Genomic DNA, 72089 nt, shown 5'->3' with positions numbered 1-72089 from the left:
TCTCTGATACTGCACCTGCACACTCCACGACACACAAGTCTCACAACACCGCTCCTTTAAGTTGCCACTAACAGTCTCCGGTTGCCACGGCCCGTGGTGAAAACAATGCTTTCACTGGGTGGAAATGTCGCCATCATTTTGTCTTCAAAGGAGAAAATGGGAGCAACATCGCAGTACAGAGCAAGTTCTGCCTCCCTGCTGTCATTATCCAAGGACTCGACATCTAATATAAAGAAACATTTACAGGTCCAAGACCAACCGCTAACGTTAGCTGCACAGAATCCCAGTTAAAAATGTTATCTAACCTGTCGTCTTCTTCTACTAGTTTAATAATAGTAGAAGAAGACGACAGACTAATAGTCTGTGACTCTGGTGATGGCTGCGGCCGGGATGGTGTGGTAAAAAACAGTTTGAGTGTGAAGCAGTGTGAACAGCAGACTTAACAAAGTACATTTAAATGAACACAATTACGGCTATTAATTTAATCGGGCATCGTGCATTACAAAAGTATTGAAATTTCCCTTCTGTTGCCTTATTTGCTAGATTAAGTATTGAAGTAATCCAAAGTAACTGAAAGTAATCAGTTATGTTACTTTAAAATTGTGATACTTGGATAACGTTACTGATTACATTTTTAACAGGTAATTAGTAACTATCGGAATACATTTTTAAAGTAACCGTTCCAACCTTGGAAATAACCGAACCAAAGGTTGTGTCTCTTTGCAAACATCTGCTCAGTGTGACTGACTGATCCAGATAATCTGAGGACACATTACAGATCCACAGTGAGCCTCTCTCACTGCTGCACACAGTATGTTCCTGCTACCCTGCTGATTATAGACGACGCTGGCTGTGAATAGAGCAGACCAGGGTTCAAATCCCATTCAGTCAATAAATATTACACATTGTCCTCCAGCTCAGAACAACTTCTTTTTTTATGTGTGTGTGTGTGTGTGTGTGTGTGTGTGTGTGTGTTCCTGCCGTCCAGAAGTTGAGGAAGCAGTAGGTGGCAGGTATAATATGTAGCGGAGCACAGAGGTTAGGCGGGCCGCCGGGGGGAGGAGTGTGTGAGTGAGAGAAAAGAGAAACCTCATCCAGGTTATTGTAGAGAGCTTGTCAGGATTTATTAAGCTAGGTAAGCACACTGAGCCCCCAGCCTGTCGTAAAACACACACACACACACGCGCGCAACACACACACCTATACACACACACACACACACACACACACACACAGTGGAGTCATAAAGCGGCTCCAGATAACTTAAGCTGAGTAGAGGGACTCAATGACATCATGACAGCTACACAGCGCCGCTGCCTTTTCCTTGTTTTCCTTTGCCGAAGTGAAAATTTACTTTCACCACAAAGAAGGAGGAAGAGAAGGGAAAGAGGCGAGACAGGGGGATCAGAGGGATGTAGCAAGGTTTTAAATTTGAGCATTAGAAAAACAATGAGAGGAGAAACACTTATTTACAATTGCAAACTGAATATTTTCAATTATAGAATAAAGCTAAAAATGTTTTCTGAACTTTTATTAGTGTCAGTAAAAAAAATTATATTTGCATTTTAAGATTACGGCTAAATGTTGAGAATAATAACTGGACAACCTCTGCACTCAGTGGAAGACCCTTTAGATCACACTGCATCTGCAGAGCCTGCAGCATTCAGGATGCAGGTAACCGCATCATCTCGTCTCTGTGCTGCCACCTGGAAGGCACCACCTTAAAAACAGCTCAATCAGTACAATACAATTGGTTAGTTTTGGAAAAAGATTGTGGTTTGAGCTTAAATAATATTTCAACATTGATTTCTGATTTCACAACGACTGTTAGGATCACACATGTTGGCGTGTTCAACAGCAGAGCAGCTTCTTGTGTCGGTCTGAAGCAGATATTCACGCTTATGGAAAGTTCAATGACTAGTGTTAGTGTTAGTTGCGTCTCCTCTCGCCGTTCCTCCTCTACTCTGCTACTCGGGAACAGAATGCTGCAGGAGCCCCATTTGTCCACAGAGCTGTCAATCATGAGGCCACACCCCCTTTTTACAGCATCAAATAACTAATTAAAAGTAAACTTGTGAGAAAAATCAACACTTGGACATAAATCAGCCTGATAAGAACTAACTATAATGACAGAAACCATGTTTGAGAAAAATGTATTTGACGTGTATTTTTAGTTAATAAGCCCCTTTTACACTGCCGGTTCAAGGCGGGATTATTACGCCTCTGTTAAGTTCTATAAAACGCATAGAGGCGGAATGGTGGTGCGAAGTCGTTACGAAGGCAGTAACAGAGGCGAAACGGCGTCTGTGTAAACAGCAGAGCCGACACGTTGGAGCAGCGCCGTGTGTGTATTTGAAGCAAACGCTGTTTGTTTCCACCTCGTGCATGTTTTGCTTCTGCAACACCGGAACGCTTTGTAAAAACACACACTGGGGCGGCTTTACGTGGCCATTGCTTGGTCCAATGTAAAATGGCTTTGTTATAGCAAAAGTTTGACTCATGTCCCATCTGTTAATGGAGGAGGCGGGCTTTATGAGCTATACTGCAGCCAGTCAGCAGGGATGTTTTGGCTTCACTTTCAGGGAGCTGTCATGTCCATCTTTTTATACGTTGTTGTTTCACACAGGACGCGAGCAGCGATCACCAGGGTCAAAAAGAAAGAGCTTTCTGGCAGAGACATCTAAAGGCATTTGCGAACAACCATGCCGAAGCACTATATTATTTTAAAGCACATAATCATGCAACATAATTTAAGTAACGGGACTTACGCCTGGATCACACAGGATCCGTGTCCCGCACGTTCCGTCTGTGTCGCGGTTCTGGTCTGTCAGACAGTGCAAGCCCTCACCCACAGGAAGTGTGTCTAATCTGCAGCGGAGTGCTGGCCCTAGCAGCTGGATTCGCAAGATCACGGGAGAACTACGTTATCACACGAGAATTACATTAAACATTAAACATTAAACAACATTAAACAGAGCAACACACAAACAACAGTTCAGTTTGCAGCTCCGAGGTTGATTATCTGCTCATCTGGAGATCATTCCGTGACTTTGGTGCTTCTACTATGGCTGAGTACACTACTTAATTAAAAGTGTTGTTATTTCAAGATGTCAGTGTGTTGTTGTTATGAAAACGGAAAAAAACGGGAGTCTGTTCTGGTCTGTACATGGTGTTTTATTTTGAAATGACCGGATGCTGTATACAATGCTTAATGCGTGCTTGAAGCGGCCTCCTTCAAAATTAGACCCGGTGCGTTGCTTTAGCAGAGCAGGGACGCGGCGGAGACGGACCGCGGCGTGCTGTGGAATCACAAGCATTGACTTGAATGGGCGCGATCGACTCCTGAGGTCGCGGCGCACACGGAACGCGGCGGAGACGGATCCTGTGGAATTTGAGGGTTACCTTCCATTTTTCATGGTTTCCTTTGTGTATTTTTTGTAAAATTGTAAAGAAAAATTGTTGTTTAAAGATGAGGCACTAAAACTAACGTTAAACAAGCAGCTGCTTCCTGGAAAAAAAGAGAAAGTCATGTATTGTTATGCCTGTTTCATGAACAGCTGTGAGACAGCTCATCAGAACGCTGACAAAAGGACCTTATTTATACTACAGTGTTAATGATGTCCTCCTGGTTGTCCTGCCCTCCTGGTTGTGCTGCTTTCACTAAATAAGTGCTGATAAACAAGTCACACTTTTATCATTCAAGATTGAGACTGTATCACAGAAAGAAAGGAGAGAGTCGTCTTACTTTGTGATTTATGAAAGAAGAAATACAGCCTGAATGAGAAGTGGAAGTGAGACAGACAGAAAGAGCTCATATCGTTTTATTGAAGCTGGATACAAACCCCCACAGTCTGCCCCCACGTAACGAGCCTGTGTGACCCCCTGAAGCTGTCAACACTCGGCTCATATTAACACTCGCCCCTCTGCCCGGCTTCCCAAAGGCTTCTTACTTTAACGTGGCGCTATTGTACGGCAGGTCAGAGGGGGGAAGTGAACACTGGAGCTGTGCATTTGGGAGATTGCTCTGCAGGTTAGTGAGTTTGCTTATTGTGGGACATAAAGGCCGTTTAATGGCCGTCAGTCCAGTCAGAGGAAAGCTGCTGACATTACGTGCTGACATGGCGGCGTAAAAGGCGTCACTATGACTGCAGTCTTAGAAATGTCAAGATTATTTTTCAGCATTTTATTTGACAGCAGAGAGAGCACAGGTAAGAGCAGCAAAATGGCACAATTACCGACTTTACAAGTAAATGACGAAGAAAAACGGTTTCTTTTTCTGCAGCACGCGGAAAAGGAAGTCTTGACTGGATGTCTTTTAACGGTAACGGGTGGCCACATGCCCGGCATGTTCACCGTTGCAACACTGAAAACAACCATTGTCAATTGAAAATACAACTAAAGTTCCGTTGTTCTACAGCACATTAAAATCCACTCCACACTAAAAACCTTCGGGGCTAAAGCCTGTTTGTGCAAAACTGAAGCTGGAGCTGAACCTCCATCCTTGTATTTTGGAGTAAGGCCAAGGACAAAGCTGACAAGTTGGTAGAGAGAGCATGTTAAATATGGAACATCTAAACATATATATAGTATACGGACTGCATTTATAAAGTCCTTTTCTACCTTCACAAACCCAACTTTGAAATGTAGCCTCTCCTTCACTCATTCAAAGACGCACTCACGCCACGCCAACTGCTCAAGGATGAAGATCACTCAAATCTTTCATTCTCTGTAAATTGAATCACAAGAACTTGATAAGTGTTTGTTTAAGAGCCCAGGAGAAATGCTCCACACAGAACAAAGGCAATGACTCTTAATGGTTAAAGAATAAATGATTCCAGAAGAAAACCATTTGTAACAAGGTGCTGCAGGTTTCTGCACATCTGCAGAAGTCCATCTCGATTCGCACGGCCTTGAACTTATTACAGAACAAGTTTGATTCCTCTCATCTCTCCATCCGGCTCATAATTGAGTTTGATAAAAACATTTGGTACAGCTGCACCTTTGTTTCTTCCAGAACTGTTTCTGGGAAAAGTGGAAGTGGCTCTGAGTCAGCACACTGAACCTTTGGCTCCACAGATCAACAACAACAGAACAGACAGCTCCTCAGCAGGGTGGTCCACCACACCTTGTCATCACCAGAGGAAACTCTGGTATACTCTTTACACGCAAACACACACACACACACACACACACACACACACCGTCTCGTTTACCTCTCATTGTCCAGGTCCTAAGTGTGTTTGACAGGAGGGCCGGATTACACCGCTTTTGTCTTGGCATCTCCATCCCATAATAATATTTTGACACTTTTATCATAACACTGGAGCGCACACACACATGTGCACACAAACACATAATGCATGCACACACACTGAGCCTGAACAACAGTCCACATACACTGAGCATTTTATCAGTTATCACTGTGTGACTCGAGTCACATCGACTGCAGCTAACCTCTACAGACACAGATCTGCGTACGAGCACAGGTTTCCATTTGTAGTCTGAGGTCATATCTACCAATCACGTTGCTTTGGTCACATGATGGGAAACAGTGTGCATGAGAGGAAAGGAGGCGGGAAGCAAAGAACGATGATTATGAAAATAATCTTTACCTGAACCTCCACATTGAACCTACAACTAATGAACAAAGTAGTGCTAAAATATTGAAATATCAATGTAGCATGCATCTCCATCAATCAGCCATAACATTATGACCACCTGCCTAATGTTGTGTTTGCCCCCTTTTGTCGCCAAAACAGCCCTGACCCGTCGAGGCATGGACTCCACTACACCTCTGAAGGTGTGCTGAGGTATCTGGCACCAAGACGTTAGCAGCAGATCCTTTACGTCCTGTAAGTCAACACCTTGAACTCGTTGTGTTCCTCAAACCATTCCTGAACCATGTCTGCAGTGTGGCAGGGCGCATTATCCTGCTGAGAGAGGCCATTAGGGAATACTGTTTCCATGAAGGGATGCACTTGGTCTGCAATAGTGTTTAGGTAGGCGGTACGTGTCAGAGTACCTGCCACATGAATGCAGGACCCAAGGTTTCCCAGCAGAACATTGCCCAAAGCATCACACTGCCTCGCACTTGCCTTCTTCCCATAGTGCATCCTGGTGCCATGTCTTCCCCAGGTAAGAGACGCACACACACCCCATTCATCAGACCAGGCCACCTTCTTCCATCGCTCCGTGGTAAAGTTCTGATGCTAACGTGCCCACTGTAGGCGCTTTCTGCAGTGGACAGTGGTCAGCATGGGCACCCTGGCTACGCAGCCCCATACGCAATACACTGGGATGCACTGTGTGTCTTTCATCAATGAGCCTGATGAACGACGTTTTAGGAAAAATCGTGGTCTGGGTTAAAATAATAAATCAAATGTGTGTATATTGGTTTCACAGGCGACACAGCAGTCTCCTGGTGACAGCCTCTCCTGGGTTAAAACTCAACCCCACTATCCTGGTAACACAAAAATAAATCATCCACAAAATGCTCATCATGATGAGTCAGAAAGACTTCCATCAGTGGTTGACAGTAGTTTCACTGGAAGCTCTAAAAATGTCACACAATGCCATTAGATGAAACTCTGAAACACAAATCACATGGTGTTGAAACGCATAATGTGAAAATTACAATCCTCTGCCCAGAAACGCAAGTTTCATTTCAGCCATCTGTAGAAACAATGAGGAAAAAACCCCCGAACATATTGTGCAGGAAAAGTCCTTTTATCAGAAGCAGAACTCAACTTCAGATTAGCCCCACAGCAGAGACATGCTTTGAAAGTCTTGCTGAAAACATTAAAACATAATCGACCCAGTCCCATTCAGTTAGAATTAGTCATGGTTTAAATCAGCTGAAGTTTGAATGGGGTTTTGCTACAGAGGGCCAGAAGAGTAATTCCTGTTTCACATGCTCATTCAGGCCAAAGAGCCAGAGATTTAGAAACACAGGAAGTGTCCTCGTCCTCACAGCGGTCACATTTCTCCAAACAGACAAAAAGTATCGTGTGACCGAACTCTCCAATATTTACCTCACTGTTTTTAATCTTTCGCCAGCTTCCAACAACCCAGTCTGTGTAATCTCAAATTTATTGTCACTTTTTTATTTCAGTAAGGAAGAAGAAGAAGGCGGGAAATATCAAAGACGCTCCTTTTCCTCTGAGTCGGTGCCTGTGCTGATCGACAGCAGCAGTTAAGTTCTACTTATTCTTTAATATCTTTGAGGCCTTTCATTGTAGTGTTTTATTTGCTTATTATTTTAGTGTTTTCACTTTAAAAAACAGACATATAACAGCAACACTGTAGTTTGTGTTCTGATTTTTAATGAGTTGAAATGAAATCTAAAACCAAGATCTTCATCCAAACAAAGTTTTAGTTACTTGCGTACTTTTTTGTGTCAGTTTGGCACATTGTAATTTGTGCTAACCGCACAGCTAATTCAAGCTGCCCTGGAATGAAAACAAGGAACTGTGTGGAAACAAACAAAAGTTCTGTTTACATTCAGTGTTTCTCACCAAATTTCATCTATTGAATCCTTTAATGTAGCAATTTAGTTAAACGCATTTTATTCCAGATAAGCGGAATATCAAGCGGATACAATTTCTTATCTGCTGGCTTCAGAATCTGGAAGGAGCACATGAGCGTCTCAAAGCCTTCAAAGCCAAACAATTTAAATTCTGTATTGTCTACATTTATATAAACTAGCTTGAAGTCATCGTCTGCTCTGCGTTGTTACAACCACCTCTAGATTTGTTTTTAATGAACAAAAGCTACAGAGCGTTACGTAGACGTAATTAAGAGCTCCGGAGGTTTCCTTCGAAAATAGAAATATCTGCTGTGAAAATTGAAAACAGGACATACGTTCTGAAGTCTTGAATTGAGTTCACAGATAATCCTCGTTTTTTTTGTTTTCCTCTGCTGAGAAACAGCGAAGAAGAGAAACAGTCATCTCTGTGGCATCAGATGAAGCGCAGACTCATTTCATCTTAATCTTAAAACCAAAGAATGCTGCTGCGAGTCTCTGTTTGGAATTGTTCCGCTTGTGTTTTCATTGGAAACAAATGCCTGTGTTTTGTTTGGGTAAAAGTCAAGGGGTCACACTCAGTAGGAATCAACAACAGAGAATGTTTCGAAACCAGGGACATTAGATCCATCATTACAGAGAGAGAGGAGTGATCGTCCTGGAGCTCCAAAATGAGGTTCACTGTTTTAGTTTTTAGAAAAAGTACTACTGAATGGTTTGCCCTGAATTCTGATTAAGACATCCATGATGCTCAGAGGATGAATCATATACACTTTGATGATCTCTTTACCTTTCCCGTGGCACCAGCAGGGAAACGTTTTCACTTTCTATGTCTATCATCATCTACCAATTGGGACCACATGTATCAGTAAGTCGTTGTTTTCAAAGGATATATCAGAAAAACTTTGGTGATCGCAGATCCTGTTTTCTCTAGGGCCACCATGAGGTCGACATTTTGGGTTCAAAGTTACATTTCTCAATTACTATTGGATGGATTGCAATAAAATGAGATTGAGACTTCATATTCCTTTTCAGGACAAAGTGCATCAATCTTGGTCATTCTCTGACTTTCCATCTGGTCAGATTTTAAAGTATTTTATGACCAAACAGCTGGAAAAACTGACTGCCCTTAAACCCTAGTATGAGGTATCTTGTGGTTAGCGCTAACTCGTGCTGCTTGATTTAAGTTCTGCCTTTGATAGGTTGGATCAATAAATACTTTCTGATAGACTGGAATAGTGGGTGGGGTTATCTGGCACAGTCCTCATTTGGTTCAGACCATGTCTTTTAGGCAGAGGCTATGTACTATCACTGGCAACCAAAAATTATATCAGATCACCACGACATATGGAGTCCCTCAGGGTTCAAGTTTCGGGCCACTATCATTCAACCTGTACATGCTAACATTGCTTATCACAGCTACTCAGATGACACTCAGATTTACTTGGCTGTTTCACTGATTTACAAAGACAAGACGGAGATCATTTTTATTTTGCAACAAGGAGTAAAGAGCAAAATGTATTACTTAGTTCCATTCCAGAGCAATAAAGATTAAAGCCAAAGATAGGATTATTGGTGTTTAATTTAAGACTCCGATTAGAGCTTTAGAAGTCACTTCAAGGGATTAACTAAATTAGCATGTTTTCATCTCAAAGCGATAGCGAGAACTAGAGTTCTCATGTAAATGGTAAATGGACTGTACTTATATAGCGCTTTTCTAGTCTTTGCGACCACTCAAAGCTGCTTTTACACTACATGTCACATTCACACAGTCACACACTGATGGCAGAGGCTGCTACGTAAAGTGCCCAACTGTCAATCAGATAACACATTCATACCCGTTGCAATTTGGGGTTCAGTGTCTTGCCCAAGGACACTTCGACATGTAGCCTGAGGGAGCTGGGGATCGAACCTCCGACCTTCCGATTGAAAGACGACCGACTCTACCACTGAGCCACAGCTGCCCCGTCATGTCTTTGGTTGACTTAAAGAAAATCATTCATGCCTTCATTCAGAGTGAAATACTATAATGATCTCTTATTTGGTCCTCCCAAAAAGGCAAACAACTTAAACTCATTCACTGGCTTCAACTTATTGATAGAATAGATCTTAAGTGCTACTGCTAAAATGAATGTCAGATCTTGTTGAAGAATATAAACCCACTAGGGCCCTTAGATCTTTAGGAAGCAGTCAGATGGAAGTACCTCAAGTGACAGTCAAAACATCACAGCTGCTGTTAGCTAGGTGCTATACTGACGGGCACAGGAAAACAGACAAAATCATCTATGCTTTTGCTTGTTTTCTCTTCTGCCCTTATTTCATTTCATCTAATCGTATCTCTCACAGTTAATTTTATCTTTATCTATTTATCTAATTTTGTCTTAATTGATTTTATTGCTCAGTTTGATCACAGATTTCATTGCTAATTGTTTTTGTTGTCTAATGCTTTTCTCTGACTATGTCAAACTGCCTTGCTTAATAAGCAAATGTTAGCATGCTCGCATGTTAGCAAGCTAGAACACTAAACACAGAATGTAATCCTTCTAACCGACAGGACTTTAGCATTTAGTTCAAAGCACCACAGGTTAATAGAGCTGCTAGCATGAAGTATGTGAAGCAGTGTTGTAGTCGAGTCACTAAACCTCGAGTCCAAGTAGAGTCTCGAGTCCCCAGTGTTCAAATCCAAGTCAGAGTCACCAGAAGAACAAGCACAATCCGAGTCGAGTCTGGGTCAAGTCCCCATTTCCCAAGTCCTCAAGATTTAATTATGTTAAATGCTACTAAGGTGAGCTTTAACTCTGTGTCATCTGTGAGTCCTCATGTTTAAACTATACCCACATGATCAATAAATTATTATATTATTTCTGCTGCAGTGCGATCTCTGCGGGTGTCTAATGAATTCAAAAATACCTGCAACTCACCTGTTAATGATCAGAATTTAATTTTTTATGACCCTGTTAGCCCAATCCACAGTGACATGACTGTAATCTGTGCATCAGCAAGACACACCCAATGCTGCACACACACCAAACATTTACAGTGTGACAGTAACATGGCTGTACATTAAACTTTGGTTTAATTAACATCACACATCTTCCAAGTATGTGGACATGCTTTTTGTGCACTTCCAGGTAGCTTTACAACATTTGCTGTAAAATCTTTGTACACAAATGCACGATTCGTGGCGCCTCTTTAGGCATCCTGGCCAGAACTGTTGCTGAACAAGACGACAAGTGGACGCGCATGCGAATACATTATAAGGGCCTGATACAGAAAGACCAACAATAACAATAAAACAGTTCTTATCATAAATAGGTTTGAGTCCTGAAAGTCCTACAACAATGGTGAAACCTGTTTAAATCCATTAAGCTGCTGTGAATCTGGGCTGACTAGCGACTCCCTACCAAACTATGAACTTTTCCCCTTTTTTATATCTTTTACAAGCTCCATTTGCTTTTTGTCTCTCACTTTCTCATCATAACCTTCTCCTCCGTCATATCTCTCTATCTCACCTTTCTTTCTGTCATACCCTCATTCTCGGGCCCCCCTCTCCCTCCAGCTCCCCCTCCCAGCCTCAGGTGAAAGAGCTCCTTTCTTTGGGCCTGTCTCACGTAGCTGCCGCCTCCAGTAAACACCTCTGAGTGCTAGGGGCTCTTGTGGCTCCAGCACCTCCAAACAAAGACGGCGGTTATGCGTTGGTCTGGCTTTTATGTAACCTGGCAGCAGGTGAGAGAGTTTGCCCTGTAATCAAAACATAACAGGTTCAATCCTACCTGCAGCGAGTTTGCTGATGTGAGAATGTGGACATGTTTGCGAGCTGTACAGCTGTATCCAACAAGGTTGTTTGAGGGCTATATGTAGACTTTCAATCACTCATTACACCTCATTTCGACACTACAATCAAGAGGTTTATATAACAATTTTTTCCCTTTTGCATCTATTAGTAGCAGTTTCGGTGTCTCTTCGTGTTTACTTCCTGTCTCTTAGTAGTCATATTGCTTCTGTCTATAGTTGTTTTACATCACTGACCAGCAGTGTTGGGGGCTTTTTTGTTGTAACAACCAACGTTACGCTAGTTCTGCAATTCAGAATTCAAAGCAGAAGGTAAACTGCTGCAATGAGCTCTACTCCACAACACTGGTGGGACTAAGAGCCTGTGTTGTATTGTTGTCATGGAAACAGCTGTGCCTAATACTGTATGCCTCTGCCCAGTTCACTGTCAGACTGTTAGCATCATAAAGAGCTGTAAAGGTTACACTGCGTCTGTAATTCCTGCGTCTGCAGAGTTACAGATTATGGGCCGTAAACGAGGCTGTGCAACGATGGTAGAGTCGATACATTCAAAGGTAGACGTACAGCAGGCTACACGCCGTCCTGACAATATAACCCATATGTGTAATGAGTCTCAAAGGGGTTTAATTTTTGGTAATTAAAAAGTAATATAACGCGTTACTTTTCTAACGTAGTAACGTAACCAGTTACTTTTAAAAGTGACACTACCCAACACTGTTGTCTAGTCACTTTGCTTTCCTTTGTAGTATTAAATTCTACTTTTTCAGGGCTAGGAGTCCTTTTTTGTCATATAATTCTCTTTGTATAAGGTTGGTTAAGGTTAGGGAATGATCATCTTTGTGGTTTAAAGGAAGCAACCTTGACTGCCGGTTTGAAAAAGAACAACACTGGTCTCTGGTGTTCAAGCATTGATCTGTCTCCATCCAACTTTTTCCTGCTACAGATGTTGTGGCTCAATAACATCACCTGACCTCCTCCCATCGTAGTTGTTATGGCCGCTAGAAGGCTCAGCAGCTATTTGTTCACAAATGCTGTTTTGGGGTTATCTTGTCTCTATTCCAACAGCGGGGGCAAAGGGTGGCTGGCGATCACTTAGAAGTAGGAAGTAGACCCGACTGCATTCACAAACAGGTGCAAGGCATCATGGACGTCACCTTGGAATGGTACAGCAACCCAAAACTACAACATCTGTCTGCAAGAAGGATCTGTGTGCATGTATTAGTGTGTATTTGTGTGCATGTGTTTGGCAGGGTGGGCCGTGATGATGGTATATGTTTGGCAGGGCAGCTTAGCAACAATCAGGTAAAATGCCCCATTATTATCATTCCTCATTTCTTAGATCTTAGAAGATGTTTATCCAGTTACAGACGTTATTACACTGTGGTCCAGCATGGATAAATTTAGCATGAAACTCAAGAACCATTTTGGACCAATTGTTATTGGAAAGTCCTTAGATTGATTTAAAACGGAACCATTCACTGTTGAAAACAAATTGCAAAGCATGTTGTGGCTCACAGTTGATAGAGCGAGTTATCCTAAAATCCTTCAGTGGATTAAATTGGCGTTACGTGCTTAATTGCTTTCAGGGTCATGTGCGCTGGAATCTGTGAGAGCATTGATTAGATGGAGGATGAACCATTGCAGGTCCAACACAGGTAAGAACATAGAAAATCTCTCCTGCAGAGTCTGCAGCCCACCTGAAACTCATATAAAAAACTGTGCAAATCATGAATTGGTGCCGTATTGGTGATAAACAAGACCCTGGAAAGAGCGGAAACATCGACTTTGCTAATGCTGAGCTAAAGGCCACCTGGCAACACCAAAAATCCGGTTCCCCTGCAGCAAATCGATGCTAGAATACGCGGGAGATGGGGTAAGGTTGGGGAATTGCTAAAAGCTGAAGATCATTAACGAGTATTCTTGATGTCACTTCGAGAACATTTGTAGTGCGAGAGGCTCCATCCACTTATTATGCCTGTGGTGTACCAAGTATCAAATGGTCAGCATACCATTGGACAGTTATGGACCAAGCCTGCAGATATAGCAGATCTTACATATGTACATTACTCTCTGCTCACACTTAAATGATTGCTGCTGCTGCATGACAGATTACAATCATATTTAACAGTATTCCCAGCCCTTGTCTTACATGTTCACTGGGGCACGGCAACTTCTGAATGCATGCACATACCGTTTATATTAATATGTTTCTTTTTTTGTTACGCCTTGCATTTGCACACCAATATAGAGCAGACCCACAAGCATCCCTGATTGATTTGAATTAAACATGCAACCTCCTTGTCCCAAACCTCCCTCACCGTGTTGCTGCAGTGATTTTCATGCCCCTGTGATGCCGGGAGGTCTGTTTCTTTAAGGATTTTGCTCTAGCAGCAAGACAGGGCAAACTGCCACTGTTTATCTTGGGCTTTGTCCTCATAGCCAAAGAAAAAACCCCATGTTAAATAAAGAATATGGTACATATGTGATTAGTTTACATCCTAAGACGGGGGTTGTGGTGTTCATGCTATGCCTGAAAAAGGGCTGTAGAAGTGGACATTGCCTCTTGGTTTCAAAAGTGAAGCCAAGGCAGAGGTGCTTGGTTGGAGAAGGAAGTCAGATTGTATGTTACTAGAAAATGGCACCACTTTTCAGGTGATTCACTACCTCCTTAAACATTGTTCATGTGAGTTAATGGTCCCAATGGCTACTTAGAAGTCTTCTTCCTCTTCCAGGAAAGAGTTATCGCTTACAACGGCCAAAAACGTTAAGCTTCAAAACAGGTAAAAAAAAAACAAAACAATGGGTGACGTCACAGTGGCTACATACACTTCTTTTATACAGTTAATCCATAGCACAGAGGAAAGAATGTGGTGATTGAAGAGGACAACATGAGCGTTGTTGGGCGTCATGTAATGATTATTGAAAATAATCAGAATGTCATGTTCTGTTAATCGTTCTGTATCTCTGATTATCTCAAACCCGGGTTACATGAGCAGCGAGAGAGAGCAAGTGCAACGTTGTACTCACACACGTATTTGATTTTGAAATTTAACCTCTTGAACTTTTCTTTAAATTCCTGAAAAGCTGACCATGATGTTGAAGGTCTGAGTTCAACAATACAACACTATGTTGTAGAAGTGGGGGTAACAGTGTTGACAGGATGGGATAAAGCGGGCTTTGTTGGGGCAAATCTCTGAGGAACAGCGGCTGCAGCCAAAGTTCAGATGAACGGATAAAAACACACTTAGCCTGCACTTTAACAGTTACCTGGTAGGTGGGCTGAGGGCCACTGTGCCGAGGGCTCCCCTTCACAGCAACCCTTCCACTAGATGTACAGGGCAATTGTGTGTCTCTGGTGTCTTAATTGGTAAGTTTAAATTCAATACAATACTTTGTAATACACACAAAAAGACAAAATGATTGAGGAATAAATCCATAAAGTCTGGAGGCAATTTGTCTGTTTGTAGTTTCCAAGAAAGTGTTACACACTTCGTAAAAGGTCTTCCTCTGTCGGGAGAATTTCTGTTATATTGTAAGACACTTCATTAACAATCTGAACCTGTAATAATAACTTTTGGTGGAGTTACTTTGACAGGCTATATTCCCCTAAAGATCATGTTACAGCCATCACTGTGATGTCATGGCTGCCATTTGATGCACTGTATAATAATATAATTCTGCCCAGGTTCATACATACTGTGATTCCCCTTCAAGACGAACTGATGTGGGCTTCTCCGATTACCCATATTCACATAGCAGCCATTTTCCTCTGACGTCATTATAATTTCCTAAATGATCAGCAACTAAGAGACAATGGAAAGTGAAAATCTGGAGAGACATGTAAGGGATAATGTATAGTGAGCAGGCTGTTATGACGGAATGGAACATGACAGGGTGAGCATTTAATGATTATATTTCTGTTTTACGTTTAAAAATAGTCCGTAACACTCGGTGAGAGCTGCGTCCATAGCAAAGGTCTCTGTAGCCTCTTAAAATGAGCTAAGCTAGCTGTTTTTACTCACATTAAAATAAGCTAATGCTAGCTGTTTTTTCTCACATTAAAATAAGCTAATGCTAGCTGTTTTTTCTCACATTAAAATAAGCAAATGCTAGCTGTTTTTTCTCACATTAAAATGAGCTAAGCTAGCTGTTTTCTCGCATTAAAATTTGCCAATGCTAGCTGTTTTTTCTCACATTAAAATGAGCTAAGCTAGCTGTTTTTTCTCACATTAAAATGAGCTAAGCTAGCTGTTTTTACTCACATTAAAATGAGCTAATGCTTGCTGTTTTTTCTCACATTAAAATGAGCTAAGCTAGCTGTTTTTTCTCACATTAAAATAAGCTAATGCTAGCTGTTTTTTTCTCACATTAAAATAAGCTAATGCTAGCTGTTTTTTCTCACATTAAAATTAGCTAATGCTAGCTGTTTTTACTTACATTAAAATGAGCTAATGCTAGCTGTTTTTACTCACATTAAAATGAGCTAAGCTAGCTGTTATTACTCACAATAAAATTAGCTAATGCTAGCTGTTTTTACTCACATTAAATGGAAACATTTCCTCTGGTGGTGAAGTAAGACGCGGTGGGCGCCGGGATCAGTGCAGCACCTGATGAGGTTTTCTTTCTCGTGTTTGTCAGAGTCTGTTGACTTTCCTTTTCCATTCACCGTCTTTAAACACGTACTGTGTTCGGTCTGTTTACTTCATGTGCCGTCTTCAGTTTTGTAGATCTCCCTGTCTTAGCCTTCAGTTTTTGTATAGTTTAACCTCTCTTGCTGTTCCGTCTTTTTTTCTTTTTTTCCCTCTGTAAACCGGCGTCAAATTTCCCGGAGTTCTTTCGCCACATCGATAGGATTACAGTTAGTCCTCCAGATTGTGTGATTAGAGCCAAATCTCTAGCAACTGAGGAATAACAGACCTCGGAATGCCGTAATTAACCAATCAGAATCTAGTATTTAATACAGCCTTGTAATAATAACACAACAGCTAATGTTAGCATTTTACCACAAGCTAATATGAATACTTTGAAAAATGTGTCAAAGACAGCAGTTATAATAGCATCTGAGCTTTCCACCCTGAAAATGATGTCAGAGGAGTAGCCACAATGTCAGTATGATGAATTGGCGATACAAGCTATGTTTCCATTTGGTAAATAGTTGGTTTTTGGCTCAGTAGTCAATAGTTAGATTCAGGCAAGTAGTCGGTTATTGTTTGTCTTAAAGAAATGTAAGTGAAAGTAAAAACTCCCAAAGTGACTCATTCAACATGTGTGAGCAGAGAAAGTGAATGTTGTTAGAGAATTGAAAAGCAGCCTTGGGAATCACTCGGTTTCTCTGCTAACATTCATAACAGCAGCCACGTGTGTGTGTGTGTGTGAACTAGCTCTTCATAATACTTGTGTCTGTGTGTCTATGCAGTTGGATGTGTTTACTCATGTTAGTTCTCCACTTTCCTCTCTCTGTGTTCTTTGAAACGTTTGAGGCCATAAATTACTTAATCTCGCTGTAAATAACGGACACGTTTTTCTTGGTGCACTTGAGACAAGTCGGTGGATTTACTCTCACACAAAGTCATTCATAACCAGCAGGAAATTGATTTTTTTCTTGGGTCTTAAAAAGCTTTTCCCACAATCAACCACCTTTCTTGGTGTTTCCTTAAGCCAGGGTTCATTCAGTTTGGCCATCATTCACTCAGACCTGAGTTATTGTAGCTCGATTGGTTCTGCTTTACACATAAATGCATGCGGTTTATACAGTCAAAGCTACAGATGGAGCTGGGATGTTGATGTAGCTGCTGCAGACCCTCAGTTGCTCTCAGTTGTTTCGTTTACTGCCTGCTTGTGTTGAACTTTTAGCCTTTAGCTCCTTCCTGACGTTTTTTTTGTCTTGTAAAAAAAAAGATCAGCTCTCACTGTACGAAACCCTGAAGTGGAGGACGTTCATCAATATTTCGTTGAGTCAGTTGAACTGTAGGATTCGGGGGCACACATTCACATTTTATGCAGGAAGTGACATAATTGTGTACATGGACTTTGGGCAGTTATTCAGCCAGTAACGGGAGGGCATTGTTGAAAATGGCATTACTCTGTATTTATTCACTGGGCTCATGTTTCACGTGAGGGCCACATGCAATAAAACATACCTGTATTCTGTTTAAGTCCCAATATGGGCGGCACTGGAGGTCATTTGACAGTTGATACTGCTGCAAACGCTCCCAGAGGAAGTGATTTTGTTTCTTTTTGTTGCTTTCTGTCCTCGCTGAAATGCAGGAAGTTATGGTGTAGGTGCCACAGCGGTCTCATGTTTAATACAGTTCCCTATGCTGGCACTAAGGCTGATCCCCAGTGACACATTATAGAGGGGGAAAGAGAATTTAGCACCATTTAAATGATATGAATGAAATATCTGCTGCCAGCCTTCAATTTTAAAACAAATCCATCCAGAAAATATCATGTTCATGATATTCTATGAACTTGAGAGAACAGTTTATATTGTGTGCTACAGGTTTCTTACTTTACATTCAACGTTTACAATTTTGACCATAATTGGTTGCATGGCACAGGTGGGGTGAAGGCATGTGTTCATTTGGCTGAACACCCCATATGCAGTGGTCTGCTGAGGCTTTAGCATCACAGCTTCAAACAGGAGGAGACAATATGAGGGCATATACATATAAATATGAAAACTGAACTTGTTTAAATGTATAATAAGTAGGATTTTTCCTGCATTTTGTCAACAACACATTCAAACTGGGAACCTCGTCCTGGGCTCTTCGTCACCAGAAGCTCGCTCTCACTCTCTCCTGCGAGAGCATGCTAAGCGCCTGTTAGCATGCTAAAGATGTGATGATTTATATTATATTTGTAAAAGTCTATATTTAGTTTTTCTATGAAAATCCTACTTATTATACCTTTAAGGTGAAATTCAGCAGGAGATCAAGATATTTAAACTAGTTATTATCTTTCTTCTGGAAACATGTCTTTAACTTATCTAATGACCAAGCTAATGATATTGCTTTCTGCACCATAGCGTATAACTGTGTTAATTTTGCTTTGGCTAACACCTGCTCCTACACCTCGCCCACCTCGACTTTATAAAAAGATGGACGACATGACAGCTCCCTAAAAGCAAAGCCAAACCCTCTCTATCGCCCCCTGCTGACTGGTTGCAGTATAGGTCATAAAGCCCGCCTCCTCCATGTTAATAGATGGGACATAAGTCAAACTATAAAATCAAAATACACAACAAATACATTTTTCTCAAACATGGTTTGTGTCATGATAGTTAGTTACTATCATGGTGATTTACATCCAAAATGAAGTTACGTCCATTTTTACAAGTTTATTTTTAATTAGTTATTTGATGCTGTAAAAATGATGATTGACAGCTCTGTTGACCAATACGGCTCCTGCAGCCAATCAGTTCCGGGTGAGCAGAGCGGAGGAGGAACGGCGAGAGGAAACAGAACAAAAACAATCACTACAGTCATTGAAGTTTCCATACCTGTGAACGTTAACCTCAGACCAACACAAGAAGCTGTTCTGCTGTTAAACACACCGGCGTACAGGATCCTTGCTGTTTCTTCGGTGTGTGTTTTGGTTAGCGGAAGTGGCAGTGGCGTCGTCACCCGCCGATCTCTAGTGCACAGACTCTGGCTCCATATGATGTCACCATCGCAAGATGGCAGCACCTATCACGGGGGCACGAGGTTCCCCACCTGCTGCCGATGGCATCTTTTTAAAGTCAAACCTAAAGCTTGAAACGCTGTCTATGTAGCTTTGCCTGTGTCTTACATTATGTATTGGAGTAGCTCTGCTTCAGAATCAGAATATTCAGCTTTATTGGCCAAGCATGTGTGCAAATTCAAGGAATTTGACTCCGGTCTACAGGCGTCTCTATGTACGGACAAAAATACACAACAAGGCAATCGGAAATTGGTGCAGTGATAGGAATGCAAAAGATGAAGATAAATGTAACAGCTGTGACTATACACATGAGGTAGATGGTACAGCAATATATACAGTGGAAAACAATATACAGTATGTACAGGTGCGTAGTTTTGTGTTGATACCAGGTGCATAGTTTTGTGCTGATTTGGAGTTACACTATCCTGTATTAGCAATGTTTTTCACATCAAATATCACAATTTTTATTTCTTCTACTTTTTCACTGGATGATTTTCTCTTTGTCTTCCTTTATCTTCCCTTCACATCTTATGATGCTGCTGCTGTCCTCCCACACACGGTAATAACACTTCAATAACTTTGCCCGTGCTCTGTTCTACATTAGTGGCTTCAGTCGACTTTCTGGAAGCTTGAACAAATCTTTTTATGTTGACACCAAAAGGGCTTTTGATGCTATACAATTATATGTTCCCAGCTCTTTTGGAGCTTAAGGGGTTATAAAAAACAAGCGATGTCTAAATAAAGTTGAAGAAAAAAAGCTGGAAAACATTATTATGAAATTATATTATCAGGAAATGGTCACATTTCAGCTGAGAGAGACAAAAGAGCTGCGGTTCGGTTACACAAACCAGAGATGGAATCCTATAATGAGGTTAAAGGTCGGCTAACGAGGAGTGCATGTGGCTAGATGTAACCAGAACACTGTTTTTCATTGTTTAATCAGTGTTTTATGTTACGCAACCAGCAGACACAAGGAATCTACTAGAGGAAAATGCCATCTGGAGGCTTCTTTGTATTCCTCTGAGTTTGTGTTGGAGTGTTTATGTCAGATCAAATTTCTCTACTTCTGAGATCTTAATAAACCTCATACAAGGACCAGTAGATTCATTGGGTGTCACAAGTGTTTTAAGGGAATGTGTCTGATATTTTTTTCCAACAACAACAGCGAGGCTCAGACAGCTGATGTGATTTAAAACAGAACTCTTCATACAACATGCGCTCTAAACTATAAGACCACATGAATCGCTTGTTCCTACCCTGTAATACGACTCAAAGGAATAAGGGTATGGATGGCATCTCTCTTCATGGGGGGCAGAGTCGTACTGCAACAGCATCTTCCTCATCCTATGCATTTACGTTGAGAGGGCCAAATTGGCTAAATGCCTCTGAACGCTTTAGCAATAAGAAGACCCTTCACTGGAACTCAGGGGCCCAGACCGAACAGGCTGGGAAATCCTTAATTGCCTTTCAATCAAAGGGTTTTGCTTTTTTTCAGGTTTTTATTCTGATTTAAAATGAAAATAAAACTTTTTTTTTCTAATTTGAACAATTCCCTGTCACTGTCCAGCTCTGATGTGATGCCGTCGGCAGCTGTTTCCTGTTTTCTTTTTGTTTGAGTCCCCTTAAACAACGACTCAATACACGACATTTTTGTGAATGAAACTTGCCCAGAGACAGAGCTAAAGTGGTAGCCATATAAAATGGCTGTTGATTATGCTAACCAACATGCACCTGTCCATTCACAGGTGTTTTTTATCGGGTTGAATATTAATGCCATGTTTGAGCAGTAACAAAACAACTGAAAAAAAGTAGCATAAAAATACAAAAATGTTCTTGTGTGAGGCATTTCTGCGTTTCTGTTGGTATTTATTAGATTTAGGCTGGTGTCCGTTTCTGAGTTTAGGGAATAAGTGTAATCATAGACGGGCTGCAGATGAGCAACATCACAGTTATGTGTGCATGGGGAGCAGTCTAATCCTGGCCCTGACCTGTATATAGAAACCTCAGGATATTGGACACGGCCTTTTGATCTGTCTGCACACTTCAGCGCCCTGCTTAAACAAGGAAAAGTCTGAAATAAATTGTGGTTACATGCAGGACTGTGACACCTCTGCCCACACTCCAGATGGCTGGAGAGGCCTGGATATACAGCAGAAGTGAAAATTATAGGTGTGATTATCCACCTTTAAATAAGGCCATGATTAGGAGTGTCCCGGTGACTCAGCAGGTTATGGTGCGTGTCACGTACGTCAGTCGTCTGAGCTCCAAACCTTTGCTGCGTGTCACCTGTTTGCTGCCAACAAGCTCATCTAGTTTAGGACCATTTCACATACAGGGATTATCTCTCTCTCTCTCTCTCTCTCTCTGTCATATTAATGCAGCTCATTAACTCTGTATCTTCTGGTCCCATTAACATTACTAACCATATATCTTCCCGGGAGTTCTTGTGCTCCCTTGTCTTGAAGGTTCCTGGGGATCGTTGCTGCAGAACACCTGCTGCTGTGGACCTGCTCGACTGCAACACCTACTAACATCAGTCTTCCCCATTCTATCATTATTGTTGCTGCTAATGCTAATAGTAGACCTGTTGACTTCAACTGTTACAATTACGATTTCTACAGCCTTTATCATTACTCTGCTTCTCTCACTAATTTATTTTTTGCTAATTTTCACATTAGTGTACCACTATTATTGGCATTGTAACCATAAGTATGTGTCTGTTGTTGTTCATGTAACAAGGACATATGTTGTTGTTGCTCTCTTTGCCTGTCTCTCTCCTGCATCTCCTTCTATCCCATGTTTGGCCCATCCAGTCGAGGCAGATGGCTGTTCAACATGAGTCTGGTTCTGCTCGAGGTTTCTGCCTGTTAAAAGGACATTTTTCTGCCAATGTGCCGAATATTGCTAAGTGCTACTCATGGTGATTCATGTTGGGCCTCTCTTTAAATAACTTAACAAAGAGTCGGTCTAGACCTGCTCTTTCTGTAAAGTGTCTCGAGATAACTCTGGTTATGATTTGGCGCTATACAAATAATTTGATTGATTGATTAAACAAATTCTTGCTGAGACTTAGATTAGAAGATTTATCCTACTCTCATTTGCTAGATATAAAAGAATAGCAGCAGACGTTTAGCTTAGCATCAAGATAAGACATTTGCACTGATCCTTTAAATTATCTCTACATCCCCTCAGCCTCAGCTGTAATTTTAATCATTGCTGTTAGATCAGATTAACAGTTTCCATAACGACTTAAAAACCAACCAAATTCTATACAAGCAGTAAAAAAACAACGTCGCCAGAAACCTGTGTGAAGTTCAGCTCCAGCACTCCCCACAAAGAATGCTGCCTCTGAATTGAGACACAGCCAAATAGCAAATAGCATACTTACATACTAAAATGAGATGTTGAACATGGTAAACAGCAGACATGCTGAACGTAGCATGTTAGCATATGTTCTACATGTAGACCAAAGCAATGCTGTGCCTAAGTTCAGCCTCACAGAGCAGCTAGCATGACGGAAGACTCTTAGCCTCACCTGTTGTTCTGTAATATCAATGTTATTTTTAATTGAGAATAAGCACAATGCAGCAATTAAAAACAGTGTTAAAAACAGAAAGAAACACATGACATACCTTTAAGAAAAATCTAAACACACACACACACACACACACACACACACGCAGAGACTAGATATACAGACCTAAAATAAAGCAAAAATGTGAGTATATATTGTTACACACACACACACAGACACACACACACACACACACACACACACACAGCTTCTGTATCCTCCCGTTGTCAGTGAAAACCAGCCTCTCATAATATTTTCAGGCCACCCTGTGGCGATATTTATTTTGCCATTTATGTTGTTTTATTGCGTTTATCGTAGCGTGCCAGCTCTGCGCGGTTTCACGTCGGAGTAACAGTGTTTATGAAAAGGCTAAGAGTGGGAGAGAGACGTTCGGTTTCGTCCACAGCTCAGTCTCTGTGGGTGTGTATCGTCTGTGTTTGTGTATGTAATTGTGCGTTGTGCTGGTGAGCAGGTCCAACAGAGAGGGTGTCCATGCTGGCTGCGGTTCAGCTCAGCATTCATGGAATATTTGACAGCAGAAGACTAAAACGGACTCCCTGAAGTTTAACAAGTTATTTTAACAAACGGAAGACATAAAGAGCAAATGTATGTGCTCTGAAGGCTCAGGTTAAAGGAAAAGATGGTTTTACTTTGAAAAGTCATCGTCAGCAGTAGCTGGGTTTTTCTCTGAGAAGCTGAAATGTTTGTTTTCCTTCAAAAAGGCGTCCACTGTTCTGGTCCTCAATCAAAGTTTCAAACATGAACAATAGTTCAGTTTGTTTGTTTAGGCGAGCAAGGAGACTTTTTGTTACCCAGTTTATATGGATGTGATCTCTATTTACAGATTCTACATAAAAATTTAGTGTTCATCTGACAATGATTTAGCTTCTTATTAATCTCTATAAACAGACATCTGCATGCTAACAGCTACGAACCCTTTCACGATCCAAATTTTCAACCTGAGACAATTTCGCTCAACGGTTTGTCATGCAAGCCGTTCATCGTTTAGATTTCCTGACTCCCTCGAATGCATTAGAAGAGATGACTTGTCATGTTAAAGTATTTTTCTTTTCCTCTTGAGGACAGACCTGACAAAGCTTCATGTTGACTTATTCCTAATCTGCATCATGATGTTGTTATTTCAGCAAACTGAAGAGCCGTTAATTAAAGTCGATCACAAGAAAATCTGTTTCTGTTTGGGCTTCATCCTGCGAAGTAAGCCAGAGTGCAGCCTCTGTGTAATTTACTGTTTACAGTGAAACTGAGGGTGGGTTCACACCAGCCTTGTAAAGTCCTATTGAACCGAGCCCGGAGCGTTTGTCCCCTCTATGCGGTTCGTTTAGGTGGTGTGCACACCGGAATGAAACTCTGGTGCGGACAAAAAACTGGACGATGGTCCGCTAGAAAAGACGGGTCTCGGTCCGTTTCCTCCCACCAAATCGGGAGTTTTGGCAGGTATGTAAATGCTCCTACTTTACAAGTGCAGTATTGGAGAATATTTTGGGTTGGAGTTTTTAAAAATTTCTTAGATGTCTAGAGACAAGATAAAAGAAAGAAAGATAAAAGCTAAAAAGAGTTATGATGTAGTGAACACTACAGATTGGAACCGGGGTCAGTAGATTGTTTAATAAAGTGACTGTGCATCCAATTAACTAACTCAAATTTAGTGTTATATATATGTATAGACACAAGCCAACAATGCACGCATCTTCTAACTAAATACTGTAATTGCACTAAAGCCTGATTTATCTTCTTCTGCTGCACCACAGAGCTCCTTTGACGTCTGCAGACCGTTAAAATAGACTCTAGTTTATTGTGATTCAAACCCACGGGCAGCTTCGCCAAAGACTAGAGCACTAAATGTGGATTATTCCTCTGCTAAAAATAGTTCCCTGCAAATGCACTACTTCCTCTTTTGTCCCCTCTTTGCTAAAACCGCAGTCAGCAGCCGTGTGAGGGAATCACTGAGGTACGACATCCAGGGCAGGAAGAATATTAATGAAATCATCATCAGCCGCGACCTTTAATTTAATGTTATAGTGTGCATACACCACTCCTCCATTAAAAGAGTTCTTCTGTTCAGACTCAGCCGATGAAATGTTCTGTCTGGGTACGCAGTGGTGTAAATAACACGTGGGGGAGAGTTGGATAGTGTGAAGAGTAAAATCAAAGTCCTAAAATGTGGGAGAATCAAATTGTTTCCGGTGTAGACAGCGCTTGAGAGCTTGTGCATCTTTAATGTGTATATGTGTACGTGTGTGTGTGCGTGTCTAGCACTGTTTCTGCAGGTGCTGGCCACATTGAGGAGGAGAAGACAAAGACCGAAGGCCAAGTCGAGGCGACAGGTACTTGGCAGCTCACGAGCAGAGTAATGCTGCTAAAATAGTCCTCTCCCACACGCATGGACACACGGCCAGACAATGAGACACACACACACACACACACACACACACACACACACACAGATACCGTTATACCCAGAAACATATCTGAGCATGTACACAAACTTAAATGGATGCAGGAAATGGCCTAAAAAAAAAAGGAAAGTAAGGAAACAGAAAGAAAATTGCAAACACTTGAAAACTTATCGTAAAGCTGGTGTTTATTTTCTCTCTGACACACACACACACACACACACACACACACACACACACACAGACACACACACACGTACACACACACACACACACCTTCGTTGTTCCAAACAGATGGGAATCCCAGATAAAGAGATGAGTCCGAAGCATCTCCTCTATTCTGTTTGGCGGTGAAGGATAAAGCACTGAGGCACTCTGCTGTTGCTCTCTTTCACACATGCACATGCGCGTGCACGCACACACACACACAGAAAATCAAACATGTATATTTCCTCATATGCTCACTGTAGTAGATGGAACTAAGTATAAAATACTAAAGCAGCAAAATGCAAACTACAGAATATTGCAGCAGTAATATGAATCTCAAAACATCATATTAAATAATTTAACACTTTTTTACTGCACTAGAAATACTTTTGATGATAACACTACATATTTCTATTAATGTTTAAAATGCAGGACTTTTACTTGCAGTGTATTTCATGGTGTAATATTAGTATTTCTGCTTAAAGGAGAAGTTCAGTATTTTTAAACCTGCCCTATTTTATTTAATTTTTTTACAAATTTGTGTGTCGAAATGACTCATGGGAACAAAAACGTTTAGAATCGGTCCAGTAGATGTCCTCCACCGTAGCCGCAATACGGCCGCAATGGCTGCTACATAATGCCCTGGAGCAACTGCGCCCGATCAAAGTACGTCCACTAAAAGAGCTTGTTTTTGCCTCTGACAGGCTCAGATTGTGACTCCAGGCGACAGATGATCCTACAAAGATCGTCCTTTTTTAAAGAGTAAGATCCTGTTTGTGAAGAAACAGAAGTCTCGCTCTGAAATCTCCAAGGTGGTGAGATGTAATCTGAACAGGACGGTGGAAGAGTTGGAGAGAGGATTTCTACCAGCAGGAATATATTTCAAAAGCCATGGCTGAATATTTACCTGATTTCGACGATGAAGGTGAGGCATTTGAATTTGTTGGCCGTCCCTGTTTATGTGAGCCAGAGTATACGGACGAAGAGCTCACAGAAACCGAAGAGAGAACGAGGAGAGAGAGAGAGAGAGGCAACAGGCAGAGGAGGGTGAACCGGCTGAGCGAAGCTCGGGGAACTGGTGAGAGAGACTTCTGTTACACAAAAAGGATCTTACTGTTTAAAAAACAAGACGATCTTTGTTGGGATCATTTCTGTCATTTTGTCGGACACCTGGAGTAACAATCTGAGCCTGTCAGGCAAAAACAAACACTTTTAGTGGACGTACTTTGATCGGGTACAATTTTGCCATTGCGGCCGTATCGCGGCTATGGCGGAGGACATCTACTGGACCGATCCTAAAAGTTTTTGTTCCTATTAGACATTGCGACACACACATTTGTAAAAAAAAAATTGGGCCCAAACTTCTCCTTTAAAGGTATAATAAGTAGGATTTTCCTAGAATAAAAAAATACAGACTTTTACAATATAATATAAATCATCACTTCTGGGCCTCTACACATGTGTGCTGGTGAGTGTGTGTGCAGACCCTTGTGAGACCCTTCCCTCTGCATCTATTCTGTTGTTTTGCTTTGCACGGGACATTTTCAGGAGGGGTGCTGTTGTGGTTCCCTGAGCCAATCACAGCGTACAGGTGAGTGTGGGAGTGGTTCAGATTAGCAACTAGAGCGATGCAGAGTTGGCCTTCTTTATGTTGGACAGGTAGGTGCCTCAAACCGGGTAGGAAAAGCTAACCGGCAGTTAGCATGCTAGAGTAAAGGTAAGCGCGTGATGCTGTCGGTGTTAGCTTGGCGGGGTGGACGTGTTCTCGCAGGAGAGAGTGACAGTGAGCTTCTGATGACGAAGAGCCCAGGAGGAGGGGCCCAGTTTGAATTTGTTGTTGACAAAATGCAGGAAAAAATCCTACTTATTGTACCTTTAACTAAAAGGTCAGAGAACTTTTCACCAAAGCAGACTTACTCGTGAACATGTACACCTTCTGTCTCCTAAGTTTGTGCTGTGAGGCAAATACACAGACACATGGAGAGGCAGTGTTATGGTTCAGGATGCAAATGGAAGGAAACAGAGGAATTATCTGTCTCTCCTGGAATGCCTTGATGGAGAAGAGCGCCGGCCAAAAGCTGCGACTGGAGACTGTTAAGGAATTCTCACCACCCGTGTTTTCTCTCTGCCCTCGGACTCGAGGAGGGGGCTCGACATGCTAACTTTCTGAATGAAAACAGCTTGTGTGTGTGTGTGTGTGTGTGTGTGTGTGTGTGTGTGTGTGTGCGTGTGTGTGTGTGTGTGTGTGTGTGAAAGTTGGACGCGGTGCAGTCTGGGCCCGTCTTGTTCTTCCTCTCTGTGCTGACTATGATAAATAGAGCAGTGGAGCGGAGCGTGGCAGACGAACACGGGGGTGAAGTGGCAGGACAAATCATCTGTAACATTTTCAGATAAATAAATGTCTGCTTTGCTTCTCCGCGTTTCCGAATTGAATAGTGATTTACGGCCCACTGACTGATTAACGGGTTGTCTTTGGAAAGTGAAATGACACCACAGCAGGAAGAGCTCAGCACTGAAGGCGTCACCACGGAAACACTTTGTGTGGTCATCAGTCATTTAAAACATTCAGGCCGTCCCACATGAGACTACAGGACAGACGTTATTTATCGATATTTATGATTTATCGAAGATAAATATAAAAGCACACCAAACTAATTTGATTGATTCTGGTGAGAATGTAAACTGGCCTAAAGTAAAACCAAATACAAACAAACCATAAAACTGTGCATTGTAGTGTGTTTACAGGTGCTGACATTTGCAAGCACGCAGCGAGATGAGTAGAGGACAGACGAGGGGGAGCGACGAGGAAATAGAAATATGGGCGACCAAACAATTTCACAAATGCTTGTTGAAACGCACAAAAACATGGAGGCATTCAAAGTATTCAGTGAAACACTAAAGAAGAATGGAGTGATCGATCTGTCGAATGGTGTTGGTTAAAGTAAAAAACATTGAAGTCCACGATTATGTTGAGTGTGATCGATCAGTGTGTTCTCTCGCTTTGTTTACTTCAGGGAGTTTTCCCACTTGGAAACACTGACCAATCAGAGAGCAGTTTCCTCACGCATCAAAACTTTTGGTCTCCTGTTAAAAGCTGCCGGGTGAACACAAACCAAACTGGAGGCAAAATGCAACTTTCTAACAATTTGGTCTTTGATTTGGACCAAACAAACAGACTTTAGGTGTGAATGTGCACTTAGAATAAAAAAGTTTAATTAGCAAAAGACAAAAACCCAAAATGCTTACTAAGAATAGTTCAGGGTAGAAATCCAACAAAATAAGGTAAGGTCCAAAACTCACACGCAAACACACAAGAAAGGAAGTAACGGAGAAAGGGTAGACGAATGACAAACGACAAACTGACACTGAGACGCTAATTAGACACAGGTGGGACAATCAAGAGGCAGGTGAAAACACTAAGGGCAGGGCACATAATCAAACAAGCTGGAAAACACACAAAGGCAGGAAGTGGAAGATCACAAGAGACAAGGTGTCAAAGTAAAACAGGAAATTATCTGAACAATGAAACAAACAATGAATGCAGAACTAAAGTGGACTAAATGAAGACAATTTGTCAAATCTTCTTTAAGCTGCGTTGGCTTCCAGTAGTTTCAGCTGTTTCTGAACGGACAAGAAAAGGATGGAAAACTTTAATAACATGAAATCAAAACTGACTTGGAGATTGGAGGTTGTGATGAGTCTTTAAAGAGTGAGTTCAGCTGATTGTGTGCGTCTGATGTTTGTGTGCAAAAATGTGTATTTGAGTTGAGTTCAAAGATTTTGAGCTCGCAAAATAATGTGCACAAATAATGTCACAGCCCGCAGTTGTATTTCATGTTTTGTGTGCGTGTAAAAAAGATTTGCATTCAAGTATCTTAATTTGTGAATGCGTAAAAAAAAGTTTGTCCTCACACATTTAAGTTTTTGACTGTGTAAATACGTCACTGAAGCTTTGTCGTGACCTTTGAGACAATAAGTGTAAAAATAACCCCCGTGCTGCACTTCTATCTCTGGCTGTGATAAAAGATAATATCCTTATATTTATCTTTTCTTCCTGTCAGTTTGTAAAAGTGAAAAATGAGTTGGGTCTGTTTGGAGCCAAAGCGCAGGTGGCCAAAATGTTTTACATCTTTTTTCTTCTCTTAAAAAAAAAGCACTTCTGGCAGCAGGAGGAACGTACGAGGGGAGTGTGATGATTGATGATCACAAGCAATGATATCTCTTCTTTTCAACACCTGGTAATGATAATGGTTCACAGAGTGGGCGTCCCCGCTGTGTGTCTGTGTGTGTGTGTGTGTGTGTGTGTGTGAGTGAGTGAGGGTATGTGTTTCTCCAGTATCTATCGAGCGCTGTGTGTGGCCATGAAAGCTGTATGAGAGGGTGAGAGTGTGGAAGACAAAGAGGTGGGAGGGGGAAAATTCATCCCATCGTTTGGCGATAGTGGTGGAAGTTTAGTTTGTTTGTCAACAAAGCTATATTTTAAAATTCATTGTACATAAAAGTCCTGCTAATTTAACTTTTTAACCAAGGCTGGGTTTTGGGCGCATATGAACACGATTCCACCTCCCGACAATTGGAGGAGGAATCTTGTTTTGTACCTTTGATGGTGCCAATGTCTGGTCCAGATTATTTGGTAATATAAGAAGTCTCATACCTATATCTCTATATTCACAGAATTAACATGTGATGATTTTGTTAGTACAGCAGAGAAGGAGATGGAGCCACTAGTGCAGCCAAGGAACAGTGATCATTCTAGCTCCTGAAGCTAACATTAGCTAGCATGCTTCTGTTTACAAAAATAAACAGTACAATCTCATCTCCAGGTCTCATTGAAGAAAGTACAACCAGTGATGCTGCACTCAACCCAAAAATGTTGTCATCCAGGCTAATGCAATCCTCTGCTTTAGTTTGTTCTCTTGTGACACTAAAACACTAAAATCACGGAATGATCTCCAAATGAGCAGATAATCAACCTCGGAGGTGCAAACTGAACTGTTGTTTGTTTGTTGCTCTGTTTAATGTTGATGTTATCGCGTGATAACATAGTTCTCCCGCGATCTTGTGATCTCGTGAATCCAGCTGCTTGGGCTCCGCTGCGCAGTGGGTCAGACACGCTTCCTGTGGGCAAGGGCTCGCGCCGTCTGATGGACCAGACGGAACGCGCTGGACACGGAACCTGTGGGATCCAGACATGATACCTGCTAACTGATAACATATTAATACTAGAGTTTCGCTCACCAAAAAGATGGCAGCTCTGCAAGTCATATGTCCGCATGAATAATTGGGTAAAAGGTGCAACCCAACATGGCCAGCAGGTAAGGTTTAGTGATCAGCACCCACGTGTCAGTCAAAGCAGCAACAGCCCCAATGATGCATAAATTAAAGCCTTAAAAGATGAGTTGGAACAAAAATGAACGCTGCAAACTTTCAGGATATAAAGAGGGTCCAAGCTTCCTAAATAAATGTACATCAGGCAGAAACATGACGAAGATCGAGATGCAGCCGTTGACACTTCAATGTAAACAAGTCTCTTCCTCTTCATCCTGCAGTGCGCTTCTGCTCTGACACTCAACAAGTGAATAGACCCACTGTATCTTAACACGAAACATGTACGCCTTAATCAAATGCTTTCCAGGCCGGGGTCTGCGCTGAAAAGAGAGCTATGTTTTCACAGCAGAACTGAAATTGTGGCTTTTTTGGGAGCGATTCATGGAGGAGCAGGAGCGGGGGGGGGGAAGCAGCAGCGCGGCACTAACTCATGATAAAAAGTTGGAGGTTAAACCTGGACTGAAAATGTACTCAGCTGCTCTTCTGCCAAGGCTCGGAGACGTTGAACTCTGGAGAAAAATCCCCCCTTCTGGGCTGTACATTTGGACTGTAACTGGTCTGTGTGCTTAAAAAATCCACACACTTAAATCACGTGAGTCCAAACAATCACATTTTATGATTTTAAAAAATGCATGTTAACAGTTAACAGGTTATAGGTACATAAAAGCTATTAACCCTTCTTCCCCCCAAACAGAAATTCACATACACACACCCACATGCATGCTGGGAAAGACGCACACAGCTGTGAACGTAGGTGTCATACACGCCGTGCCAGATAAAACGCTGCTGGTTTACTTTCAGCCGCTATTGGCGCGACCACATGATAAAATTCCTCCCTAACATCTGTCAAGGAAAACCACGGGCGCATTCGCGAGAAAGTTAAACACCGGTCAGCTCGGCCAAGCCAAATCTGATAGCAGTAAAAACAGGCGAGAAAGAAGTTTGGAAGGAGATGTGGTGAAAAACACAGCAGGGCGGGAACACGGATCCAGAGGTCACAGGGTCGACGGATATGTTCGATTAGATTATTGTCATATCAGATGACAAAGCTGTAGGTCATTAGGTAATCTACTGAACGAGAATACATGAAGAAAAAGAGTTATATTTTCAAAACTTAGTGGAAGTGAATGTTAAAAGTAATCTCGAATCATGCAACACGAGGAGTTTTTCTGGTGTTATTTATGATCTGCATTTCCAGCAATAGTTGTTCAAAGTAAGGCTTCGCAAAACTCTAAATATTTGCTCTTTAACCTTCCAACCGTCTGCATCATGAACGGAATTGTTTGCATACTTGTCTCAGCACTATGTTACTGGAGGATACCTCTAGAGGGTACAACAGAGAGCTCAGGCCAGAGTCCGGCACGGGTACCCGCACCCGCCCGTACCCGCAAAGTTTATTAACGGAACCGACCTGTTACCCGCATTTACAGTGAGGGAAATCATTATTTGATCCCTTGCCGATTTTGTAAGTTTGCCCACTGACAAAGAAATGAACAGTCTCTAATTTAAAAGTGAGAGTCAGAATATCAAAAAAAAAATCAGAAAATCACATTATATAAAAGTTATAAATTGATTTGCATTTGATTGAGTGAAATAAGTATTTGATCCCCTACCAACCAGCAAGAATTCTGGCTCCCACAGACCGGTTATGTGCCCCTGAGGCACACAGACTAGTCCTCTCGCTTTAAGAAAGCACTCCTAATCTCAACTCGTTACCTGTATAAAGGACACCTGTTCACAGAAACAATCAGTTAATCAGATTCCAACCTCTCCACCATGGGCAAGACCAAAGAGCTGTCTAAGGACGTCAGGGACAAGATTGTAGACCTGCACAAGCTGGATTGGGCTGCAAGGCCATCAGCAAGCAGCTTGGTGAGAAGGAGACAACTGCTGGTGCGATTATTAGAAAATGGAAGAAACACAAAATAACCATCAATCTCCCTCAGTCTTGGGCTCCATGCAAGATCTCGCCTCGTGGGGTATCGATGATCATGAGAAAGCTGATGGATCAGCCCAGAACTACACAGGAGGAGTTTGTTAATGATCTCAAGGCAGCTGGGACCACAGTCACCAAGAAGACCATTGGTAACACACTTCGCCGTAATGTACCGAAATCCTGCAGCGCCCGCAAGGTCCCCCTGCTCAAGAAGACGTACAGGCCCCTATGAAATTTGCCAATACGCCTGAATGATTCAGAGAAGGCTTGGGAGAACGTGATGTGTTCAGATGAGACCAAAATTGAGCTCTTTTTTGTGTGTTTGGAGGAAGAGAATTGCTGACTATGACCCCGAGCCACGTCCTGAGGAAACTGGTCAGCGTTTACTCTTGTAATATTGATGTTTTTTACGAGAGATGGCCTTGTTCAGTAAAGTCATTTTAAACTAAATCCTTGTCTCGGTGCGAGTGTGCCTGACAAAGCCCAGTGGCTTCCCTCCTCCAATAATTCATTCATTTGATTTAATCTGCGATAAATACCAACAGACACATCAATTTTGTCATCTGCGTTTTAGCTGCAAACCCAGCCGTGTGATACGGACTTGGCAGGAAACATAAAAACGTGATCCAGTGTCCTCAGCTGCTGTGTGCATTTAAAGTGTTCATTTTACCTGAAGCAAACAGGTAAAAACGAGAAGAGAGAGACTGGACGGGGGTCACATTATATTCATCACTGACTGAATGTCTCTTTACATGCATAACTTTATGTTCCACAAGTATCCTTTTAACCTCAGCATCCATATGACCTGTGGAGAACATCTTCAGGACCTTTCGACCGATTTTAAGCCGAAATTCTGAACATAACCTGCTCCCGACCAGGTTAGCTTTGCAGAGTAAGTTACCATGGTGATCTAGCCACGTTAAAAGAGAGCCAACTTCGTGACACTGAAAACCCTGGGTTTAGGCTCAACAGACTAATCTCGCTTCTTAGTACATCCCTCAGATCAGACATTCGTGCACAATAAGCAAGAGGACAGTGTCAAGAACTGGACCACTGACCCAGGACTTGCTGAGTTGAGAGTTAAAGGGGACTTTTATCTACATTTGGTGAAACTGAATGTTCAGCAGTCACAGTCTACGTGTGAATGAAAGTTTATTAAAGGGACACTATCAAGATATAAGACACTAACTTTGACAGATCAGACATCTGATGTGCTTTTCTTTGGATTTCGTTGCCTGAAAGTTAAAAATTGATGATAAATCTGACTGTGGTTGTACGCTAACTTGAAACATAATCAGATTAAGTGGAAGAAAATGTGATTATCAAAATGCAGCCCTCCATAAAAGTGGAGGAGGTGTGTGTGACGGAGATGTGGAACACTAACCTTGGTGTGTTCAGGTCTGTGGTTTTCAGCAGGAACACAAGCCTTCCGGGTGTGTACAGTCCTCTCATGGGACACACACACACACAGACACACACACACACACACACACACACACACACACACACACACACAGAAATGCTTTTGCAAGCCTTCCCGAAACATCATTGTTAAATCGCGTAATAGGGGCGACTATTAAAGTTGTATTCAATGAAGTAAAGCGCTGTTAAACAAGCCTGCCTCTCCAGCGTGGAGGATGGAGGGCATATGTTTCTGATTACATCCCAGCAGCGAAACACAATAGCCCTCTTCAACCGGGTTCTTGATCCTGTTCACTTGGATTCGGCCTGACACTTTGCCACAACTCCCGGCCACAAACAGCGACAAGGAAACCTGAAACCCGTAAACAATCCGTGTTTCTGCTTTACAACAGATTTCTGGGCTGGAGAAGGAGAACCGCAGAGTTCACTACAACCTAATGTGATTATGGGCTCTGTGGGCCAAAGGCCAGGCGGGGACGGCCGTGGCACGGGGCCAGTGGAGCTGCACTAAAGAATAATACGGAGAGTCGGCGTCCATAGTGTCCATTTTAAGAAGAGAAGTACTTTAGGTAAATCTTTTATTGCCTCTAAAACCAGCCTCTTATTATTTTTCTTCTGGTTGCATTTAAATTAATTTGTTTCTGGTTCTTAACTGTTCAAACATGCAGGAAGTTTCTCAGCCGAACGACTGCCAGGGCCGAAGAAACAACGATAAACTGTGAAGCTCTTTTGTTGACATTTGTGATATAATGAGTGTGTTTATTTGTTCTGTGGAAGACTTTAAGAGAGGCTGTTCTCAAGAAGCAACCGCCATTTTAGCAAATGCAAGAAAATAAACAGCCATGGGAAATATGATGTTAATCCAGCAGGACTGAATAAAGAAATATTGTCTCATTGTGAAATAGCAACAAAGCCTGTGTAGAAAGAAGGTAGGATTAATGAAGTCAACAAAAGCAGAACTAATGATTCATCCTTTCACTTCCAATTTCCTGTCAGTGTTTCTTCCTGCATGTTAATGATTATTCACTTTAATCTGAAAGTGAAGTGAGGTGTTATTTCTCTTTAATGAAGGAACAATTCTGCATCTTTGTTTCTTGCACATTTGAGATCGATCGATACCTCTGTGGCGTTCTTTAAGGGCAGGGCCACAGACTCTGAAATGTCCACACAGTATAAAACTAAAAGTTTTTCTTCCGGCTGTTTCTCTGCAAAGCTCACTGAACCTCACCTCTTTGTAAAACTACACTTATTTTAACTCAAAATAAAGAAAATAAATGACATTGTGTCAATGTGTAAATCAGTCGGATATCTCGCTGCTTGTCGTCGGCCATGAACCTTTTTTTTTTTACACAAAAAGGATTTTACTCTTTAAATAAAGGACGATCTTTGTAGGGATCATTTCCGTAGTGTTGTCGGACACCAGGAGTCCGTTTCAGAAAGCAGGTTTAGTGAAAACCCCGGGTTTGTTAACCCTGAAATGAGGGAAACCTCGGGCTTGCCGTTTCAGAAAGAGAGGTAACTTTAACTCTGAGTTGGTTACTATGGAAACTCAGAGTTTTGCTCTGTCTTCTCCCTCTCGGCTATAAAACCCTCACTTGACTTCCTCATTCATTCAGCCCGTATCACGCGCGTCTCTGTGATGCTCTGACCCCTTTATAAAAATCTTTTATAATATTAATAAAACAATCAAAAGACAAATCTGTGTCAAAGTCATCATTTGTAGATTTTCCACCACCACTGCCGAGAGCTCTCAGATAAGACATATGATCATTTACTTGGTCCTCTTCATTTCCTACCAATACAAAAGCAGCCGTTTATAATTAGGACCATATAGTATACATAATATAATATAGGACATAATGTATGTGAAATCAGCATTATGTTAGGGATAAAGCTAATGCATATTAAAACAGCCACTGAATGATATTTACTTTGTTTAATATTTAAATCTGATTGAAGTGAGGTTCAGCCATGAGCCTGTTCTGCCTGAGCCGCACCTTTCAATGATGTTCTCGTATTTTATTTTTACCGGTTCCATGTACGTTTTTTCTCCCGCTGGATTGCTCCTAAATTAATATAAATTTTAGCTTATCTTACAGTCGTCCTTAATATTAATTAAAATGACCAGTTCAAGTCTAGTTGCTGCAGCTGCAGCCGTGTTACTTTGTTTTTCTCAAAACATGCTCGTCTTCGTTGACTGTCTGCATGAGGATTTCGAGCTCCACTGGTGTGACGCAGGATGACCTCTTTTTGTGCACCATTGCCATGGTGAATCGTGGTATTGGGGCTCCATTAATGCAGGCTTTTTATAGTCTTAGGGTTAGGGTTAGTCTTAGGCACTTAACTCCAGCTGAACCTACTCAGAGTTGGTTGAACTAACTCAGATCAGCTGTTCTGAAACCAAAAAGCCAGCGACTTTCAGCTCAGGGTAAATCGAACCACAGTCTGGGGTTAGACTTAGGGTTTGTTGATCCTCCTTTCTGAAACGGACCCCAGGAGTAACAATCTGAGCCAGTGGCAAAAACAAACACTTTCAGTAGACGTACTTTCATCGGGCACAACTGCCCCAGTCCGTATCGCGGCTACGGTGGAGGACATCTACTGGTCTGATTCCAAAACTTTTTGTTCCTGTGAGTCACTTCAGCCCAGGTTTAAAAATACCGAACTGCCCCTTTAAGCCTGTTTTCACAATGTAAGGAGTAGAAAGTGTCTGAGGCTCAATTTTTGAGTGGAAGGTGGAACGTATCAAACTACAAATACTTTGTTACTTCCCAATTCTGCTCATGTCTTGTGGGTTAAAGTCACAGCCAGCAGCTTTTAAGCTTAGCTTAGCATTACGACAAAAAACTAAGTAAAGAAGCTAGCCTAGCTCTGTTTTAACAAAATCCACCAACCAGCACCTCTAAAGCTCATTAATTCTGTAGGCTGTTTGTTTAATTAGTACAAATCTAAATTATATCAAAGACAATGTTTGCTTTCATGTGTCGCTGGGCCCTGAGACATGACTGTTGGACTCTTGCTATCAATATGCAGAAGCACTAACTGTACTGTATGAAGCTCAATAAGTTATCATTTTATTAGAAGAATAAAACAGATATCTCATCTTTATTGTTTCTAAAAGTGTCTGAAAAAAGGTTTTGTGGAGTCATTAAAAACTTTTGAGAAAAACTTAAAGTGGAAGATGTGACATTTGTCCTCAAGAGCAGTAATATTTAAACTTACACCGAACAGTCGTGTGTGTTTCTCCTTCAACAGTCCCACCCTGTGATGGAGGAAAATACATCAAAGGAAACTGTGAAGTCAATTTCCCAATTATGTCTCATTTCCTGTCGAGCAAATACACTTTTACAGCGTCATAAATCATAGTAGATATCAGTCACCATAAATCATACATGTAGATTTAAATCAGCTGTTTGTATAATCCAGCGCCTGTATCTCTGACGGACTAATGTGTGATAATGAAAGCCAGCCGCTCTCTCTGTGGGGAATACTGTTTCCCAGTGTCCATTTAAAAACACTCCATCGCTCTTTCAGCAGGTTCAACTGACAGTGCTAACAGGCTGCCGTAGTTTACCAGTTTGCCCTGATAGAGGATTCTGATTGATCAGAAAATAACTTTAAATGATTTCACAAAGGTTACAGAAACACTCAAAAGGCCAGTTCAGATCAATGACTTGCAAAAAGACTGGATGCAACTGCCAAAAGAATCCCCTGACATGTGATCGTAAATGTTATAGAACTGGGCCGTTCACATCAAAGCAACCAAACGCAACGCACACAGACACAGCTGACCGTCTCCATAGCAACGACGCACTGACGTACCCCCTATGATGTTGCGTGTTGCCATAGCGAGGAGTTTGACTAACAGCCACTCATCCAATCATGACAATCACATACTGGGGAGCTTTTTGAGTCGTCCAATCATGATTCCCAGTTTGCGCTGCGTACAAACTTGATAGTTAGACAGAAACTTGACAACAATGAATTTGATCATTTTATATTTAACAGCTAACATTCAAACTCATGAACACACGCAAGTCATCCGAGTCATCATGCCTCAGGTCGCAAGTCATCGAAAGAGTGACTCGAATCGACTCGAGTCCAAGTCACCAAGTCCACGTCTCTGGTAAGAATGGACACACTTTTACATGTTTGTTCTTTCCACTGGCAGGTTGAAACCAGCATTTCTCACATGTTCTCCTGTGCTCATGTTTTCACAGAGGGAACTTCTTTATTCATAGTTTACATTCCAATTCCTGCTTATGTAAGGGGTGAAAACATTTTATGTTTATTGTTAGTAATGTATTTTTACTGAAATGAGTTTTTTTGACACTATCTAACTTTTATATTAACCTAGAATGTTCTTTTCTTTGTGTTTTGAGCAATGTTCATTGTGTGTCCTGCAACTTGAAATGCCTTGTTTATAGTGTGAGCAACATAATGAACCCTGCCTGGACAAACTCAGTCCACACTGCATAAACTTTAAAGGTGTATTTACTCATTAACTCATAGAAATTTCACACTTATGGTTATGGCGGGCTGCAACAACGTCCTTTGGGGAGGTGTACATTTTACATGTGGGGGCAGGGGAGCGCAGTGGGGTTCTCCCACGGGACAATCAAATTAACAAATCGCCTACTGCACATATATCTTCCAAAAGTAAAGGGAATTTTAAATCTTACGAAATAAGTGTTTTGTTCACATATTTATTTGTCCAAGGGTTCGGCCCTGGATTTTAAAAATGGGTCTCTGGGAAAATCAACAGAGTGAATACCTCTTATCTGTGACTGGCATTTGTGGTCGGCAGCTAAACTTAGTTCTGTCAGGTCTGAGTGACTGTGTTCCTTCCTGCGTCTGAAAAGAATGAGCTGATTGTTCACCAACACACAAATCACGAGCCATAAATCACAGCCTTGGAAGTGACTGTTTTTCATTCAATTCAAAGACACAATAAGCAAATCAATCTGAGCTTTTAATCTCTACAAGTGATGATGGAAGCGGTAGCAGCAGTACAAGCATTTTTCCAACTCTGAAACGCAGCTCAAAGTTAATAACTGATAAACCAGTGACAGATCAAAACTAATTGCCTTTATTTGATGCTGGCTAGATTACCTAAATGCACTTTTTGCTGGCCTCTGGAAAACAGAGAGAGACTTCAGCTCAGTCAAAACTCAGTTTGGATGTTAGTCTGAACCAAGATGATCGGTCTTAGCTGCTGATTGATTCTCAGAGGGTCCTCCTGAGAACTCCCTTGTTAGCTATTTGCCTTCAAGAACACTGTTTACAGGTGTTTCCCAATAACATCGGAAAGAAAATCGGGTAGTCATATTCATGTCCCTGCAGATATCAGTGAAGCAAGCCCGCTAAATACTTTAAGAACTTCTGTCTTCACTTTAGTCTTTCGCTAGCTTTCCTGAACTTGTGCTTTCCAAACCCAACTCGTGTCCTAAACATAAACAAGCTTCCTGGGATTAAAACTCATTTATCAGTTTGTATTCCCAAGCTCCTGACTTCAAAGTCAGTCGCTAACTGGAAAATGTCCTCAAATGAAGCTCCATTATTTAAAGATTACTGGTTTAAAACTGCAAACTTTCTGCTTCATTCTTTAAAGTGTTTTATTACTCCAGTCCTGCTCGGCCTTTCCCCACCTTCGCCCTGTCAGTTCAGGTTTTGAGAGAGGGGGCAATACCTCTGGCATGCCTCAGCTTTGATTAAAGGAAATGCTTACATCACTCCGTCTCCTAGAGAAACGAGCTATTCGCTGAGCGCAGATGGCTTCATCCAATGGTTGAGGAGCTTTACAAGGGGCAGGCAGACAGGTGCTCCCGCTGCAGACCATTTGAAACACAGCCAGAGAAGTGTTGCTGCTGTTTTATGTGTAACATAGCAACAACAAAGCTGTAAATCTCTGTACAGCTTTACAGACTGTCAGGGGGTTTCCTTAAAGTCTGCGCTCCTCCTGCTGATAGGAAATAGGTTAAGGCAGGAGCCCTTAAATCCAAGTCAGGGTCCACAGCAGACCCTGAGGTTCTGTCTGATGGTCGTGACCTTAGCAGTGTGGTGGTAGACAGACTTTGTACAGGGGACATTTAAATTTACACTTCTTGGCTGTAAATGGGACCTATTATATCTCTTTTGTGCTATTGTGCCCTGCTATTGCGGAAGCAAAACGTGTGCGAGGTGTAAACTTCAAATACACACATACAATGCGCTGTTCCACCCTGCCGGCTCTACAGCTTACACAGACGCCGTTGTGCCTCTGTTACTACCTCCGATACCGGTTCAGAGGCAGAATGACTTCGCCCCACCATTCCGCCTCTGTGCATTTTACACAAAAGACAGAACGTAACAGAGGCGTAATAATCCCGACTGACAGTGTAAAAGCCCTATACTGACTGATTAGAAGTCTTTGCTCTTAGACACTTAAAGAAGTTAGCAATATCCTCAGATTCATGACCTTTCTAATGTTGTTTTAATTTGATTTTTTTCCTGCAAACATCGAGCTGCACTTATGGGTTTGTAGTGCGTTTGGATGATCTGCTTTAACTGAGACTGTGACATTAGCGGGGCTAGCATTGAGAGCAACATTCAGCGAGGCATTTTCTTCCTTCATACTTTCAATGTCTCACTGGAGCTATGTGCCACCACGCTCACACGTGGCGTCCAACTATCACCTCGCCTTCAGTTAGACCCAGGTGACAGCAGACCTATGTGCAGTGGCATCATTAACTAGTGGCGGGACAAAATATCAATACGGCGATATATCGTCGTCCTGACTCGAGCAATACAATTATCGATAGGCTGGCGCCAAAAAGCGATATTTTCATCTATAAATATACGACGCTTTCAATAGATTTCCCTGAGATTTTGACTCACCGCGTCCCCACTTCATGACTCCTCACTGTGGTGCTTGTAACATGAAAGAGATGAACATGAACGGGAATGAATTGGCTGAAGAAAAAGAAGACGGCTGGATAAAAGAAGAAGAAGAAGAGGACGGCAGGATGATGTCGGACAGTGGTGAAAAGAAGTTTAAAGATGCGCCAGCCACGGTTATGCATTCAGTTGATAGGACAGCTGAAGACAGACAGGAAATGTTGGGAGGAGAGAGTGGGGCACGACATGCACCAAATGATCGGCAGACCGGGAGTCGAGCCTGCGATCAGTGCGATGAGGACTGTAGCCTCTGTACATGGGGCACCTGCTCTACCAAATGAGCTGAACCAGCCCCGCGCAAGCCACTTTTGAATCCAGTCCTAATTTTTTTTTTTTTGCAATTGTTCTATTGTTCTGTTAAAATAATTTACAGTATGAAAAAAAACATATTCTGTGAAACTGACACCAAATTAAAGTGAATAAATACATTAATCCTGCACTTAGTTATTTAGATATCGTGATGCATCATTATATGATTGTCTTGCAATATATCAATTATCGCAGAATCGCTGTATCGTGATATTATCGTTATCGTGGGCCACGTATCGCGTTTCGTATCGTGTGTTACCCTGTGGTTCCCACGCCTACCATTAACCCTGTTTGCTTCCTGTTTGGTGCTGGAGCGAGAGCATATACTGGTTGATGTTGAGGTCAGACTAAGACTAAAGCTTTGATAATATTAAACAGGTTTGATTTGAGTGGAACATCAAGACAAGCAAAAGACCACGTTACACCAAACGACAGCATGCCACAGCTCCAGACACTGCTGTTATTTCTGCGGCAGTGAAATCTCTCGAGGTTTGGTGAAAACATACAACATACGAGATACAAATCCAAGTTCGTTGATGCAGTTAATAAACAGACAGTAACTGAGAAGTAGGAGCTTTTTAATACCTCATTTTTGTCACTTGACTTCATGTTTCTTTTGACCAAATCTGTGTCAGTTTGTGATTCCAACCACAAAACACTTTAAATCACATCGATAACAGAAATTCTTTGGTTAAGTTGGTATTTGGCTTCTGAAAATATCACAAATTCCTTTGATAGTTTAGTCTAGAGGCTGTGAGGGGGCAGACGTTCAGACTGATGGGAGCTTGGAGCTCAGTCAATTAGGCATTTTTTATTGAATCGCAGTTTATGCAGCTTTCCCACATTTGGAGCACATCAGATCAGCACTTCATCACTGGCCTGTTATTTATACATCAGAAATTCTTTACATGCTTCAATGAAAAGTCTTGGATACAGCCCACAAATTACTCTTCATTTTATATCTTAATGGGCGAAGGCACAACGGCAGACAAGTGCTGGAAAAAGGGCATCTTAGAGTATAATTCAATAATGTGTCAACAGCTTTTCTGATACACAAAAACTTTTTACACCAATCAGAAAGTATTGAAAGATACAAACAGAAGGAGTAAACATCTAATATAAGTTCAGTTTTTTTGAGTCTCTGATGTTTTTGGTTTCTCTGCTCATCACCACCAAAACCAACATTACACACGAGTTTTAGTGAGTGGGTGTTAAAGAGCATCACCTCCAGGAGTTTATCTTTCTCTGTTTAGTCTTAACAGTGTGTAACAGTCTTTGGTATGCAGTCTGATAGTCCACTTGAGTGTGAAGAGCAGTGCCTGCTGCATAGCAGTGCGTCCAGTCACAGTCTGCTGAAGTAAGAGCTGTTTCAGTGTTAATCTTCCCATTTTAGGTCCGATCACAACGTTCAAAACAACCTCTCCTCAGACAGGAGGGCAGACCCTTTCGTCCCTTCTCTTTCTTTGTCTTGCTTTGCTACCTGCAACCACACGACTCCACCACCATGTCCTCATACTGCTTGTAGACGACGTTGTTGGCCGAGTCGATGTAGAGTATGCTGATTGGGCTGAGTCGTGTGGGCACGCAGCAGGTGGGCGGCGTCGACTCCGGGTCCATGGAGTTCATCAGGGTCTGTATGATGGCGTGGTTGGTCGGTTCCAGGTGCGAGCGGATGGGGAAGTCACAGGCGCCGTCGCAGTGAAAGGCCTCGTACTCCAGCGGCGCGATGATCCAGTCGTCCCAGCCCATCTCCTTAAAGTTCACATGGAGTCGTCTGCGGTTGCACCGCGGCCTCGTCTGCGTCTTCACCACCTGATGTTGGGGGAGAGACTGCACCGACTGCTGCAGAGTTTTCTTCACCCCCCTTACAGCAGGAGCTCGGCGCATGCGTCTCTGGGTGAACAGGTATTCATACACGGTTTTGTTGTCATGGCCTGACCTCGCTTTGATCTCGTTGTAGAAAAGGTCACGCTTCTTGCTTTTGCCAAACGCCAGGAAAAAGGCCTTTTCCTTGTTGGTCCTGCCGGGTCGTGCGAACCCTAGAGTGCGCAGGTCCATGGAGCGCCCACCTCTGTGCTCTTGGGCCTCGAGTTCAAAGCACAGCTGCTGAGAGTGCTGGTTCTGCTGGTTTTTAAAGCCCTTAAAGACTTTCCATATGTCAAACACTTCCCATTTGCTGCCAAATCCGCCTCCACCGAGCTGATCCTCCATGGTTTTCGTCTGGAGCAGAGCAGCCTGTTGTTTACCTGAAGCGCAGGTGTACAGCTTCAGGCACGGGGACGAGCCTCCTCCACCCCCTCCTCCTCCGTCAGCGGCTGCCGATCCAAAGAAGGCTCTCCGTGGGTCAGACAGGCGCTTCCTCAGGATGCGTAATTCAGCCCCCAGGAGCCCGTCTCGTTCCAGAGAGCTGACATTGAAGTGATACCTCTGCCGTCTCAGCTGGGGCCCACGCTCGTCTGCGAGGGAGGACAGAGATACAAGAGCAAAGGCAAATGAATACACAGAAGTAGAGCAGTTAAGCCTGTTAAAAGGCACAAACAGAATGAAACACACACGCACAAATAGCTGCACAGACGTACACTAAGGCAGACAGAGCTGGTAGAGCTGCAAAGGCTTGTCGACTCAGAGATAAGTACATTTACAATAAATGAATTATTGTCTTCACATAATTGTAACATTTTCTGGTTCCAGGAGGCAGATTAATGTGTGATTAAAATAGTTGCAAACACAACCAAACGGGGGAGAAGGACCAATAACATGAGCAGTTACACATTTTCTTACAGCATGCTAATATTGCTCCTGCAGGCAGACGCTAACAGGCGTTACACACACACACACCCACACACACTCATAACACGGGAACATCAGGAGGAATGAACTGAATGGTGTGGTGTGTAATGTTTTCTTTTGTTGTCAGTGAAGGAAACCAGTGAACCTCCATGTCTAAATGAAATCCAGCAATGAAATCCACCGAAGCACACACACACACACACACACACACACACACACCAGCAGCAGCAGATCTCTCCCCTCTGCTTACTTCTTCTCACGTTATTCCCCCCCTTCTATCCAGGACTTTAGCATGCATTGAAAAGTACATTAGAACCAGACAGGGAGACCACATCGGACTGTAAACAGGCCTCTTATTTTGGACCTGGAGCTATTTACTGCTGATAGACTGTTAACCAGCATCTGCTGTAGAGGAAACAAATCACACACACTCACACACACACACACACACACACACACACACACACACACACACACACAAATACTTTGTCTCTTTGAGGATGGTCTTGCTTTAACACCAGTTAAATTTTGATTAACTCTTGGTCGTGCTCATTGTTTTCATCTGTCTTTTAAAGGGGCTTTCTGTGGTGCGGTAAAGGAAGATCGGCAGTCCATCCTCGGCTCGTCCAATCTAAATGTTAAAATGTTCTGAGAGAGATACTGAACCCCAGATTGCTCCTGAATGCTGTGCCAATAGTGTGTACATGTATCTGAATGTAAAATAGATTAGATCAGTGGTTCTTAACTGGTGGGTCGGGACCCAAAAGGGGGTCGTGGAGCTGTTTTCAGTGGGTCGCGGATGTGTGCCTGAAAAAAACAAAACGGTTGTGGCAAAAAGTGTATGCTGTGCTTTTATTTTGGAGGACGTGGGTTTCCTTTAACACGCGTGCAGTAGTAGTGTAATTTATTCACACGCCAGACAGTGGCTGCATTTATGTTGCAGTTTGTATCATACTGTATATAAGTAAAGGGAATATTTTCCCCTTATGCACTGCCACCATTTTGGTTGACTATTATTGTCTGTTGTGATGTTGACATACTGTGATGTTACGTTCTGTCTCAGGTCCAAACTGCACTATTTTTAATTAAATATATTGGAGTGGTTAAAAAATGTCAGAAATTTGGGTCGTGATTTGTCATTAAGGAGATGGTGGTGGGTCCTGAGGTGAGTCCATTTGAACCACTGGATTAGATCGTCCTTAGTGGGTACATGGAAGGTACGTTGCGTATAAATGTGTATGTTAATGCATGTGTTGACATGCACTGCAAAGAGCTTTGAGAGACTGGAAGACTAAAAAGTCTGTTTATAACAAACGGTCTATTTACCATCGCAGGCCCTTTAAATCCAGTTTTTACCAAGTAACCACTTAAACTTACAACTAGCAAACAATTGCAGTTATATATGTAAAGCCTCCCTTCAATAAAGTTACACATTTGCCTTTAAAATGTATTCTTTTGGCAGACGATGAGGTTAGGATGACAAAGAGATTCTATCAAAGCCGCAGATGATCAGGGTTAAGCCTTCGAGAGTAAGTGCCACAGGCTGCAGGTGAATGAAGTAACATATAAGTGCCCAACATATGATAAGAGTGAGGAGAGCTCTTTGAGTTGAATCAATTTTGGTAACTCCATCGACCACTGGAGAACCGCAGGAACAATTCTAAGCTTAATCCAAAAGGCAACTGGACTTGGTTGAAGTTCTTGAAGACGTTTCACCTCTCATCCGAAAGGCTTCTTCAGTTCTAAACTGACTGGTGGATGGAGATAGAAATATAAGCCTCTAATGGAGTAAACATCTTCAAGAACTTCAACCAAGTCCAGTTGCCTTTTGGATTAAGCTTAGAATAACCATGACTGAGAACAGACACACAGGAAGAAGTGTTTTGAGTTAGATTTGACAGTAGAGATAGGCTGAGTCGGGCCAGTCATTGTTCATTTGCAGAATGTAGTTAACAAGAAAATTCATAAACATGAATGATGAGTGTAATTCGGTGGGTGCTGTCCTGTTGACTGCTCTGTAAGCAGACGATTAGAGACTTGATCTTAATGTGAGCAGCAACAGGAGCCATCCATCTATTGTCTATACTGCTTATCCTGTTCAGGCTCATTGGGCAAAAGGCATGGTACGCCCTGGACTGGTCGCCAGTCAATCACAAGGCTGACACATAGAGACAGACAAACCTTCGTACTCACACCCACACCTACGGGCAATTTAGAGTCACCAATGACCTGTGGGAGGAAGCCAGAGAGAACCCACACATGTACGGAGAGAACATGCAAACAGACCTTCTAGCTGTGAGGCAACGGCGCTAACCACTGCACCTCAGTGCAGCCCCAACTGGAGCCAGTGGAGAGTCATTAAAAAGTCATGTGACATGAGTTGTCTATGGCTGGTTGAAGACCAGACATGCTGCTGCATTTTGGACCATTTACAAAAGTTCTCTGTGCGACCTTGCAGCCCTGCCTGAGGGGAATCACAGAGGTCAACACGAGAGATGAACAGTGCCTGTGCAAAGAGCTGAGCTGCATACGCAACAGGTAAGACCTGATACTTCTGATGTTATACAGTTCAAAGGGACATAACAGACTGACAGATGCAACATGGTTAATGAAAGTTAGTTGGTTATCTATCTGTGATGACCAGATGAGCAGTGTTTTTCGGACACTGGACACTAATGTTGTGCTGAATATAAGGACAGACTGTGAGCCTCAAGAGTTCAGTCTCTAACGCACTAAATCCCTTTACAACTGAAACCATCTGAAATCTGTGCAGAGGGAGTACAAATAGAAGTGGGTATCATCAGGGTAGCAAAGGTAGGACAAACCATATAACAAGAAAATCAGAGGTGGTGTGTATTGAAAGAAAGGGGGCCAAGCACAGATCCTTGTGGTACGCCATGAGAAAGATTTTTAGGCTTGGACTCCTCTTCTTATGGTGCAGCTTTGAACAGCTGCTCTATTAGATAGAAATCAAACCCCCGTTGTTCTGTATAAGGGGAAGGGGATCAAAGACAGATCCTTTTGATCCCGGGTATGAAATCTGTTGATGCTTGGTCTCGACTCCTTACACAGGTATAGGACTCAAACACCAGTTGTTCTGTACCAGAGATGCCTTGTTGGGAAAGGGTGGACAGACAGATTGGGTGGTTCACTGTTTCAAAGGCATCTGACAAGTCCATCAGGTGTGACTACTGGGCATCCCTTCTATGGGACCTTGTGAGAGCTTTACAGATCAAGTCCTAAACCTCTCGCATGGCTTGCAGTCTCATCCGGGGCGCCCCAATAGTTTCAAATGTTTTAGAAATACATCTACGATTTAAATCTTTAACTGGACCACAATAGCCAATGAGAGACAACTCCATACGGAGAAGGAGCTTCTGATGGGGCAGATGAGCCTGGTAAACATCATAACTTTGAGGCTAATGTTAGCTAGCATCCTACTGTTGATAGAAGAATAGAGTGGACTTCTTGACTGATTCCCAATGTGTATAATGCAACTAAATTTTATATGTCTGATTTTGTTACTCTTTTAATTTGAGCCAGGCCTCCGTGAGAGAGGGACATGTAGAGAGATGAGCTGGGCTGAGGGCAGAGACTTTGCAGAAAACAGCTATGTTTTGAGTCACTTAGCATCACCAGCAGCTGACCAGGAAGTGACCAGAACGGAGAGGTGAGCAGGCTCAAAATTCTGAGATTGTGTCGGACAGAGACCATCGGCCAATGAACTTTAATTATTATTGTACATTATATTACCTGTTTGGTATAATGTTCAGTCTTTGTTGAAACTCTTTAAGGGAGGTTTTGTTTAACAGATGTAAGTCTCTTTGGACAAAAGCGTCGGCTAAATGAAACTGTAACTGTTATTTGTAATATAACAGTGAATCTACAGGTAACGTATTTGAAGCGTATTTTTGAACACGTGTGTGTCGGGACAGAACCGCTCCAATGTTATTCAACGCTGCAATCACCACCAGCTGCGTATGCTGCGCAGAAGGTGGGCGTAATACACAATTAATTTCCTGCGGCTCGATTCGGTTTACTCGTCGAGTCTATTTTTCCCCGCTGCTGCTCGTCAGCGATGGGTAGAAAGCCATTGACTGCTATGTGAAAACGCCCACAACCAAGGAATCCCTGTTAAACCGTGTGATCTCTTCATTTTGGACAACTTCGATTTCAGTTTCCTGTTGAAGTTATTGATTGGCTCGATGAGCATGCGAGATTAATTAGAAAGAGCAATGAATGTACATTTTCTCAACATCTGGCTAAAACAATCCTATTCATTCATTCTCATTTTGACTTCTACATCCTACATGAATACAGAGTTCATGCACAATTGCGAAATACACACGCACACTTTTTAGTGTCACTGCCACCCCTATTTATGGCCAGGAATCGCAGCTACCATTGGCTAACTTTGAGACTCATCTTTGCTGTGGTCACAGCCGGTGTATATTACAAAATAGATGCTGCCGTGATGCTTACATGTCACGCACGTTCGTCTGGCGCTACAGTGTCGGTGTAGATTTCCAGTAAGGTTAACATTAGCTGATTTTAACGTAACATGTCAAATGAGAGGAGAGGTAGAAGAAAAGAGTGAGGCTAAAAGAAAGAAAGAAAGAAAGAAATAAAGAAAGAAAGGGGAAGTTAGTTCATGTGAACAAGTGAAGGGGAAGAGACGTGTCAGGCCATCAGTTACACCTCGCTCACCCCCTCAACATGTGGAAGAGGTCACCAGCGATTTGCTGAGGACACACTAAACAAATAAAGCCCAAATTAAAAGTACATTAAGTGCCTGAAATGTAAACCTTTAGCAGGGCTAGAAATATTAAACTCTGCTCATTTAAACATTGTTTTAAACAGTTTTACACCGTAAAGATAACATTACACAGGGGGGCCGCCCTACTTGTGGCTGTGAGGAGTGTTTATTTACCCTCCTGAGGCAGTATATCACCGAGAGCAGCAATGCTGCCAATGACTGACCAGATGGCTAAAGACACACACACACACACACACACACACACACACACACACACTTGGAAACCTGCTTGAAAATCCAAAATAGTTCTGCCAAATCTGAAACATGTATGACCAACAAAGAAGTAATAACAGATAAGTTCAGGATAAAAAGATCATCAGGTAAGATTAACAGTCAACAACAACACAAAGATTCTTCATCAGCACCCAGTAGGTGTGGTTTGATCAGATTTGTTAGACACTTTTGGCGACCCAAGCAAACAACCCAACAACTGCTAAATCCTGATTGGTGAGTAACAAATCTCATCATGTTTTTTTAAACTAGTCAGAAGAGCAGAAACAAACCTGAAAACAAAAATCATGTCAAATAACCCAAATGTTCTAAAATAGGCTCAAAGTTTTTCGTCACCACAGCCTTTAAAGAAACAGTTCCACATTTTGGGCGATGCATCAACACTGCTGCTGAGAGTGACACAGGAAGATCGACTCTCAGTCTGTGTGGTACAAAGTTAGCTAAACGTTTAGTAATCCACCTGGCAGAACACCTTGAGATGACTCATTAAGAATTTGATATATTTATAGTCTTAAGGTTTATGCAAATAAATATATTTTTACAATGCTATTTGTTGCCTTTGGACAGAGCCAAGCTAGCTCTCTCCACTTGTTTCCAGTCTTTATGCTAAGCTAAGCTAACCGGCCGCTGGTTCCATATAGTGTACAGAATCATATCAAGAAAGCCAGCGAGCATGTTTCTTAAAACGTTGAACTGCCCCTTTCACACATCATAACGTATAGTGACGTTTAGATGTGTGACAGCTCACTCAGCTCGCAGCAGCTTCCTGCAGCTTTGAAGTCATTCCAGAACATTTATGTATAACAGAGTCATCTCTTTTCCCATCGTCCCCTCTATATATGTGTGTAGGAGCGGCTGACCTTCCTGACTCCCCTCCAGATGCTCTAACTCTCTTACCTCATGAACTCCCCAACACAGGCATGTCTACATTTAGACAATTTACAGCCCCGCTTCCAGCACCGCCCTCCTCCAGAAACCTCCAGACTGGTGCTTGACCTCCAGCGCTCTCCCTCACATCTCCAAGCCACAAATCAGATACCATCTCCCCCATCACTTCATCCTCATGCACAGCGTTTGATTCCGCAGCACTCTGCTGTCAGCTGGGCTCGTGTCCCTTCTATTGTCAGATATTTTCTGATTACAATATCAGCGCCACTGCTTATTCCCAATATTCTAAATAATACCAAGAGACACAAATAAAACCCTCGAAAAAAAAAATAGTCATCATTAATTTCCTACGTCACGTTTGCGATTTAAGCCCGTGATGTTCCCTCAATCATCCCTCAGATTTGTTACATGGACGAGCCTAGTTTTTAAAGAAAATAATTAAGATCGATCACATTTTCTTTGTGAGTTAAACTGAGTTGGAATTAAAACTTGTTGTTCTGTTGAAATCAAAGAAAAAGAAACGCAGCCATCATATGTTCTGTGTGGGAACTGACAATGATTTAAGACGTTATATCTGTTTTGTGACAAAATCTCCTGTGATTTAAAAAAAAAACTTCAACAGCGCGTGGAAAGAGAGAAGGTCCTGTTTACCTTGTCCTTTATCCACGAAGCTGGTGATGGTGTTGGCCAGACCCGCTTCATGCAGCGCGCTGCTGTTCAAGTCCCCGGTGGAGAGAGACCAGTACAGAGACAGCATGTAGTCGTGTGGAATAACCAGCGGCTGTTTGTGCTGCGTTTCCCGGTTGCTCACTTTCGGGACTTTGAAGCTGGATCCCCGCTGCGCCACCAGGCCCGCGCTCTGCTGCTGATGCGTCTGCTTCTGCTGCTGTTTTTGCGCACCGACAGCTCTTTGAGGTGGCCCGCTGCGCGCATGAGTAACTGCACTCGCTCTTGGAGCAACTTTCCCAAATTGTTTCCCCGGTGGGCTACCCCTTCCAGCAGCCGCAGTCCCGACTGCTTTCCCTGCTGCATGTGTGCTAAAAGCTGCGGGAGCGTGCGCCTTATTGTGAGCATCCCCGCCGGGCAGCCAGGAGCGCACGGCCTCTTTGCGCCCCAAGCTGAAGGTTCTGTCCCGTTGTTGTTGTTGTTGTTGTTGTTGTTGTTGTTGTTGTTGTTGTTGTTGTTGTTGTTGTTGTTGCTGCACTGCTCCGCTGCGCAGTGGCGAAGATGAGGACGCAGATTCCTTGGCTGGAAGTTTGGTTTTCGTTACAGTCGTTTCGCCCTTAATTAACGGTGGGCCCGCGCGAATTCGCGTAATCCTCGCTGGACTCACCGGTGAGGGTTTCCAAGACCCAGGAGCGGTCACAACTGGTCTTCCCGCGGTTGCTGTTGACCCAGCGATTCCTCCAGCGGTCCCCCTGTGGATGTGCTCTCCTTCCCCGCCGCCTGCCACGCGCTCCGCTCCCTCTGCAAGCCGGTGTTGGTTGTGTTCGCTTGGTCTGGTCCGGCTGAGTGAACCGAGGACGGGATGCAGGTAAATGAGAGTCCAGCAGCTCAGCAGGAAAGAAAGAAGCTTCACAACTTTCATCCTAAAGTCCTTTAGCCTTTTGCCAGGCCGTCATTGTATTAAACATCAGTCCGTTCAGAATTAAATGATCTATTTGACTAAAATAAAAAGAGGGAGCAGTCCCGTTTTGTCTGAGTCTTTCATCCTCTGAGTATAATCTGCGCTCTGCGAGAGGTGGAAGGAATAAAAAGTTCTTCTCCCGTCTGAAAAAGGCTGCAGACATATGCAAGGTTGTAAAAGCACAAACGTGGACTAAAACTTAGTTTAATAAGTTGAAAAAAACTATTTTTCTGCAGACCTTTATTATCCCATCCGTCATCCGTAAGCACCATAGTGCTGCAAAGAATCTGTCTGTGATAGAAGTGCAGAAATCCGAGAACAGGCTGAGAAGAAGCGCACTCGCTTTAAACACGGCACATTCTGCTGGATATCTTGTAAGAAACTTCTTTAAATCCCACTTTTTTCCAAGAGAGGCAAGAATGGCGTAATGCCGCTGCCTCCGTTTTTTTTCTCTTTCCCTTCAAAGTTTGAACTCCGTCCAGTGAAAATATTTCACTCACACACCAACCTGCAGGTGCTCGAAAAATCCTCCAACAAACCTGAGCGCAGGAATTGGAAACGGAATTCCAGAAAGCTGTTTTAATTACGCCGTGATGTCATGCTGTCCAAACTCATTTAACAGCAATATTTCTTCTCAAATCTTCCCCCCCTCTTTCCACCGATGACTCACTCGAGCTGTAACACAAAGTGGCACAAACTGAACCCCCCCACACCCCCAGAGGAAAAAAAAGAGAAGAAAACTTTGCATTATGTCATTTAAAGTGAGCAGTTTTTCTAGGCTTCCACTTTCTCCAAACAAAAGGCTGCGCGGGGTCTCAGGTGATGTCAGGGTAGCACTGTCACACATACACACACTCTCTCTCACACAGGCACACACACACAAACCCATGCGCCAAGACACCAAATTAAAGTGTCATACTCAGATCCTTTAAAAGAAGTAATACCAAACTTTACAACAATTCTCCATCACCAGGGGAGACCGGAGAGGTTGTAATACATCTACTATTGAGTGAATTGTCATCTACACATCTTACACACACTCAAGGGGATCTTGACGTCTTAGGTTCAAATGTATATCGTTTACATTCTGATCATTTATTCCCACACAAAACGATTGGTTGTTCCAATAGTCATCAATGGGACTCCAGTAGAACATAAATATTGATTTCAAATAAGACTTTTGTAGTTATTTAAAGAAAGTGACACCAAACGAATAGTCCCCATCTCTTTTAAACTCAGCGTGGCTCTTTGTGGTCAGCTCTTTTTGTAAACCATAAATATGCACCAGGATTATTTGGTGGTGTGCTGCCCCAGTCTGTCTTTCTTATGAAGTTCCCGACTATTCAGCGAACAGGAAGGAAAAAAACTAAACGAAAAATGTGTTACTTCCTGTTTCATGGCAAAACATCGCAATCTAGCAAGCTGTCACACCCACATGCTATGACAAAAACTCTGATCTCAGGAACTTCTAATCAGTAAGGTCTTTTCAGTACGCTCACCAAGTTTGAGTCTGATCAGATGAACCACGTAAGAAGAGTCAGTTTAAGTGTGGTCACAGTAAATGTTAATCACAATGAAACTGAAAAAGTTGGTTATTGTCCACGACAAGACTTTAATTTACACTTCTCCATGTGTCTTCCATATGCCTACCACATTTATAGATCAATTTAATTTATACATTTAATTTATCTTGGTTAGACATAGGGCTGCACGGTGGTGCAGTGGTTAACATTGTTGCCTCACAGCTAGAAGGTCACTGGTTCAAACTCTGGTTTGGACAAAGTTGGCCTTTCTGTGTGCAGTTTGCATGTTCTCCCTGTGCATGTGTGGGGTCACCGGCTTCCTCCCACAGTCCAAACACATGCTCGTTAGGTTCATTGGTGACTCTAAATTGCTCATAGGTATGAGTGCGAAAGGTTGTCTGTCACCATGTGTCAGCCCTGTGATTGACAGGTGATCACCTTTTGCCCAATGATTTCGCCCCCCGCGACAGGAGGAGCAGGGGGCGGTATAGATAATGGATGGATGGTTAAACATATGTAGAAATTTTGAGTGATGCTATGGAGCCATTTTGCAACAAGACAGATAAGATCACAACTCATTCAACTCAATCAACATGTGCAAAGTTTTGCAACTTTTTGAGGCCCTCAAAAATGTGAGTACTTCTCAAGGGGGAATTTAATTAATGTCATTAAATAAGATAAGATAATTCTTTATTAATCCCGAGAAGGTAAGAAGGTAAATACAAATACAAATAAGAACAGATAAATACAATAAGAGGTATATACGACTGGTATACATAACGTGACATAAGTGACAATCTAAAGTGACATATATGGAGCAGCAGGATTTGGCAGTATGAAATAGTGTAGCATAAAGTATGAAATAGTGTAGTATAAATAAGGTGCAATATAAAAAGTGTCAAATAAAAACAGTATGTTATATCAGAGTATGTATGTGTATGTAATGTTGTATGATATGGAATATTAAGTCAATAGTAAAAATGTGATATAAACGTAAAATTGTAATTGTAAAGTATAATCGCTGAATTAAATAAATATAAATAAGTCTAAATTATTACTCTGCCCAATGAACATTACACCCTCACATTAATGTCAAATAGTTGATATTAAAGCTGCAGTGAGGAACTTTCAGTTTGTGTTGATTGCGGCGCCCCCTGTGGACAAAGCCTCTTTGCGGATTTTGTCCTGTGCATTCTTAAGTGGTGGTTTTAAACTAAAAAAACGCTCACTATGTATCACTCACTTTAAATTTCTGCCCTGGAAAATGTAAACAAAGGCAGCGTGCAGTTAATCGCTTCGTCTGACACCTACCCCCCTGCCAGCGGTTTCAGGCATTAAAAATAACTATATAGAAATAATCAGTCTCGTCTCTGGTGGTCTGTTTGCTTTTGTAGGTCATGTAGAGTCATCAGAATTAACTTCAGTCGGTTTCATAACCAGAGAAAAAACTCCTCACAGGAGCTTTAACATGATAAAGCAGCACCCTCTAGTTTGACTGTGAAGCAACATGTAACAACCAACCCTGGTCTCCCCTACAGGGCAAACTTTTTCCAATACTTCATAGCCATAAAACGTCAACCTGAAAACCTTATGTGTTATTTTTTAAAAGGGTTATTCAGTAAATGGCCTGTTATTATCTTCTGTTACTCTTTTTAAACTTCCATGTCACCATTTGTCACCTGTATAAAAAAATACTTGATTAACACATTGATACTTGGTAAATTAAATCCAATTTAATATAATTTAACGTAGTAATTTAAGTGAAAATAATTTGCTCTTAGACCATTGATTGTCTCAATTTATCTCATGCAAATTAAGGTTTTCATTACTTCTTATTTTCACTGCAAATATGATTTTTACCAAGCTTTATTTTGTAAATATCTTATTGGACTATTGTTATTATATTAGGCATTGTCTCTCAGTATTTAACCTCTTTACATTTTATATTGTTTATTTCACTTTTATCTGAGTTATTTGTATTTCTCGTTTTTGTAACTCTGAAGAAGCCTGGCTCAAGAATTTCCTTTGGGATTAATAAAGGTTTATTCTTCTCTATTCTTTTGATGAAATATATATCTAATTAATTGTTAAACCAAATCTACAAAACCTGGTGGAACAACTTAAAGGGGACATATTTGAGCTATTTTAGTGTCTTGAGTCATGTTGGTAAAGTTTGTTTCATTTTAAAAATTGTAAACATATTTTAATTTAATTACTTTTCGGAGCCTCTCCTTCCTCCTGAAACCAACAAGCCATTTTGCCATTTAAAGGTTAGACCTTAGCCACGATTGGCTGACAGTATCTGGAGTGACTGCGCAGCCCCCACGTGTGAGCGGCCGCACTGCACTGCCACTCCAAAGTTGTAGAAAACATGGCTGCTCTAGGACCAGTTATTCAGCCTTATATGTACGAGCCAAAATCGCCAGGAGGTATCAGAATGGTGAGCTGAAATCTTGACAAGGACTCAGCGATAAGGCAGCCTGAGGGGAACGACGGTGAATGATGATTGGTCGATTTCAGCTAAGGTGAGGTTCTACGTAGAAACCTGCAGCTGTTCTGAACGGCCCATTTCAGAGGCGACCTTTTTAAAATGTGATTCTGGAAAAACACAGAATGATGCAGTTTTCCACTGTGAACAATAAACAGCCAAACATGTGAAACCCACGAAAACATGAGAATATCCATCCCAAAGATACGGCCCCTTTAAACACAACCAGCTCGTAACTCAACTTCCCCACCTGCAGCAATACTTTTAAATCACGCTGTGCATATATCAGAGTCTCTGTCTTTATAAAGCTAACATCAATCTAAAAACATTAGTTTGCCAGCCTTGACTCAACAGTAAGTAATGTTGAGTCAGTAATGTTTCAGATGGTGAATCCAGAGCTGTCTTTGAGCACGTTCCGTCTCAGCTGATGGAAATCTGAAAATCTTTCTCGCCTCTTTTCGATATGATTAAGTTGTATGTAAACACTTGATTTTTTAGCTCTAAGTTACTGTAAACAAACATTTCATTAATATTCATTAACAGTGTGTCAGTGAACATCCGCATTGACATTCTCTAGCGTTTCTTCTTCCTTCACTAAAGGACAGTGGGCCTTATTTTGGTTGTAAAACTCTATGTAGGTTTAATTTACAATGCCACAAAGAGCGCCAGCTTAGTGTCATAAATTTAGTTTAGACCAAACTCTAGAAATAATGACCAGCCAGAAAGCTTGGGTTCACATTTGGAAATCTTGGCAGTCACTGAGGGTCTCTGGTGGTTTGTAACACAAGCTGTGTTCTGGTAGAGTGTTTCTCTCACCGCTCCGTCTCTCTGAACTCTCCTTCTTTATTCTCTCTGTTGGACTCTTTTGCTGAGCAGCTCTGTATATGATGGATGAACAGAAGTGATTGGATAATGTGAGGCTGTCATGGATCACACATAAAATCAACCTGATCCAGTCAATTTGACTCAACAGCAAAGGGATGTGAGTAACAGTGACCGGCCAAGTAGCTGCAGCAGAGACGAGGCTCACTAGCAGCTTTATGTCTGCTTTAATTGTAAATTACACTCCAGCCTGATGCATTAACTCAGTAAACTGTTGTTTTTCTCACAGCAATTTCAGTCTGTAGTTGTATTTCAGTGCACAAGACGGATGTTATATGCAGATAATTGAGGCTAAAACACAAACAGAACCACAAGTCATACAGCATCTGTCTTTGACTTTGATTTGAGTTTAAAGTTTATTGGTACACAAGCAGTCATGTGATGCTGCAATGCTCTTTACACAAACTAAAAAACTTTTGTGTTAAACTTTAGATCCAAGGCCACGACATGGGGTAACTACTCAGGGCTACTGTGAAATCTTTTTTTTTGTACCTTGAGATAAACATCAATCAGCCGTAACATTATGACCACTGACAGGTGAAGTGAAAAACATTATTTTCCTCATTACAATGTCAGCTTTCAGTGGGAAGGATATGTTAGGCAGCAAGCTAAAATGCATGAGGAGTGTGAGGATTTGAGAGACTTTGACAAGGGACAAACTGTGATGGCTAGACGACTAGGTCAGAGCTTCTCCAAAACTACAGCTCTTCTGGGGTGTTCCTGGTCTGCAGTGGTCAGTACTAGTGGTGTAGTCTACGTGATACGCAGGTATATGCCGTATACCCACTAGGAAAGGTCAAAGATTTCCGTATACCCACTTAAAAATGCTCAAGGATACGTAACAACATGCTTTCATTCAGTCTGTGTTACGATGCACGGACATTTGGACCATAAGGGTTTCCGTCGACTGTGAAATGATGACACCTTATGTTACCAAGGAAACAACACAGTAAGTTGCTTGGCTGTAATTTCTCTGGCTTGTCAGTAGCTATGTAGCGTTGCACGTTTTAGATCAGCTAACCTTAATGTGTAGAATCACCACAGAGACGTGAAATGAAAGCAAAACACTCTTTCAGTGTCTCCGTAAGCCCACTGAACCCTGAAGCTACTGCCGCTCTGGGTGGGGGGTCGCTTCGGGATGGGTGTGTATGAGGCTGGGCGGGGGAAAATCAGAGTATACCCACTACCATAAACTAGAATTCACCACTGGTCAGTACCTACCTAAAGTGGTCCAAGGAAGATTCACCTGGTGACAGGGTCATGGGCAGCCAAGGCTCATTGATGATTCGCTCATTGGTCTTGTCTCATCCAACAGAAGAGTTACTGAAGCTCAAATTGCTAAGAAATGTTAAAGCTGGTTCTGACAGAAAGGTGTCAGAACACACAGAGCATCACAGTTTGTTGCGTATGGGGCTGTGTAGCTGCAGAGTGGTCAGGGTGCCCATGCTGACCCCTGTCCACCACTGAAAGCGTCTGCAAAGGGCACGTGAGCATCAGAACTGGACCACTGCGGTGATGGAAGAAGGTTGACCAGGATCTTAAGGTGCCGCAGGGGTAAGGAGATTGTCCGATTTTGGGACATCAACATTTCTTCTCTGCTTTGTGCAGATGATGTGGTTCAGTTGACTGCATCAAACTTCCAGCAGGCACTGAAGCCTTTGCAGCCAAGTGTGAAAGCCAGAACCTCCAAGGCTGAGGCCATGCTTCTCTGCTGGAAAATGGTGGATTGCCCCCTCCAGGAAGAGAATGGGTTACTGCCTGAAGCAAAGGGATGGATTGGTTCGGCATCAGCAGTAATGCAGGAACTGTACCAAGTCTTTTTGGTAAACAGGGGGCTGAATCAGAAGACGATTTCGATATACCACCCTCACCTATGATCACAAGCTTTGAAGAGTGACCAAAAGAATGAACTCTTGCTCCAAAGGGTGGCTGGACTCGGCTCAGATCAGAGATCCGGAGGGCACCTACTGTAATGCCTCTGCTTCTTCACATGAAAACAAACCAAGTGAAGTGTTTGAGATTTGGTTAGGATGCCTCCTGGGCACCTTCTTTTGGAGGTTTACAGGACAGAAGAAATGGTAAAAACAAACTGATAGGACACTGCAGGGTAGGCTAAGAACACGCTGGAGGAATTATACAGGTCCTCTTGCCTGGGAACGCCTCAGGATCCCACCTGAAGAGCTGGAAAACATTCCTGAGAAGAGGGAACTCTGGACTTACCTGCCTAGTCTGCTGCCACTGCGACCAGGCCCTGGATAACAGAAGAAAATGGGAAAAATGTATAAAATAAAACCACTGAATTCTGTATGAAAGACTACCAGAAAATATTGTAAGAGTACCATGACGTGGTTTAAAGGGTACGAGGTAATACTCCTCGTTGTTTTTGTGGAGCTCGGGGTGAGCCTTTGCTGTAGCCTACTTTGTGTTTAGCACTAACTTTTCAATGTCAGCATGCTGAACAAAGATGGTGAACATTATGTACCTTCTAAATGTAAAGATGTTAGTATAAACTTCCAGTTACCTTTAAGAAATCCTTGTGAACTCCTGCCTGTGCAAATGTAACCAAAGGCTCCTGCATGCCACACAGGCCAGGGCTGCAGAAGGAAAACCACATTTCCTCCAAACTGTTTCCTTTTTTTCCTCCTTCTTGTTCATAGAAAGTTGGCCTCACAATCTGCTGAGCTCAACATTTTTCTTCACTGAAACTGGTGGGCTCATAGTGTATGTGCCCAGCGTAGGAGTGTATATATGTCTGCATCTTTTTATATGTCAGTGTTACTGTTACCCTTGGACAAACACTCACTGTTCCTTAGATGTAAGAACTGTCTTTACATACATTGCTGTGCCAATTTAGTGGAAGACACGCCCTGTGAGTTTCTTCTTTAATAACATTAAAACGTAGGGGTTACAGGAAGCAACCAACCCACCTACCAACCCATACAAACATGTGTAGGCAGAGTCTCTGTATCTGTGTGCAGTTAGTCTTCAAAGACATCCTATCTTATCTTATCTTAACTCATTCTTCTACTGCTATATTGTAGTGTTTTTCTTGCACACATCACAAACAGGAACCATGGAGTATCACAGTAAACATCTCATTATGGTATGATGTAGGCAGCGGGCAACATAAAATATAAAATGAAATGGGTGGGAGGTTAGGTAAGAGGTTGGTTTTCTATGTGAAACATCCAAAACCTACCTCTTTTTAAGCACCGTTAATACGCCTACTTTAGCCAACAGCTAGCAGATTTGGTTGCTCGTTAAAAGTAAAGGTAATAGTATATTTGTTGATAAAGTTGCCGATTGATATTGTGTCTCTGTCACGATTGAGAATTTACAGAAAGGGAAACCCAATTGCAGACTTTTAGAAAACACAAAAACCAACCGCTTGCGATTTGAGTCCATGGGGAGCAGGTCCAAAAGTAAGGTGACAAGGTCCAGAAACCAGAACAACGGCGTAAAATCAGTTGAAAACACTGCTACAGCAACGAGGTACAAATCCACACCAGGAACTACCACAGAGGTCTGGGAATACAAAAGCCCCTTTTACAGCGCCACTTCATGGTCGCCTCATCTTTAACGTTAAACACACTGAGGCTAAATGCTGGGGCGAAGTCGTTCCTCCTCTGAGCAGGCATCCGAGGTAGCAGTGTAAAAAGGGCTTCTGACTCTGCTTTCATACAAAAATATGGTACCTATTCCATTGTACCACTTACTTGCAGTGCCCAACACTGACAAACAAAGTAGCTCCATCTCATCCCTGATCTGCCACGTTCCATTTTATCCCTTTCTTACACCATTACGAAAGAGCCCTTTCCTGTGATACGGCACAGCTCTGTTTTGCCTGAATATTCCATCTTACACCTAAATACGTTCCATGGTACCACTAGAATACTCCACAGTACCCTTTCCCTCTCTATATTCCATGGCACTCCTAACACACAATATTCCGTCCTGCCCATCCCATGATGCTCCTTACAGTACATGGTACCTCTTACTGAAAATGTTCCATTAATCACTTTCCTCATAATATTCCAAGTTACCAATTTCACCCAGTATTGTTCTGTGCCATGATAACAGAATTATGGTTCTAATCTGTTTGGGTTTCTATCCAGACAGTCATTTTAGAATTAATTTGTATGAATTCCCTTTGTCAGGTAATATTACTGTTATCGTTTACTGTTCAGATATTTGGACAGATCGTTGTGATGCCTTGTTAACAGTGTTTGTGAAACAACAGAGCCTCTTTGAACTAAACTGAGTCCAATTAAAAAGTGTAAAGTTTCCCAAAAGACCCTGAAGTGCTCTTCCTTCCTTTCATGTCATTTCTGTTCTCTGTGTAGATCATGGTAAACGCCTCAACTATGTCATCACACTTATTTTTATGTTTAATATTCCATAATACCAATTCCAGTGTCTTTCTCCTTTCAGAATAAGCCTTTGCTGTCATATTTTCCTTTGTGGCTCTTTATGCATTATTTAATGCGACCAATTCAGTGGCATCTTTAAAGTTAAGTCCTGCGCTCACTAAACTTCTTTCCCAAGGTGACAGGTGTCGTTCTGAAAAGCCTTTGGATGCCCAGTGATTTTTCATCTGAGACACTGAGGCATCATTTAGTCGCTTTGAAAAGTAATATATGTTGAAGATTTTGAAAAAATATCTAATTGCTATTATTTTGACTTATATTGCAATTTTGATTTGATTTCCCATATTAAAGGGAATGATCATTCTTACATCATTATTCTCATTTTCATTGAAAAAACATTAAGCTTATTATGGTGTGACCATCTGTACCAAACAAAGACAAGATAAGATCAGCCTCTATTCGTCCCACAACATGGAAATTTACAGTGTTACAGCAGCAAAGTGGAAAGTGCAACATTACAATGAAGAGCATATAAAAATAAGTAAACGAGTGTGTCCTAAAAAGAGCTAATAAGATGATGCGGAACAGACCAAATGACAAACTAAGGGCCCGATCAGACAGAACGCGTTTTAGCAGCTTTTTGTCATTGTTTTCATTGAGACGCTTTTTGCGCGCTGCTTCTGCGTTGCAGAGCGCCTCGTGTTTTTCCACTCTGTGCGCCTCACGTTTTTGAGGGAACGCTCCGAGTGCCTCGAGTTGAAAAAACTTCAACTCAAAGCATTGATTGCATGATTCGGTGGTTGCCTTAACAACAGTAGAAAAAAAGGCGCAGCGAGCTGCTCTTTTTTTAAAACCTTTTTTTAAGCTTCAACAACAAAAGGCAGTGCGGTGCGCCTCGCGTTTGACAGCCTGCAAAACGCGCTCTGTCTGATCGGGCCCTAAGTCAGCAAGTGTACAGCATGAATGAATGAACATATTTGATACTCACGTCAGGAAAAGGTTGAAAAGTGGCTCTGCTTTCATCAAATCACATTTTAATCAAATCAGCTTTAAATTCATCAAATCACTTGATAGTTTGTCACTTCATTTACCATTTCACATGTGTTTTTATCACCTGTTTGTTTCATTTAATTGTTGTTACTTCCACCCCTCACAGATATGTTCTTGAATGTCAGTATGTGCTACACTAGGGCTGAACAATCATGATACATTTTCGATTATTGGTTCAGCCCAAAGCAAAAATATCAGCACAAGGTAGAGTCCTTGTTTTGGGCCTTGCTCAGGGTTAGGCGAAGGCTGAAGCATGAAGAGGCAGATAGAGTAATGAGCTCAGCATTTTAACCAGAGTTTGTCATTTTTAATCTTTTAGCACCAATAAAAACACGTTAAGAGCAGCACTCTGTTCAGAATACTACTAATGAATAAGCTTCACTCCCATTGCACAGAATAGTAAAAAGAAATGCACTGGCTTCATGCAGGAAACATTGCTTTGTTGGACTAATACCGCTCATCAACAATATTCCAGAACATTCCTGGGATATTATATTTATGCTGTTCCATTGAATTCAACATGATTACAAACTACTTTTAAACATAGCTTCTGCAACAGCCGGCTGCACGCTATATGTACACATGCAACAATGAATCACCACTACGGTATGAGACACACCCCTATGTTGCATGTGAAGCTGCAGCCTCAGGCAAAGGAGGTCTGACAAAGCTCCTCCTCTCATCTGACTCATCTGAGACAAAGCAGGAAACAGTTTGTTTTCACTAAAGAGGGACACAGGCTGAGAAACAGACGGTGAGATTCACCTTCAGAACAAAACACAAACTTCCTCTGAGTTCAGCCACAGAGGAGAACGTACAACACTACAACACTGCTGCTTCAACCTGCTGACTCTCCACTCTGGAGGTGAGTTTGAGAAAAACAGGACTCAAAGTGAAAGTAAATCAGTGAGGTTAGTAGAGGTGGGAGAGCCTTGGCTGACTGCACTTTATGTCTGCTTTGATTTCAGCTGCACTCTGAGACGAAATGGCTTCCAGATCAGAGGAGGATCTCAGCTGCCCCGTCTGTCGAGACATCTTCAGAGAACCTGTTGTTCTGTCATGCAGCCACAGCTTCTGTAAGGACTGTCTGCAGAGCTGGTGGAGAGAGAAGCAAACTCGCGAGTGTCCAGTTTGTAAGACAGTGTCTTCAAGTGAACACCCACCTGTTAGTCTGGTTTTGAAGAACCTGTGCGAGGCCTTCTTGTTGGAGAGAGATAAGAGACCTCCAGACGATCTCTGCAGCCTGCACTCTGAGAAACTCAAACTCTACTGTTTGGACCATCAGCAGCCAGCGTGTCTCGTCTGCAGAGATTCAGAAAAACATGCAAACCACACATTCAGACCCATCGATGAAGTTGCCCGACAACACAAGAAGAAACTTCTGGAGTCCTTGAAGGAGAAAATGCAGGTTTTTAGAAAAGTTAAAATGAAGTGTGATCAAACGGCAGAACACATTAAGGTCCAGGCCCGGCACACAGAGAGGAGGATTAAGAAGCAGTTTAAGAAGCTTCACGTGTTTCTGCAGGAGGAAGAGGAGGCCAGGATAGCTGCACTGAGGGTGGAAGAGGAGCTGAAGAGTCAGGTGATGAAGGAGAAGATGGAGGCTCTGAGCCAAGAAATAGACGCTCTTTCAGACATAGTTGGAGCGACAGAGGAGGAGCTGAGAGCTGAAGATGTCTCATTCTTGCAGAACTACAAGGCTGCAGTGCAAAGAGTCCAGCAGCGCCCCCTGCTGGATGACCCACAGCTGCTCTCAGGAGCTCTTATAGACGAGGTCAAACACCTGGGCAACCTGAGCTTCAACATCTGGAACAAGATGAAAGAGAAAGTCTCCTATACTCATTTGTTTCTGAACCCAAACACTGCTCATCCAGAACTCATCCTGTCTGATGATTTGACGAGTGTGAGACTCGGAGAGGAGAAGCAGCTTCCTGACAACCCAGAGAGGATTGATAATTACAACTCCGTCCTGTGCTCTGAGGGCTTCGACTCAGGCGCTCACAGCTGGGTTGTCCAGGTTGGAGACAGTAAAGTCTGGACACTGGGTGTTTCTGCAGAGTCCGTCCAGAGGAAGGGACGCATACATTCTGGATTGTGGGGAATATGGTTTGATGAAGGTGAATATTCGGCATGGTCACCACCCACTCCAGCCACTGATCTCTTATTGGGGAAGAAGTTTGAGAGGATCAGAGTGACTCTGGACTGGGACAGAGGAATGCTTTCGTTCTCTGATCCTGATACAAAAACACACATATACACATTCACTGAAACCTTCACGGAGAGACTGTTTCCATACATTAACACTGTGGATGAACTCCCACTGAAGATATTACCGCTGAAAGTCAGTGTGACAGTGGAAAAGAGCCGTTAGAGACTGAGATAAGCGTTACATGTATGTTGTTTATTTCTTAAAGGGAAAAGTTATGAATATAAACTTTTAAGCTCCTCCTGCTGTCTTATTATTCCAAAAGAAATCACATGTATAAGGACACTCACTGATCTCAATGTAGCATGTAACAATCCAGTTAACATATCATCTCAAAAAAGACTAGGCTCAAAGTATTCTATGATTTTAATCTCTGACTTTATCTGCTAAAATAATAATTTGCTCTGAAAATGAAAACTCAGAAACCGTTTGAGCATCGTCCCCAAAACTTTGACTGGATTTTCTACGACGATCAAAATAATTCTGGATACGTATCTGTTCTGAAATTCTGCAGATTCAAAGATTTTATTTGCAACTAGGAGGCGCCACAAATGCAAAAACTGTCTTATGATCAGCCACATCGATACGTGCAAATTTTTCTTGGCACAGTCCAGGTTCAAAACCAATGACTGTATATATAGAAGGACGACATGTCTCCATCTGCTCCCATTGTATGAAAGTGATGCCAAAATAGCCCCTGTGATAGACGTCATTTGGAAGGGAGATCTGCGGGTGGCGCCACCGTAGCCACTTCCGCTAACCAAAACACACACTTTACTTACCCCAAGGATCCCACTCCCCGGCGTGTTTAACAGCAGAACAGTTTCTTTGTGTTGGTCTGAGGTCTAACGTTCACAGGTGTGGAAACTTCAGTAGTGATTGTTTTTTGTTACGTCTCCTCTCGCCGATCATCCTCCCCTCTGCTAATCCGGAACTGATCGGCTGCAGGAGCCGGATTGGTCAACAAAGCTGTCAATCATCATTTTTACAGCATCAAATAACTAATTAAAAATAAACTAGTCAGAAAAATGAACACTTGGACGTAAATCAGCGTGATAATAACTATAATGACAGAAACCATGTTTGAGAAACATTTATCTAAGGTTTGTCTAAGTGGTGTTGCCGTACTTGTACCCCAGCTGGAAATGGTTTGTTCTAAGAACGTTCTAAAAATGTTACGTGCGATGTTCTGGTAATGTTTTGAGCGGGAAGTTTTTATTTGGTTCCCAGAATGTTCCTTTTAATAGCAGGAGAACGCTCTCTGAAAACAGTTTCAGAAAGTCGCAGTGAGAATGTTCAAATCACATTTCAGGAACATTTTATAAATCACGTTCTGATAGTTCAGGCCGTACAAACATCCTGAAAAGATCCTCAGCATGTTGCAGTGGGCCTGTTCGACCTTTGTTTTTATGTAACATTGAGCTATTGTAAAAAAAAAAAAAAAAGGTGTTCTGACGTCCCAGGCCTCAATAACATCCTGAAAAGATCCTCAGAATGTTGCAGTCTAAGTTTTAACGTTACGAGAACTTTATTTGAAATGATAAACATCCTCAAAACGTTCTTTGAACATCAGATTAAAACGTTTTCTTCCAAATGTAATTAGAACCTGTAGGTGATGTTAGCAGATGTTATGGAAACGTGCTGAGACCTCTCGTGGCAGAGAAGGACGATTATTCACACGTGTGCTCTTGACTGCACTCATGCTTTGTGAATATACAATGTTTTTTTAAAAAGTACTTTGAATACTTGAGAAGTAAGCAAGTACTCCAGTACTTCAAGTAATAATTTGACTGAGCAACTTTCACTTGTATTGGAGTAATATTTGACCAGGAGTATCTATATTTTTATTAATTTACCATCAGTTGATTTTAGCTTTTAGTCCTTCAGTCTGAAGAGCCTTGCTAAAGAAGATATCAGCATTGAATTTCTCTGATTTGATAATCCTGCGTCAGTTCTGCTATAAATGTTTAAAAGCTGTATCCTCTGACACTAACGCAGCCTTTTCTCAACATGCTTTGCCATGCAGAGAAAATAAGAACCCGTTGAGCGAGACGGGTGTGTAGGCTGCACTGCTGATATTTAGACAGACAGGGGTGAGCGACGCTGCTTAAACCACACAACGAGACAGTGTCTGCCGGGAGGTTGAGCCAATAAAACAAAGAGACAATTTGTTACTATGCCAACATCGTTCCATAACCGCGAGCCGGTGCTTGGAGACAAGTTGTGTTGTCGCCAATACTTTAAAATCTGCTGCTGTCTTAATAAATCATCACACCTTAGGGGAAACACGTTTTCTAGATGGCAGGAAATAAAGAATATTCATGGTTTAACTGTGCAGATGTATTTGTTGGCATGTAGGTGTTTTATAATAATTGAAAATATTTGTCACAAAGTCCATTCATGTAATGGTTCCACAAAGATACAAAAATAGCTTAATTTCAGGGTGTAAATATGTGTTTGCATGTATTAAAGAAAATCATCAATGTGCAAAAATCTTCCACTAACAACCTTTTCACACAAGAAGGTTAACTGAGCACTTTCAAATCTGTCTGACCGCATCAGTGTTTGTGTATTTTAAAGTATTTTATTAATGATATTTCATCCGAACAGTGGGTTTCATGTTAATTGTCATTTAAACAAGTTTACAGCCATGTTAGCAGCTCTGAGAGGCTGCTGTACAGTGCTGCTTGGAGCTAAATGCTAACACCAACCGGCTACCTCCTTAAGGCCGGTGTCCACTAAGGGCCCGATCAGACAGAGCGTGTTTTGCAGGCTGTAAAACTTGAGGCGCACCGCACTGCCTTTTTTGTTGAAGCCTACGGTCAAAAAAAGAGCAGCTCGCTGCACCTTTTTTTTCTACTGTTGTTAAGGCAACCACCGTATCATTTGCTGTCACTTATCTGTTAGTGCCTAACCGTTATATTGTAAACTGACAGAAGGCCCGCCTCTACATTCATCTGATTGGACAATGAGAAAAACGCTCAGAGCGTTTCCTCAAAAACGCGAGGCGTACAGAGCGGAAAAAACGGGAGAAAAAAAAGCGTCCCTCTCATTGAAAACAATGACAGAAAGCTGCTAAAACACGTTCTGTCTGATCGGGCCCTAAAGGTGTTTTTTTTTTTGCACTGGCAGCAACAAGTTTCTACACAAAACCAAAGCAGCCCTTTCAGCGCTCAGCGTCCTCAGTGCATCAGCTGGTTTTTGTCGTTCTCAGTTCAAAATAGTTTCAGTTGAAAACAACTTCATCCTTTCGTTTTTTCGAGTGTACAATTTCCAATTTAGAGCAATTTAAAGCAGACCCAACAGCCACTACCAAGGAAAACGGAAGTGCCAGCAGACAACTTTCGTAACCTAGCAACAGTAAGCTGCAGATTTTCAAATGACTTCTACCTGCCTGCTGACAAATTCTCAACTTGACCATCACAATGTTATACTGACAAATATACAACGGTTAGTTCCAACCAAGTAATCTGATTGGATAAGAGGCATTCCATGAGTGGCGATATAGAGTACAACATCACTGGGACTTTTCACTCTGTGTATCACTCCGCCTCAGCCAGGTGTTCTGTATAGTGTTAATTATCATTACAGCAGACCACGTGTGTCTACATTTTTCAAGCTGATACCTCTGAATCACACAGCAGACTCTTCTTTCACTGGCTGATGATCAATTAAAACAAACAGATAAATGTTCATGATAAAAACATCTGATCTGTGGTAACCTGTAGACGGAGTGCAGGAGAATGTTGGGTTGCTTGGCAACAAGAGTTCAGTTTCAGTTAAATTGTGGAACTAGTTCAGTTGGTGGAACAAAAAATATGTTGTTGTTGATTCTTACTGTTTACTACTATTTGCAGCTTGTTTAACTGTTGTATAAAAGCAATATCACACCCGGGGTCGTGATGTTGCCTGCGCCCTCGTGCCTACGACCAAATCACAGCCGTGATGATATTCAGTACATCACTCCCTCTCATGTGATGTTGCTTAAATATCAACTAAATTGTAAAATATGTTGACACTTAGACTTAATTATGTCCAACAACAAAAATACACTCAGATGGGGTCTGTAATCTGATATCACTGCAGTATCTTGCATCAGTAGATGCCCAGCCCAAACGAGCTTACAGGGTAGTAAGCTTCCTCATACATATGCAACATACAGGTGTGACTGCTTTAAATCAGTAGACAAGCTGCTGAAGGTGGGGTTAGAGCATTTAACCCACGTTAACAACAACTACAAATTCTTTATAGCCCCATGAGGCAGACGTTACCAAACGCTCTGCACAGGAGGCTTGTTTCAAAGGAAACCTGTTAACGTAAAGTTAGCTTGTTAGCGCAGAGACAGCTGACAGTCATGAAGCTCACTGACACGTGCACTGTTACGTCCTGCAAAGCCACGCCCATCCGGGTACTGTGTTTTTAGCGAGTCCTGGGCGCTGCCAGTGCAAAAATCACAGTTAGTGAACACAGGCCCTTACAGTGACAATGCTAACATGTTCAGCAGCACACAGCCAGTTTGCCTAGTGTCGCTATGAGGCTAAGCTAAGAACCCTGCCATCTCTCTAGTGGAAAACAAAGTAGGTAGTTCTTAGAGAATCGAGTCGAGACAATACGGTTGTGTGTGGGAGCAGCATTATATGTCTTTTAAGCAAAAACCAAGAAATCTGTGTACGTGGTTGATAAAGTACTTCAATGTTACTATTTCATTTAGCAGATGCTTTTATCCAAAGCGACGTACATCTGAGAGTTAATACAACACAAGCAACGATCAAGACAGGAGGGAACGAAGTCAGTAAGTGCCAATATATCAGCAAGGTCAATAAAGTCAACAACATCATGAATATCCTAATCCACATCAACATCCTCGATGTCATCATCATCAATAGCATCAATATCATTAAGGTCAGAGGTGTTCATTAAGAGCTGGGTCTTTAGCGTCTTCTTCTTCGAATGGAGTTTGGTAACACGTTCCACCACCTGGGGGTGACTGAGGAGAAGAGTCTAGTTAGAGACTTAGGGCCCTGTTGTGATGGGAGTACCAGGCGCCTTTCATTGGCAGAGCGTAGTGGGCGGGACGAGAGTAGACCTGGATGAGGGCGTTCAGGTAGACAGGAGGCGATTTTGTTGCTGTTTTGTAAGCGAGCGACGGGGACATGAGGAATGGAGTGACGTGTGCTGTTCTGGGTTGATTGAAGACCAGTCGCGCTATATCACGAGAGCCTGTAGCAGCAGGTGTGTTGCATGCTCTGACAGGTAACATGACTTTACCTGCTTTGATATTCTGATATTACCTGTGTGAAACGTGTCAGGTTAAGCTGTTCATGTGTTCTCTATCTGTCTGACTGGAAATGCTTGTATCCACCTTAAGGTGCTTTTGGAACAGCAGCTGACAGAACAAAACCTCACACAGATTTCCTTGTTTACAGCTCGTTTACAGCTTGTTTTGGGGAATTGTCCCTTTAGGACCCAACTAATTGTCCCTGGTTGCTTCACGTCAGTTTCCCCCAACTTCAGCCCCACTTCATCTGTTCTGAGTTAGGACTGTGTGTACATGCATGTATGTATGTGTGTGTTTGTGTTAATGCAATCCTGTGTGCTCACCAGGTGCCACACTGTTAAGCATGGCTTCAATCAAACACGGAGGAGATGGGATTTGTGCATCAGGATGTTGGTTTGCGTGTGAGAGCTGTTGCATGACAGTGTGTGTAGCCAGGTGCTTAAAGTCGTTACATAAACCAGAAACTTCAGGAAGAGTTTGAAATGATCAAATACAATCAAATTATCCAATATTTTCCAAAAACCGATACAGATGTGTGTATCAGATGTTTCTCACATTAATCATCACACGGCCCCTCAGATTTTTCAAAGGACCCTTAAGGTGGGTCTGACCCTTATGTTGGGAACCACTTGACAAAAACAGCCAGTTGTATAAAGTAGTTTGAACTGGAGACAGGAAAACGCTCTCACATTGAGGCATCAGTGTTAACAATCCTATAATATCTTACAATTATATCTGACCAGCAGTGGCACAATGTAACTAAGTATGTTAACACAAATGAAACTATGATAAATACATAATAATCCCACTCCTGTCAAGTTCAAACATACATCACACACCCTACAGTCTGAGACGATGCAGCCTCTGGGGACACCGGTGAACGTGCTGGGTGGTAAGCGATAAACGACTTCCCGTAAAGACTTCCTTTTCTGCGTGCTGCATGTTACAGAAAGAGAAACCGCTTTCTTGTGATTTACTCGTTATTAAAGGGTCTTACCTTTGCCCAAACTTCAACATCATGATGCATATTTGTAAGAAGTAAAAATTCAAAAGGTCTGTCCTCAAGAGGAGAAGAAAACTTTTAAAATGCTTGTTTGTTGAACGGAGGTCGGATCGATCTGATGCATTCGAGGAAGTCGGGAAATCTGAAGGGTGAACGGTCAAGGGAATTCATCTCAAGTTAAATTTCAGATCTAGAATCTAGCATGCAGATGTCTGTTCATAGAGATTAATAAGAAGATAAATCATCATCAGATCACGCTGATGGGAGCCGGGATGTCATTGTGGCGGGTTATGTTCCGCCTGCTTTCGCTCTCCTGTCGGACTGTTTTTCTTGCATACGCCGCAGCCTGCTGATACATGATTGGTCAATATTACTCGGACTACAGGCACAGTCCAAACGGAAACCAGAACACTTGCCTTCCCAGAAATCCATGTCCCTGCCTACAGATTCTACTATGTAGAATTTGTAAATGAAGATGAATGCAGCAGCAATACTCATCCTACATAATAGTAAATAACTGAGACGGACCGGTTTGCTGATAATACGCTCCCACTTTAAGTAAGGAAAGGTTTTGCATGTGTGGTTGTATCCCTTGTATCTAAACCAATTCTTCTTCAACCTGCAGAACAAGTACCGTTAGAACTGAATCTTTACATTTATCTAAAAAAAAAAATCTCCCACACTTTTACATCCGTAGGAATGTTGAGTCATTGCTGTTGACTTGCAGTTGAGTGTGGGTACTTTTAAAGTAAAGGAACTTCTTCCACCGCTGCTTCCCTAAGCTGTCTGCGTGCTCTCGTTGCAAGAGCACATCAAGTTCTTAACTGTTTATTTCTGTTATTATCACAGTGTTTTTCTCAGTTATTTCACATGAACTAAGCCCCCCACTTCTTGGAAATTACTGCATCAACACCTCTGTTTTGCTTTTTGCTCCAGCTCTCTAAGTGTTCGAGCACTTAAAACCTTCATTGTGCCCTGATCTGCCCTGCTTTCTGACAGAAGTTCTGCTCCCCGTCTTGTGGTTTTTCCTGGATCTCGTTAATTGACTCGAAACTGAACCCAGAGCCAGCGAGCGTGCTGCTGTATTTACTGCATGCCTCTCGGACCAGATGCTCTTCCAGTGCCCCCTTTAGGCAAATATAAGCCAGGGCCTCCTCGTGGAACAAATTGAGAACATCCAGTCCATGGTGAGGAGTTTACAGGTTGCAGGTGGGCCAAACAATGTGACATGGATCACAGCGAGAGTCTGTTTATTGGTTTCTTGATCGCTCACAGAAAGCGCTCCCCAGGGTGGAGGACGTGGAGGTTCAGGGCCAAGGCTGCTCTGACACGCCAGAGAGACACAGAAAGAGAGCAGCGACTGGTGAGACTGAGGCTCAAACATGGAAACTGTGACATGTCTGGACACGCTTGGTGAACTGTAAACGTTTCGTGGTGACCCTCGCAGTGAGCGTGGAACAAGGCGACTGTTCTTATGCAGCGCTGGAAAAAAAGGGTTCAGGTTAAAACACAGAGGGAGAAACAGACGTACAATCAGACCGACCGCATTTACGTCAGCATATTTTGTTGTTGTTATGGAGGAGTACGTTGGTTATAGTATGTACCTCGTGATTGACATGTTTCCTGGAATATGTCTGTGGTGTTGTTGTGTGTCAGAGGGAGTTTATTTGGTCGCTGACATTGCCAAACCATCCAGACACCAACTGTCATTTCTACAAGGGGACTTTTAAGATTCATATTAAGACTTTTTTTGGAAAGTTCAAACACATGCAAAACAACATAAAACATAAAAAGACCAAAAAACAGTGCATTTAATG

General features: G+C 42.2%; 2 protein-coding genes across 2 annotated transcripts; one reads left to right on the top strand and one right to left on the bottom strand.

The window, feature by feature from the left end:
- Positions 1-41714: 41714 nt before the first annotated feature.
- gdf5 (growth differentiation factor 5) lies at positions 41715-51436 on the bottom strand. Its single transcript, XM_069678434.1, has 2 exons — positions 50500-51436; positions 41715-43579 (listed from the first exon to the last, which is right to left on the bottom strand). The coding sequence occupies exons 1-2, from the start codon at positions 51434-51436 to the stop codon at positions 42600-42602; spliced, it is 1917 nt and encodes a 638-aa protein (XP_069534535.1). The 3' UTR covers positions 41715-42599.
- Positions 51437-62770: 11334 nt separating this feature from the next.
- LOC138606623 (nuclear factor 7, brain-like) lies at positions 62771-64169 on the top strand. Its single transcript, XM_069679103.1, has one exon. The coding sequence runs from the start codon at positions 62771-62773 to the stop codon at positions 64154-64156; it is 1386 nt and encodes a 461-aa protein (XP_069535204.1). The 3' UTR covers positions 64157-64169.
- The last annotated feature ends 7920 nt before the right edge of the window (positions 64170-72089 follow it).

The sequence above is a fragment of the Semicossyphus pulcher genome, unplaced genomic scaffold (genome assembly GCF_022749685.1).
Source record: "Semicossyphus pulcher isolate SPU_LCO1_2020_fin unplaced genomic scaffold, fSemPul1.0.p SCAF_3, whole genome shotgun sequence".
NCBI lineage: Eukaryota > Metazoa > Chordata > Actinopteri > Labriformes > Labridae > Semicossyphus > Semicossyphus pulcher.
Note: the sequence above shows the minus strand (reverse complement) of the source record. Positions and strands in the feature narration are given on the sequence as shown.

Bases quoted from the DNA above. Each gene is read 5' to 3' on its own strand.
- gdf5 (XM_069678434.1), bottom strand. From the start codon at position 51,436: ATGAAAGTTGTGAAGCTTCTTTCTTTCCTGCTGAGCTGCTGGACTCTC. The intron at 43,580-50,499 runs GTAAACAGGACC...CCTCCCTCGCAG, and splicing joins CTTCGTGGATAAAGGACAAG to ACGAGCGTGGGCCCCAGCTG.
- LOC138606623 (XM_069679103.1), top strand. From the start codon at position 62,771: ATGGCTTCCAGATCAGAGGAGGATCTCAGCTGCCCCGTCTGTCGAGAC.